This window comes from Haliotis rufescens, unplaced genomic scaffold (genome assembly GCF_023055435.1).
Source record: "Haliotis rufescens isolate VD_foot unplaced genomic scaffold, xgHalRufe1.0.p SCAF_7, whole genome shotgun sequence".
Taxonomy (NCBI): domain Eukaryota; kingdom Metazoa; phylum Mollusca; class Gastropoda; order Lepetellida; family Haliotidae; genus Haliotis; species Haliotis rufescens.
Genome location: NW_025964361.1, coordinates 36,379,775 through 36,433,778, shown reverse-complemented (window position 1 = coordinate 36,433,778; position 54,004 = coordinate 36,379,775). Strand labels below are relative to the sequence as shown.

General features: G+C 39.9%; 3 protein-coding genes across 4 annotated transcripts; 1 reads left to right on the top strand and 2 right to left on the bottom strand.

Annotated features, from left to right (window-relative positions):
- Positions 1-1,922: 1,922 nt before the first annotated feature.
- LOC124112958 lies at positions 1,923-5,626 on the bottom strand. The gene is made up of 2 exons (XM_046473171.2): positions 4,028-5,626; positions 1,923-2,560 (listed from the first exon to the last, which is right to left on the bottom strand). Exons 1-2 carry the CDS (start codon positions 5,570-5,572, stop codon positions 2,288-2,290), a joined length of 1,818 nt encoding a protein of 605 aa, XP_046329127.2. The 5' UTR covers positions 5,573-5,626; the 3' UTR covers positions 1,923-2,287.
- Positions 5,627-8,759: 3,133 nt separating this feature from the next.
- On the bottom strand, positions 8,760-26,420 carry LOC124112959 (vesicle-associated membrane protein 7-like). 2 transcript variants are annotated; one of them, XM_046473173.2, is made up of 9 exons: positions 26,348-26,420; positions 21,879-22,029; positions 21,326-21,383; positions 20,181-20,230; positions 18,626-18,713; positions 16,012-16,099; positions 15,191-15,258; positions 13,924-14,016; positions 8,760-12,784 (listed from the first exon to the last, which is right to left on the bottom strand). In XM_046473173.2, the coding sequence occupies exons 2-9, from the start codon at positions 22,022-22,024 to the stop codon at positions 12,719-12,721; spliced, it is 657 nt and encodes a 218-aa protein (XP_046329129.1). In that variant the 5' UTR covers positions 22,025-22,029; positions 26,348-26,420; the 3' UTR covers positions 8,760-12,718. The 2 variants fall into 2 exon arrangements, with proteins under 2 accessions (XP_046329129.1, XP_046329128.1); XM_046473172.2 differs by having other exon boundaries at positions 26,249-26,382.
- A 2,549-nt stretch (positions 26,421-28,969) lies between these two features.
- LOC124112960 (DNA-directed RNA polymerases I and III subunit RPAC2-like) lies at positions 28,970-39,674 on the top strand. Its single transcript, XM_046473174.2, has 5 exons — positions 28,970-29,105; positions 31,942-32,042; positions 34,672-34,748; positions 36,612-36,691; positions 39,544-39,674. The coding sequence occupies exons 1-5, from the start codon at positions 29,067-29,069 to the stop codon at positions 39,604-39,606; spliced, it is 360 nt and encodes a 119-aa protein (XP_046329130.1). The 5' UTR covers positions 28,970-29,066; the 3' UTR covers positions 39,607-39,674.
- Positions 39,675-54,004: the final 14,330 nt, after the last annotated feature.

Below are 54,004 nucleotides of genomic sequence, written 5' to 3'. Positions count from 1 at the left end.
TGTTGGGATGGCGTGTGGTCTTGTATTTGACCACCTGTCGGGATGGCGTGTGGTCCTGCTAAAAGTACAACGCAAACAGTACACGCTCAAAGTACAATTGCGGAGTCTGTTTTTTCAATCAGTTGGATTGTGTCTTTTGATGGCGTGTAATGTCAGTGTATACACATTATAATAATAACTATGTGGCCTGCGCTATCGACGGAATTATGAATGCAAAGTGTGGCACCATTATTCTGAACATCAAAGGAAATGGTCAGCAATTTGTTTCTCTTTATGATGAAATTATCCTATTTAATGAAAGATTGCGTGTTGTTATGGTATAGAAACATAACATATTCGTGTAAGCCACAGCTGTTATAATCGGCTCATATGTTAGTTAGCCAAATATATGCAGTAAATCTGACCCGTGTAACTTGAAATAAAACATCATCAAAACATAAAATATTCCAACGAACAAGCATTTTTCTAACGTTGTTCCAGTATGACTAGAAGGAAGCCATTGAGCTACACACAGGGAAAGAATCTATAAAGTCACACCTGGCTACATACAGTGAGTTTCCGTTTATGCACTCCTCGCCAGGACTTAGGTGTGTAATAACACTGACTGCACAATGGCACGATGTTTTATATATAAAACCTCAAAGTCATCGCCTGAGAATGATTCGATTATCTGTCGAAATAGATTCAATTTGGCTTAAAAGACAATATAGCGGTGAAAATTACATAAATGGATCAGGTGTCTTGCCTGCTTCGTGTTAGGATTAAGGAACGCTTGAAATGAGCGCTCAATAACCACCCTGAATAGCTGTTATGTCTTCGGGTATGCCAATCATCTTACCGTTGCATCTCGATGTGCAGAGTTGCGTCCCTTATTCGTGACAGGATATAATGGACGTATGTTCGAATCTTAAAGTCTCTGTTCTCTTTATCTCAATTATGTCATCACGTTCCTGTGTTAATGGATTTCATCGAACGGCTAAACGTCTACGGGTTATTTCACTTTGGACGATGACAAGCCGTGATATTATTTAAATTCTTTTCAAAACGGGGTCAAAACGTCGCGTATTCATGCTCTAAATAATAGTTTATCATCAATAGTACACAAAAAGAATCATTTTCACAATGTCTATAACATATAATAAATCCTCGGGAAAACGAATGTATGTCGTGATATCCGTATTCTCGAGACCAACGAATGTCAAAATCAATATAGAGGATATTGCATGTGTCGAGTGAAATATCATGTTTCTCTCATCGAGTGACGGGGTTGAAGGGGTTCGCCACTCGCGAAAATATCTCCTTTTCCCCCGTCACTCGATGAGAGAAACATGATATTATACAAGACATAAGGAATATTCTATTTATTATATACTTTTTGTTTAGGTGTCTACCGGAAAATTAAGTTATTTCATTAAAAATGTAAAACCTGGAAACATAGATTCTCCCTACCTAACAACACACAGGGACGATTCATCACCCCTTGTGTTTACGACTTAAAAGTAGTGTCGTGTTTGCAAAATCTTAAACAATATAAACAAAAGTATAAAAGAAATATTTAGGGTTACGAAAATTCTTTATTATACATTTACATATGATTACATACAAAATAAACTTTAACAAAAAAATATTCTTCAAAACTAGGAGACCACTGTTGGAAGAGAAAGAATACCCGCTGGTCAAGTAACAAAAAAGGCGCTTTGCCAAACAAACAGTCTTGATTGACGAGTTCAATGGGAACTTTACAGTTTATGACGAACCATTTTCAAGAGAACAATAAACTGCGAGAAGTGATATTAAGTCCATAAATGACCATCTGTCATTATTTTGCCTTGTCAATGTGGAACTTACATAAAATGGACTACAACAGTTTGTGTACGGGCTAGACACTTGCGATAAAGGGAGACAATTTAATGGGAGGTAACTCTCGTATGACAATAGTTCCGTCAAAATGTTATGTTCACTGCAGTGAAATATCACGCGTTATGTTCAATGCAATGAAAATATAACTTTCTCAACTTCAGAAAACACAGTCTTTCACACTGAAGTATGTAGTAAAACCATTCTTTCGGGCGACAGTTGGATGTTTTCAGACACAGAAAATTATCATTACTTCAAGACATACCATGCAAAGATGGGCCAAACAACCCAGTAAACAATTGTTTTTGTGTGTGTGTAAACCCTGACGCAAAACGTTTTCGAATAATTTCAGGAATAATTCAGCTAAATTGAAATTTGAATAAAACAACAAGTCTTAAACGGCATAGGTGGGACAGACTGATCATCGTGGCTAGACTTTATTGATGTCTACTCGTATGTCTGGACTCTGAGTCAGGTGACTCGACTCACAGCGTCTGAAGACTAGGAACGACGTCCCCGACAGCCTGTCCCAGTCCCCTAGTACGTGCCGTGGTCCTTCCTTGTCCGTCATGACGCTGTCTGAGTCGTCGTTACCGGCGTCCACGTACATAGAGCGGAAGGTAGCGAATGGAGTCGCGGTCGTGTTCTGCTTGAACAGAAGGTTGCTGACCTGAAGTTCTGTCCGGTCCACTTGAACGTTCACCTGTTAAATAATGAAAAGTGAAGCAGTGTTGAACAGGAGAAATATACAGATGAAAGAAATGAAAAGCAAATTGGGAAATCACTTATTCAAAGTACACCGTCTTAGGGCAAGTCTAGATACACTTCTTGAGTTTTTTCGAAGGGCAAAGAGGTGAGGATTGTCCACTTAAGAGCAGGTCAAGCAAATAATAATGCCGCGTTTCTTAGAATGTCACTACAAACAATGAATGGGTGAGTCCTTCAGTTATATCACTGCGTGTCAGCTTGATGTGGGAGGAAAACCTGAAGTGATGCATATCCTAGACGTTTACCAATTTGGTGAATCAACCAGCATTTGTATGTTGCTAACAAACCTAGAGATATAATCACACCGAATCTGGTATTAGTACCCTCGATCATATGTTACTGGCGCACCCAAGGGACGCAACTCTGCACAGCGATCTACACCCCCGCTTTTGATGACTGGGACGGCATGAGAATGTTGTTACAATGTTCGCTGACACGTCGCTTATACAATAAACCAGAAGTTGTTATCCATACAGTTGTACGTTTTCTTATTTCTGGAAAAGATCTCGTTTGAATTGTAACTGTACTATGACAGAAGGCTCAAATAAAGGACTGCATAAATGAATGAATTTCGGGGAACAAAAGAAACAAAACAACTGATTACTCTAAGCGAGGTCATTATGCGAAAACCAGGACCCCAGGACAAGACATCTTCGCCAAGAGGAAACAAGTGTATACGATATGACTCATAGGTCTTTTTAATCGGAGTATACAATGTGTTTATTCAGCTTGGCTGCCTGGCTAAGAAAAGATGCATTCCTGACATAAATACCGCAGGCTGCTAATATTGGGTTAAAGGTGGCGGGTCAAGGATAACTCTGTTTAAACAGGATCTTCGTTATCCATCTCCGGTGGTGAGGTTACGAAAGTGAGTGAGTATGGTTTTACGCCGCTTTTAGCAATATTCTTGCAATATCACGGCGGGGGACACCGGAAATGGGCTTCACACATTGTACCCATGTCGGGAATCGAACCCGGGCTTTCGGCGTGAAGAGCGAACGCTTTAACCACTTGGCCATCCGATCGCGCCTGAGGTTACGAGAGGTTGGAAGATCGTACTTGGAGTTAATGTGTGATTATTGTTTATTGCCGCGTCAGTATATTTACAATGCGCGGTGATGCATTTCTTTATAATATGACTACACGTAAATACAACCACCATGAGCCTATTTTGACGGGATCTACATTATCCATCTTCAATTGTTTACAGGTTAACCAAAACAACCACATAACGTAAGTATATTCTAACTCCCTTATTCCTGAAATCTCATCTTTCCGAAAATGATGGAAACTACTTATGTTTATGTACTCCATGTATATGCGGATCTTACAGCAGAATCTTTCTTCAGAACAATGTAATAGCGAAGTAGCCAGTGTTTTCATTACTGACACAAATGCTTACTTTCAGGGTAGCCTGTCCGCCATCTCGGTACGTCACGTCGAGAACCAGCGTGTCAGGGTTGACGACGACGGATGCGATGGGAGCCACGGGCCGGAAGTCACTGGACACAGTTTGACCAACGATGACGGACGTTCCGAAGGGGATCCAGTCTGCCGCTGGGGGCACTGGAGGAAGGAGGCGAACATTGCCGTCTTGATACATGACAAACACCTGGCTCCAGGTCTGGTTCCAGGGTACTGGGAGGGCTATACGCATGTAGTCGGCATTGTCAAAAGTTTGACCAGTCGTGGAGATGGTAACCTGCATTGAGTCGGGCGCTAGCCACCAAAAATCGACGTCAACACCCTCAACGGCCACCTCTTCATCCTTGTACATATCAAACTGTGTATCTGGGCTCATGGGACGTCGCTCCAGATGAAAGTCATCAATGATGATGCCGCTTGTCTGTTTTGTAAAAATCTTTAGGACGATTTCATTTTCTTGCTTCTCAAACCACGTGAAATCGTCGATGGTCCATTTGTGAGATGGGGATGAGGATGAAAATGATACAGAAGTTTCTTTGAAAAGAAGCCCGGATTTCTTTTCTTTGTACAATATTGTAACATCAGCTGTAGACTCTAATCCGTCTAGTTTCAGAGTCAACACAGAACCGATCTCCGAGTCAATATGACCGTTGGTCCTTCCGGCCAGACGGAACAGAACATGAAATGAGAATGGGGTCTGGATGCCGTTAGCAGCGTCATCGTTGGTGGCAAGGGTGGCCTTGGGTGATACCTTCGGCGAAGCGAGAAGGTCTTCCAATATAACGTTATCAAATTTCCAGTAAACTGGTTCAAGAAACGGACAATTCTTTGTATCTTCATGTCTCCAGTTTTGAAACGTAAGCAACTGTGGTTTGTGGGCGGTGACGGTGTATTCGCTGACGCTGTCGTGGAACAGATGAATGTTAACGTTGTCCTCCTCAGCACAAAGAGTCGGGTAGCTCTTCTGTAAGATGTATCCGTCTGTCACAGATTGGTCGGCGTTGCTCACGAGGGGCAGGGTATCCCTGATACAAGGCAAGGAACAGTTAAGAACGGCTGATTCCGACGTCACCAAAGGGTCATCGATTTCAATCAATATCTTGTCTATTTCAATGCCGTACTTGTCAGCCTCTGTGACCTTCATCTTCAGACGGTGAATACCTCCTTCTAAGAGCCTTGCACCAATTCTTCCAGAACCTTTGAAGACGTTCCACAAGGAACCACCACCGGACTTGTCTTCGGAGGTGAAGGAACCGATCATTTCATGGTCTAAGATGATCGAGACATGGTCCGGAGCACCATCATTAGAAAATACAATCTCTTTCAAGACGGCTTGGGTGGATTGCAGGAGACAAAATCTGTACGCCAAGACATCCCCCTTCTTGACCAAGACGGTCTTGTCGTTGGAGGCTTCATCCCTGGTTTGCACGACGTGCTTACCTCGAGACGTCTCTGCTTCTATCGAAATCAACGTCGCTGTGGACGACCGCAGGAGCAACAACAACAATCCTACGAACACCATAGCTTGGCCTTGTAATGAATAGTCCTACTGTCCACATAATATTAGCTGGTGTGACAGCATCTGTAAAGTGTTATATTGGTGTTTTATTTTCCAAAAAAATAAATACAAACGTGCAGTGTGTTATTTGCGGAATCCATATAAGCATATCATTTTAATCGAAAATGTAAAGCTACAGGTTTGTGAAACATATTGTTACCATGCATGAAAGGTTTAGTATTTTATGAAATAAGCCTTTCAAGTAGGCGCTATCACATTCATCATCTGAAATCAGGATGAAACCTGTTGCGTGAGCGCTCAACGAAGTGTGAAACTGAAAAACTCGTGTTAAACGTCGATCTGCGACCAGCATGGTTTGAATTGCAGCTCAGAGTGTCAGGTAACCCACTCACTACCACGCTATAACATTTTTCACCAGTAAAGAGGTAGGGACCTTTTGATATTTACCATAGTTTGTCGTCGGGTAGGACCCAAAGATATACATTCACTGGAATTGCTTGTAAGTTTTGAAACATAATGTTTGTATTGTTTTATTTGTTGTTTAACGCCGCACTCAGCAGTGTTCCAGCTATATGACGGCAGTCTGTAAACAATCGAGTGTGGACCAGATAATAGAGTGATTGACATCATGAGCATAGATCCACGCAACTTGGATACGATGATATGCATCAACCAAGTCAACGAGCGTGACCACCCGATCCCGTTTATCGACTCTTACGACAAGCATTGTCGCCATTCACGACAAGCATGGGTTGCTGAAGACCTATTCTACCCCGGATCTTCACAGGTCCTGAAACAGAATATGTTGTGGGTTCCAAATATCTGTGTCGAACAGAATACTTAGGCTGATAGCTAGGGTATATTACCTCTTTGCTATGCGCACGTGACTTCGACTTTTGTCACTCCTCAAACTTAAACATTATTCAAAGCAATGATGAACAATAACTCACTCACACGAGAAGTCACGGTAGCAATTTCACTCTCATTTGAGTCATGTTCACGATTCCATTGTCTCATTTGAAGGGTCATAATCAGGACATCATTTTCTTTGCCAATCATTTATGCCATGTTGACGATGGCACTGTCACTCATTTATGTCGGGTTGACGATTGCAGTGTGACTCACTTATGTCATGTTGAAGATGGCATTGTCACTCATTTATGTCATGTTGACGATGGCATTGTCACTCATTTATGTCATGTTGACGATGGCATTGTCACTCATTTATGTTATGTTGACGATGGCATTGTCACTCATTTATGTCGTGTTGACGATGGCATTGTCACTCATTTATGCCATGTTGACGATGGCATTGTCACTCATTTATGTCATGTTGGTGATGGCATTGCCACTCATTTGTCGTGTTGACGATGGCATTGCAACTCATTTACGTCGTGTTGACGATGGCATTGCAACTCATTTCTGCTATGTTGGTGATGGCATTGCCACTCATTTATGTCATGTTGACGATGGCATTGCCACTCATTTATGTCGTGTTGACGATGGCATTGCAACTCATTTATGCCATGTTGACAATAGCATTGTCACTCTTTACGTTGTTGACGATGGCTTTGTCACTTATTCGTGTCATGTTGACGATGGCATTGTCACTTATTTGTGCCATGTTTAGGATGGCATTGTCACTCATTTATGTCAAGTTGACGTAGCATGGTCACTTATTTGTATCACCTTGATGATGGCATTGTTACTCCTGTTATGTTGACGATTGTCACTTATTTGTGTCACCTGCATTGTCCCCCCTCCCCTACCCACACACACACACCCCGTGAGTCAATTTCACGATATCACTGTGATTCATTTCAGTCATTCTTACGATGGGGCATCCTCTCTCATTTGAAGGGTCATAATCACGTTATCATTGTCTCTCATTTGAAGGGTCATAATCATGTTATCGTCTCTCATTTGAAGGGTCATAATCACGTTATCATTGTCTCTCATTTGAAGGGTCATAATCACGTTATCATTGTCTCTCATTTGAAGGGTCAGAATCACGTTATCGTCTGTCATTTGAAGGGTCAGAATCACAATATCGTTGTCTCTCATTTGAGTCGAGCAATCTTTTTTCCATTATAATCACAGTACTCATGCAAAGTTGATAAAAAAATACTGTTTCTCACAGCAACTGCATGAGGGCCTTACACATAATCATATTCACCCTTTGTTTTGTCTTGCTTGTTTTTTCAAAGCCACACTCAGCAGCATATTGCTGAGTGCGGCATTAAACAACACACAAACATGTATCCAGTAACATGACACTAATGTGCACTACGTGACAAACATGAAACATTATACAGGATCAATCAATATTAGGTAGGAAATTGGACAACATGCAGAGATGGTATTTGTATTATTAACAATCAATGCAACAGCTGTACATTTAAATGCCATTAATCCAAACATACATTTTTATTCCTTTCAAAACCAGTAAACATGTATTAAGTATCAAAGAAACATTGCATCATACTTTGTTTTATTAAGTCACAAATAATTTTACTAATATCTTCATATATTTTGAAAACAAATATTTGGTAACTGCATGAATTCACAGTACAATGTATTTTGTATAGGATAAAACATCCCGAGGGATTTTCCAAGGGAAAGGGTTTTAAATATCATAACAACCCGAGGGGAAGTGTTTTATCTTACTTATGAACCAATTTTGAACCTTAAAACAACATTTATCAACATTTTTATTTTTCGAACATACTTTCCATGAACCATAGGAAACAGCGTAAAATATCTGTTGCTGGCGTACGGATCTTGAAAAGGACATTCTAAAAAGCAGTGCAGCTTATCAACACCTCTGTAGCCTTGTGGTACACTCACTGGGCTACAGATATGAAGGTTGCGAGTTTGATCCTCTGGAATATAAAGAAAACATTAGTCATTTGAATTTACATTTCATTACATGTTATAATCTGAACGGAAGTTATATTAATAAAATACCCAGGACATTATATAAAATCCCTGGGATATTATAACACATTATATAGCAAATATGACTAGAATATCCTATAAAATCCCGGGGATATGATATAAAATCCCAGGAACATTACAACGTCCCTGTTTATAAGATTTAACCCGCCTGGAGAACAATAGGATGACGTCACCGGAGGTTTATAAATCCTGTTGATGGTGACAGTATGTTTCACAAAAAACACAACAATAATGATGATAAATTACGGTGATTTATTTACATTTTCACTAACAAGCAGCAATACAGGAATGTTGTTATTTACAATAGTGAAGTTTACACATTACAAACAGAATCATAGAATTTGGCATGGACATACCAAAACCAGGGCGTCAGAATCTAGTTACAGAGCCTTACTGTCTGGCTGACTTCATCAGTATATATAAATACAATCAATGCCTTTTGTTTTGCCACTTAACAAATACCTATGCACACAAAGATGCTTCAAGTATGTAACTGACGAAGATACAGTCCAATACACTTGATAATAATAAAAACTTGGGTTTATTGCTACTTTAATGTTTGTATATTTGGTTTTTTAATGCCCCGCTCAGCAATATTTCAGCTGTATGATGGTGGTCTCTAAATAAGTCTGGACCAGACAATTCAGTGATGTACATCATGAGCATTGATCTACGCCATTGATATAGGATGACATGCATCAACAAAGTCACCAAAACCGACTATCCAAACCTGTTTGTCACCTCTTACGTTTGTTTTTTCTTGCCTGTTGTTTCAATGCCACACTCAGCTATATTCCAGCTGTATGACAGAAGTCTGTAAGTAATCGAGTCTGGACCAGACAATCCAGTGATTGACATCATGTGCATCGATCTACGCAATTGTGATACGATGACATGCATCAACCAAGTCAATGAGCCTGACCACCCGATCCTGTTACTTACGACAAACATAGTCGCCTTTTAAGGCAAGCATGGGTTGCTGAAGACCTATTCTAACCTGGATCTTCACGGGTTCCCCAATCTGTTCTGATGCTATCAACAATTAATTTGAGGGTGACAACCCCCTTTTAGTTAGAATGCCGGATGCCAACTGATCCCTTTAGTCAACTCTTATGACAAGCATACATTGGTACATAGCAGAGTCTGAGGCGGCTAAGGGGCATAACTGTACTAACAATTGTGGAGCCTGTAACCACTTGGTTTTCTGTGTCTGCATCTGATACCATTAATAGAACAAATATAACACATACAGATGTTTACTCTTATCTTAATAAAGATTTCTTACTTTTTGCACATATTGGGAAACTGTCAACATCCATTAAAAAAGGGGATGAAATTCCTAACTACTTGTAAATAAAATGCTGAGTAAATGTAAATGCCGAGTTAGACACAGAACAAACCATTTTCTTCCAAAGTTTAGTTATTTTAGTCATTTGAACAACATGAGGTGTGGACAAGCTGAATTTAAGTCCAGTTGTTATCCTTGATCCAGATTTCATTGGCTAGATTACTTGTTTATAACTGAAACTGCTGAACTAACCATATTCACATATGAAATATTCACTATTGCAACTTGAGAGTGATTGATTCAGTGAGTTGGGATATAAAGCTGCTTTAAAAAGAATCTGTATTGTCACAGTGTGTTGGAAGTAACACCGATTATGGAACTTTAGTGAGAACTACATACACAGATATGGTACTGACAGAAAAAGAACCATAATTCATGAAAAATTTGGTCTCAAATGCATGATCATTGGAATCTGAGATAACTAAAGGATGCAACTCTGCATAGCGAATTACGATGCTTTAATTGACTGGGCCATCCGTGCCCCAATATCATACTTAGAGCAGGGCTCTGTTCCATACATTAAGTGTATTGTTAAGGTGATAGTAACTCCTATACCATAACATAGACATACGAATGTCATTGGACTACGATTGCTCAGTGGAATAGGGTCCAGACCAATCATTATTATTTCATTGATGAACCTACACCAAATTTAACAAGGTGAAAACAATTATGAAACATAGATTGCTGATTTTGAAAAGTCTTGTCCTTGGCATATCATATCAACACTAACAACATTTCATATAAAAAAACAACCTTGAAAGAAGTGAAATTGTTCTTATCTCATTACACTTCACAATCAGACCATTAATCAATTATTGCGAATAAAGATGAACCTTACTCCAGTTAGTGTGTAAGATGGGTACAAAAACGCTCTTAGCATGACATTAGTTTTATCCTTGTCAGCTTAATGTGATAGAAAAGCCAAAAAACATGCTGCCCCACTCACAGGACATGAAGCATGAAGCACATGTGGGGAGATGAACAAACATGTACATAGCAGGCCTCCATCTTAACTCCTTCAAGTGAGCCAGTTAGCTTCTGCTGATATTGTTTCAGGGGCCATTTGTGATCAAAACATTGCAGGACTACTTATCAAAATATTTTCTTTAAAATAACATGGCAGTCATGCACTTTATTTACATGTTATTGAAAATGAAAATGAAAAAGTAGTATTCAATTAAGCACAGAGCAGATTTTCTAAGAAGTCCAGATCTTTTAATAACGTCACAATCATGACAGACTATGTTGCAAATATGACAACTCCAGTTGCAAGCATGACTGATTGAAGTCCAACTCTGAATTTTTCCCTCCTCACTAAAATGATTACAATGATTTTCTTCTAAGCTCAAGTAAGAATTCTTGTAAATGCTTATCTTGACAAGATGATTATTGTTAATATTCCCCATGACTACACTGGGGCTGGGGCTGGGGCTGGGGCTGGGGCTGGGGCTGAGGCTGGGGCTCGGTATTTGTACCAGAATACACAGGAAAACACATTTTTGCCTTAGGTTTTACACCCCAAAAATAAATGTTCACTGGACAAACTGGATGTCCTAAAAAATGTTGTTTAACAAAAATGGTCAGTTACTCCTCTAAAGCAGAAACCAAATTTGTTTCGTCTTTAAATAAAATCACCGCAGCATATGAAATGGTTGGTCAAGGTGGAATTAAATGCCACCTTGGTCAAACATTAACTTATTACTGAATCTGAACTCAATTGCCAGAAATATATAGGCATGTGTTATTTGTCTACAGTAAACAAACTACAGCTTAAGGCGCCATTCCACACAGCAATCCTAGCACTATGACAATTTGAAGTCTGTCTTCAAGCATGGGAATGTCAATAGTCATGGACTCCAGATTGCTCTGAGAAATGAAACCCAGGTATAATATTAATATTTACAATAGTGGAAACATATGAAACAACATGGAATATATGTACAGCTTATAAAGCACTATATATTTAACAAAGGAACTTAATAACATAGCACAGTTTACACTGAAAAATACAAACTAACTTGATCCAATTCAACAAACACTTTTTCTGTTCAGCTTGAATGACCAAAATAGCTGCAGTCTATCTTATAAATTTGTTGATTTTGCCTCGGGTGAAAAATTGAAAAGTTTTTCTCCGTTAACATTTTGACAGATTGTCTGGTACACTTTGGTGTGCAGGACTGTATTGAAAAAAGGATTTTACTGAAAAGCCTGATGTAACTCACAATATACCTCAACACTGACCTACAACACTTGCAAAGCTACTTTATTTCCAGTGAAGGTAATCATAACATATGGGTTATGACATAGTCCCTTTGCTTTCCCACTCATTTGGGGCATGGTGACATAGAATTTGTCAACTGTAAATCCTTGATTCTCATTTAAGCCAGCTCTTATGACAAGGATGGTGTACTGTGGCCCTATTCTGCCCAAGATCCCCACAGTGGACCATCAGTGGATACAAAGTTAGTTTTGTCTCCATCAAAAGTTTATCTTTCCTGGTGTAAGCTGTCACGCTTAGAGCCCAATTCAAATCCTTGTCACTTTGTGGAAGAAGCATTCTATCCTCATGTCCCACAATGTCAGAAAACTTATTATACCTAAAACTTGACAATTTTGAAATGCATCAAGAAGCAGCACACTGCAGCATGACTAACAGCCATTGTTAATAATACTGGAGAGAGGGCCATATTAACAGTGATTAAAACTGCTGGAGTTCTCAATCCATCCCGTGAAGATGTACAGATTTGTTGCATACACAGTGTGCAAATAAACATACAAACTCCTGCTTGAACTTGAAAGGGAGGGGACATAACTCTGTCCTCGTTAAGCAAGTGAGATTTTTACTTTGTGCAGTTGGGCCAGCTGAGGCCTCCACACGACGCTGACACGATGAAGTATATGATCACCTGAAAATGAAATATTCTCTTATAATGCACATTAGTACAAACATGTTACCACTGCAGGGTTCAAAACATAACAAGTCAGCTGGTTTGAGGCTAGTAATAATCATGGACTGGCGATGCTTCCTTGTTGATTGGATAAGGGGCGGTCCGGTAGTCTTTTGGTTAAAGCGTTCGCTCGTCACGTCGACGACACAGGTTCGAATCCCGACATGGGTACAATGTGTGATGCCCATTTCTGGTGTCCCCCGCCGATATATTGCAGGAATATTGCTAAAAGCGGCGTAAAACCATACTCACTCACTCCTTGTGGATAAAACACTTTCACCATAAGGTAGAGTACAGATGTTTTCAGTGGACAAATGAAAAGAAAAGTTAATGTTTAGCCTACTGCTGATATTAACACACTCCATAACCAGTTGTCAATCAATTCATATCATCACATCATTTTGTTCTTATGTTATTTAAAACCACACTCAGCAATATTCCAGCTCCCTGTTAACAATCAAATCTGGACCAGACAATACAGTGATTGATATTATGAGCAAAGAGTGGTGTACAATGGTGTGTGTGTCTCTGCGTGTACTACTACGGGCTAATGCCAATTTTATAGTGCTAGCTCACTGAGATACCATGTCACAGTTTAACATGAATACCCCACCCTCAGACACAGTATACCGACTCCGAGCCAACCAGTCCTTGTTTTTGTCCCTTAATGCCTAGCCACAGGCAGGGTGACAACAAGTTCCATCTCTTAAGGTCTTTTGGTATAACGTGGCCAGGGATCAAACCCACGACCTTCCTCTCTCTGGGCAGGCCCTGTTTCCACTACACAGCAGCGGCGGTCTCTCACAAATATCAGCTAATGATGCCAATGGTAAGTGTATAATGAAACATAATCAACAAGTTGATATCATTAGCACCGAATTCTTATCAAAATCACTGCCTGAGTCAAGACAAAATACGCTCACCTAGTTTGAGTCCAATAACATCAAAATCTACAGCAAAAGGATGATTATAGCATGTTTGGACAAGTAGGCTCAAAAGTTTTCGGCACAGACTAAGGATCTTATCTACATGTCTGTAATATTCTGTCCATACTATATTATATGATGAGTGGAATAAAAACTTGTTAATACACTTACTATCACAACAGCAGCTATTATTACTGTTATTTTCACATTTTTCCACCACAGGGATCGGGCCAAGTTTCGACTTGACTTCTTGAAAGACACAGCCTGGAATGCCAACACAAATACACTGTTAACTGTAACATGTATAGGAACAGCTTTACCTGATTTTCGACACACAACCAATCCCACAATTATCATATATGATGCCCACTACAAGCAAATTTCAGCCATGTGAAGTACAGTGTTCCCTCGTTATGGCGCTCCTCTATATAGCTCTAACTCGGTTATAGAGTGCGGTAAAGCATGGCTCCCAAAATTTACTAACATTTTTAAAAAACTCAAGTTTTCCAATGACACGATGTTTTCTCCAATCTCAGAAAACATTATCAGCTGACCACCGCGATCACGTAACACCGGAAATACCAGTAAACAAATCCGAACAGAAGTACGCAATTTAATCCTATTATTATAATAACTGGAAATAACAAAATTGTTCATTGTTTATCTGGACTAATGATTGCAATTTATTTTATTGATCATATTCAAAATTTAATCAATAATTATAATAATGTATACAATAATTTCGGTGAAATCGTATGTGAAGTGATTTACAGCAACCATGGTCAGATTACCACTATTGACACCTTGACACAAACTTTAGTTGCAAAAGCATGGATACACACATCAAATGCCGTACCATGACTCGCTAACAGTCATATTTGAGGCAGTTGGACTATTTAATGTCAACATAACATAGATAACCATGCAGCCTAATTATTCTAAACAAAAATCTGATTTGTTTTTTTAAATGACCAAGGATGATTACTGAATATTTTCTTTGAGGAAAATATCAAAATCAGACAGTTTATAAAACCCAAAAATATTATAAACAATTTCACTAAATTTATAGTATAAACTATAAATTTCATGCACCAAAAACACATCTGTGTGATAGTATACTATTGCTTCAGACGTTTAGGGACCAACCATGTAAGATATGGAGATAGGGATAGGGGTGGAGGTGGAGGTGGTGAAAGACAGAGGAGGATATGGGGGCAGCTATTTCCGGAAAGCTGATAATTGAAGTATTTTATGTAGTACATATTTCATTTCATGTAAATATCTTCCGGTATGAGAGGTTTCCAGATATTATGGGGTCCGGATAAGCGCGGTTTCTCTGTACAACCTGTGAAAAAAATAATTTCCCCAGGATGTTTTGGAACAGGTTATTTTTATCACAAATCCCACCCCACCTCAAAATGAGGAGTAGCTGTCTTACATTGGTACTGAGATCGTCTGTCTTGTCCACCAACAGCTCCAGTCGCTCCCCTCGGTCTGCTATTGCATCTGAATGGTGCAGGAATATACAAATTCATGTGAGCTTCAAATAAATAAATTGATACAAAATTAACACATGTTCTCATGTGGACAGGGATCATATTGTGAGGATATTTCTGGATTGTTATAAAAACCATATACATGAGAAAATTTATGGCCTCATCCAACATTTAAATCTCTTTGGTCATGCAATTTCACATGTAAAAAACGTAATCAGAACTGTTTTTTGGACCAAAAAATAAATGCAATAGAAAGCTAATGACATAATTAATTCTTAACTTTTTATATTTTCAAAGGTTCAAAGCTTACTTATAATCATGATACTAATGATGTCATATTAATGATAAAAATATTTTGCGTAAATTTTTTGTGTGCAAATGGCGACGCTAGATGATTTTCCTTGAGGGGTAGTTTTCCCCTTGGGCTGACTAAACAGTGCAAGTCAGAGTCATTCTTGTCAACAACACATCTCCATTTCCTATAAGGAACACAGAGTTATGCCCCTTTAAACAGATTTCCCTTCACTTATCCAATATTCAGTCTGAAATCAATACTAATTTATACAAATCTGCCAAAAATAATTCACTAGTTTCATACTAGCACAGTTACTGCCATGTCTTATTCAGGATTAGTGAGTGGACGAGTGTTGAATAACATCACAGTCAGCAATAGTCCATCAAACTTAGAATGAAAAGAGATTAATGTTATTGTATTTTATCCATGTGAAGCATAATCACAATAACGAAAAAGTGTCTTCCTTACCAATATTCCGGACCATTATTCCTTTCAACTCGTCAACTTGATCCTGAACCTTGGTGAGATGGTCTGGTCTGTCCTCACTGAAGTAACGCTGGATCCAAAAATACACACTAACTCACACGATACACAACAGAGATAATGAGCAGAATTCTTGGTCACAATACACAACAGAAACATTCAGGTACTCTCTCAAGTCACTCAATACACAACAGATAGAGAGCTAGACACTCAGCCACACATACACAACAAAGACATATGGGCTACACTCTCAAGTCACTCAATACACAACAGATAGAGAGCTACACACTCAGCCACACATACACAACAGAGACATAAAGGTACACTCTCAAGTCACTCAATACACAACAGAAACATTCAGGTACTCTCTCAAGTCACTCAATACACAACAGATAGAGAGCTACACACTCAGCCACACATACACAACAGAGACATAGAGGTACACTCTCAAGTCACTCAATACACAACAGATAGAGAGCTACACACTCAGCCACACATACACAACAGAGACATAGAGCTACACTCTCAAGTCACTCAATACACAACAGATAGAGAGCTACACACTCAGCCACACATACACAACAGAAACATAGAGGTACACTCTCAAGTCACTCAATACACAACAGATAGAGAGCTACACACTCAGCCACACATACACAACAGAGACATAGAGCTACACTCTCAAGTCACTCAATACACAACAGATAGAGAGCTACACACTCAGCCACACATACACAACAGAGACATAGAGGTACACTCTCAAGTCACTCAATACACAACAGATAGAGAGCTACACACTCAGCCACACATACACAACAGAAACATAGAGCTACACTCTCAAGTCACTCAATACACAACAGATAGAGAGCTACACACTCAGCCACACATACACAACAGAGACATAGAGGTACACTCTCAAGTCACTCAATACACAACAGAGACATAGAGTCACTCAATATCTAACAGATATATATAGCTGCAGTCTCAGTCACACAATACACAACAATATTTAGAGCTACACTCTCAGTCACACAATACACAACAGATATATAGAGCTGCAGTTTCAGTCACTCAATACACAACAATATTTAGAGCTACACTCTCAGTCTCACATTACACAACAGCAATACAGAGCTATGCTCTCAGTCACACAATCCAAACACAGATATAAATATGTAGATCATATCATCAAATTAACCTCGGATTATATATAAAAAATGATAATTAACCCTTGAAAACTTGTGCATTATGACATTAAATGGCTTTGTTTCATATCTTACTGATCTTATATATAAACTGTAACAAACAAAACAGACAGAGTAGTCTCCCTTACATCAATTTGCAAATGTCAACATGCTTTGATAACTATAATGATGGCCTGTTGGGAAATCAGGCCCAAACCACATTAGTCAATCATCCAGTACCCACAAATAGACTATTGTGGGTGAAACTGCATTATCAGTGATTCGAGAACGGAGCGAGATCTGCTTGCCAAATCGAAAGTGCGAGATGGGCCCATTTTTGAAACTAAACACACTTGTTGCAGAGAATGTGTACAACTGAAAATAAATAATGTGAAAACAAACATGTATTACAAAATGACCTTCTGATGATAAGCATGTAAACTTCAAAAGTTGTTCCCTGAAACGTTTGAGGTCATCAGTCATAGGCTTGTCTAATGTCAGTGTTCCATTCAAGTTTACACATATTTCCCTGTTCATATTGCCCACGACTTTTCTGACTACAATAGCACAGCTTTTTCCAATATAACACATCAATGTTATATCAGAAAAAGCTGTGCTATTTCCTCTTGAAATTTAAATCGAAGTTAGTTTCAACCCAAAAAATAAATAGTCTTAAAGGCTTGGCTATATACAAATGTGAGTCCAATTGTTTTGTTCACCACACATGACGAGAAAATAACATCTTATAAATTGATTATCAGCAGTAAACAAACCGAAGAGACTGTGCATATCACACTCAACACACAACAACTATACTGACTTTCATAAACAAGGGCCCTCCTGCACCCATCTCTATTCAGGAAAAATAAAGTGGTTCCACAAGTTTTTAATTTCATTGTTTTCAATTTTGTGCAAGTAAAATGAAAAAAAACATATTTAAACATTTGCTTAAAACTTGTTTATCTCAGGGAAAAAATGGTGAATGATGTCACTGTGCAACATGACTAAAGCCATTTTTAGCAAATATGGAAACAACGGAGACAGCTCCAGGCTGTGTTAAAATATGGGACTTACGATCACCTTAACGCTAAGATCGCTTTGAGGAACGGGTCCTAGGACTTTATAGTGAATCAATTGAATCACTGATTCAATACTGCGGTGTTGCTTAATGTTGAAGTATAGGAGATACAACTGTTTTAGCACTAAGATCACTTTGTGGAACAGGGCTCTGGCATGGATTTCATTTTTTCTGATGGATACCAAGTACTGGTCATACCCAGTGACCATGATTTTGGCAGACATAAGGCACAAAACTTGGAATTGCTTTCGACCTCTGGACCATCGATGCCCCCCAAGACTGCATAAACAGCTACACTGAAACTCTCAATAAACTCTACGTATTCATATTGTCTCACCATCTGGGATGCTATGACTCTGGAGAACTCGCTGTTCATGGCGTAAGGTAAGGCTGTCTGAGCTCGAACCCCATACTGAGAATGAAATCTGTAGAAACACAAAACATACAAGGTTCAGACAGGCTTCATTACTAAAAGACTTCGTAGTGAGTGTTTGATTTATAGACACATTTCTTAAACAAGGACAAATGTTACAAGATTTAGGGGTCCCTAAGAATCTGTAAAGTCAAAGTCTAACTGGTGTTGACACTCTAGTTTTATCTGATATTTGAATAAATTGACTAAAATAAGACATACTTTTTTCAAGTATGAGACCAGATATTCAGTATCTTTCAATCCTAACAACAGAGTTTATGCCCTATGAAACAAGATATTACAGATTAACTATAGAAATGTGAAAGAAGCGGGTGTTCTTTAACTTATTTTGAGTAGTATACAGTAGGAGCTGTTTTTGATTTTTGAAACAATGAGGCATGTTTAATGACACTAATCATGTTACGTAAAATACATAATCTGGGAAACATACTAAAATGTCTTTAAGAAGATAATTTGAAATAATTCAAAGGCATGGAGAACTAGAACATGCTCACATGTACACTTGTCATGCTTATTGACAGATCAAGATTAACCATAGCAATATGAGTGAGTTAATTGGGCTTAACGTCACTTTTGTAAGTATTCTAGTTACATCACAGCTTGTTAGCTTGATGTGGGTAAAAAACCCGTAGTGATCCAGGTCTCAGACATTTACATCTTTGGTGAAACCCACAAGCATGGGTATGGTGCTGACAAACCTAGAAACATCATTGGGGTGAAATGGGATTCAAACCCACAATCACAGGTTTCTGGTGTGGACTAGGGACGCAACTCTGAACAGTGAATTGCGGTGCCTTAGCGACTGGCCCACCTGTGCCCCAACTATAGCAGCATGAAGGAATAGGGTGTCCATTAACTTCTTTTGAACAGCTAATTTTAATCACAAATCATTTGGTTCCAATGAAAAAGAAGTTAATACTTGGAGCCCTGGCTTACTTGTGATGAGTCTCTCCTATCACTCCTGCGAGGACATGCTGACATTAGGATACATTGCATACACAGGAGTTATTGACCAGCTACCCATCAATAAAACTACTGGTCACATGTGTAGGTGCCTCTGAGTCATACCACGAGATGATAATCATATGGCACGTATCAGTAACATGCCCAATAACAGGAAACATGAACAGGTTTTACAGGAAGAAAAATATTGCATCCAATATACATAAAAGCTGAAAATGGAGGCAAACAGTTTGCATAGTCTCATGGGATGCCCAAATATATGTCTGTTTGAATCATTTAACCAATATAGCCATTGAGTTTCCTGCACATGTCTGATTTCTCTGTTCAACACTTTTGCTTCAAATAAGAAAATCCCCTAATATTTTTTTTGCATCAAAAATCAAAACAACCACCAAAATGTGCAATACAATTCTTATTAACAAAAATCTTTCAGCTTATTATTGAAACCCAATAGAAGACACTTCAAGAGGAACCTAATAAAAATTAATAAACATACCGTTTCTTGATTTCATTAAGAAACAGAAATGCCCTTGATCTTTCAAAATCCTGAAATCCAGAAAACAATGAATTATGCCATGTTAATTGTGAATATGTTGATGACTTCCTCAACAACTTGAATACATTCATTTTTTAAATAACAAAATACCAGTTCAACAGCTATTTTGTTTCTTTGAATACTTTGCTGTCCTCCATCTCATGTTGTGTGTTTGTTGTTTTATGCCATCTCAGCAATATTACAGCTAAATGATGGCATCGGTAAATAATCTGGACCAAAGGTGAGGTAAAATGCATGTTAAACGTCACATCCAAGATTATTGCACTTACATAGCAACATGGATGCATAAGTGTGTGTGTGGCTGCTTGTATTATTCCGGATCAATGCCGATATAATACTGCTAAACCACTGTGATGCCATGCCGCAGTTTAACATGAATACCCCACTCAGACACAGTATACTGTCTCCAAGCCAACCACTCCTTGTTTTATCACCTTAATGCCGAGTGCCAGGCAGGGTAACAAAAAGCACCATCTTTTAACATCTTTTGGTATGACGTGGCCGGGGATTGAACCCTGACCTTCCAATCTCTGGGCTGACCCTCTACCACTAGACCACAGACGCAGTCTCTCAGCCAGACAATCCAGTGACTGATTCTATGAGCCACGCCATCAGGGTATGATGACACTGCCATCAATCGAATTATTGAGCATGACCATCAGATCCAATTCACTGCCTACGATCAGCAAACAGGTTGCTGGGGACTAGTTCTGACCTGAAATGCCCCCTGGGGTATACGATGACATGCATCAACCAAGTCAGCGAGCCTGACCACCCGATCCTGTTAGTCACCTCTTACGACCAAGCATAGTTACCTAGCATGGGATGCTGAAGACCTATTCTAACCTGGATATGGACAGGTTGGCATGCCATGAACTTGCCATGCAACCCACATGAGGGACATACAGGAATTACTTGATATTTGAACATTTAATGAATAAACAGCATGGGAGTGATACACAATAGAGAATAACCAACATGCTACTATTAGTGGCAAAAGTGTTTGCTATATCTAATGCACATATATACATAAACATGAAAGAAGTTTAAGTGTGGCCTGAATATTATTAGAGATTGGTACTCACATCATCAGTGATGCACAAATAGACCAGTCTATCATCTATGACGTAGTGGAACAGGTAGCTGAAACAAACAACGCCTAATGTTATTGCTTTACAGATGTGACATGCGTTTCATGATAATGCTAATGTCAGAATAATGCAATGGGCAGGATTATGCATCAGCTGCTGCATAGGATATACAGATATATGCTGATATACAATTGAATGCTCGAACAGCAATTTATCAATGCTTCGAAACAAAGAGCCCTTGTTTTTTTGTTTTTTTTTGTTATAAGCCGCACTCAGCAATATTCCAGCTACATGACGGTGGTCTGTAAATAATCGAGTTTGGACCAGACAATTCAGAGATCGACATCATGAGCATCGATCCACGCAATTGGGATCGATGACATGCTTCAACCAAGTCAGCGAGCCTGACCACCTCTTAAAAGTCGCCTTTTATGACAAGCACAGCCCTTGGTGGAAAAACTGGCAATTAAAATATTCTTTCAAAATTGGGAACATACTGATGAACTGTTTTCTTAGATAGAAACTAAAAGTGAGAAGCCAACAGTACCTTCCATGAGAGTAGGTGAGCTTGGAAGTCTCTGGTGTTATTTTGGCAAGAATTTGGTCTGTGACTTCTGAGAAGTTGCCAGCACAGCTAGCATATTTAGCCAGGACTGTGGTGCCGCGCGCTATCACTGCATACAGCAACGGCATCTTTGCTAAAACAGAAGAGTGAATTGCTTTAAGCAATGCTAGAAATTGGCACAAGTACTATAGTCTTGCCATGTTGTCCAATTGTTTAGGTATCATAAGGACTAGTAGAAACTTGGTCTTTGAAAGGCATTTAGAAGTGATACACAAAAGGAAGAGAATATATGGATGTCAACTTCTTTATTATGAGGAACACAACGTTTCAGAGTATATGCTTACTCCTTCATCGGGTGAATGAAGGAGTAAGCATATACTCCGAAATGTTTTGTTTCTCATAATAAAGAAGTTGACATCCATATATTCTCTTCCTTAGTAGAAATTTGCCTTTTCTGAGGGTTTTGCTATATGTTATCATTATAAGGACTCGTGGACTAAAATTGTTAGTTTCTGATAGGGCTGCAATGATACAGGAAGGTCACGATACGATACGTATCTCGATATTCTGGTCACAATATGATACGCAACGATTAAAAAAAAAGCACTCCAGTATTCCAGCATTTATTAAATTTCAAGGCTTCAAGCATATCAGGATTGGACCTTTCATGATTTTGGAACAGTCAAAATTATTTTATAATAACAAGACTACTTGTTAAGCTTCAAAATGGAACTTTCTCTCACTTTCCCTCAAAACATGTCAGATTTCAAAACAGCAGGAAACTTCAAAGTTCAAACACCAGAAAATAATCAATGCACTTCGCAGTCTGAAAAGTTCAACTTAGTTCAAAATAAAATGTCAACATTGTCAAGGGAAAGTGATACCCTCTCTTAACGGAGGTGGCGTCGTAGGGGTTGGATGACCAACACAACAGTACATGTTCTGCCTACCTAACACAGAGTTTGACAAAGGATTAGAATAATAGTTGTTTATGATTCATAGTGTAAAAAAACATATTTATTGAGTGTTATGCGCTCTAAAAAAACACATTGTATCCCTTCAGGGAACCTGGGTGAACAAACAGGTATAACAAACCTGGTCAATAAAAATATGAAATTTGATATAAAACATCACCAGAAACGATGATTTACCATTCAAATTCTATTTCCTACTCTCATAGGCATTGTTTTATACGCAGAGATTAAGATTATCGCGTGTATTGTCTCATAAACTAAACCGGAAATAGCAATCAGGTGTACACACGTTCTCCCAATCTACCGGTGATTCAGTTAAAAAGTACCCAGTTACATAACTTCAAAGAATTTTGATCCAATGGTCAGAAGAAATTGTATCTGAAATTATTGTTTTATCAGGAATAATATATTTCAATATTGTGTTACTTTATACATGTTATATGCAACTATATATATATTTAAAATCATAAGAAGCATAAGCGTAACAGTTTGGTACAGGTGATTGCTATTGCAGGATAATTTTACGTATGGAACAATTTGACCAGTCACTGTAGAGAATTCCTGCACTACATGTATTTCGACTGCGAAAACGTTATGTCGACATACAATAGTCAAGTTGCCACAAATACATACAGTGAATAAAATTTATAAAATATATTACAAACATAAGTCCACATATACATTGAACATGTTTTTATAACCAGATAGTATAATAATAGGATTGCATTGCATACTTGAGTTCGTATTTATTGACTGGTATTTCCTGTGTTCCCTGCTCGCGCTGATAATGTTTTTTTGTGATTGGGAAAAACATTGTGTCAGTGAAGAAACTTCAGCTTATTAAAATGTAAGTAAGTTTTGGGAGCCATGCGTTACCGCACTGTATAACAGAGTTAGCGCTATATTGAAGGGTGCAATAGCGAGAGAACATTGTACTATAATGTGCATTCCATATCGTGGCGTATCGATAAATAGACAAACGTGTATCGTATCGTTGGTCAAGTATCGCAATGCATCAGAATATCGGTGTATCGTTTCACCCTTAGTTTCTGACGATGCTTTAAGATGCTGAAGAGTACCATATTCACAGTAATAAGCGCAATGGGCACTCAGAAAAGTAACAAAGCAGTGCGAGTATAAAAATGATATATAAGTTCAACTTATATTCAAGATCGAGAGGTTTTCGATAATAGTTACTTGTCAATCATATTCTCTTCCAATGCATTTGTTTTCTGTAAGAGGATAAGTATCATACACTTGAAAACAGAGACTGTGGTGTACATTATTGGTCTTGGGAGTGGGGCGCTTATTGGAGCAGGGGGCTTATTAATACGATAAATTCAATATTTCATTTATGTCACAATTTCTCAAAATAATATGGGAGGACATCCAAGATGAAGTGAATCAGGATTAGGCATTTTCCACATGAGTGAAACCTGCACGCTGACAAACCTAGAATCAGGTTCAAAGTTGATATTTCACCAGTCTGGACTGATGCATGTCATAAAGAATAGAAAAGATGCTTTGGATACAATTACATGAATAATGATCTGGGCACATGATTTTTTAACTAAATTTGTCAATAAGGTATAAAACTAGGACATTCCTGAATTAGGGTTGGTTGGTATACTGGAACCACAATATTTTTTCATACACTTTCACATTCAAAACCTTGTAAGTCTATATGCCCAAATTTTGCTGTTATTTTCAGAAAAGTTTAGTGTCACAGTATGGACCCTTATTACCTGAGTTTACTAGTGAGTGAGTGAGTATGGTTTTCCGCCGCTTTTCGCAATATTCCAGCAATATCACGGCAGGGGACACCAGAAATGGGCTTCACACATTGTACCCATGTCGGGAATCGAACCCGGGTCTTCTGCGTGACGAGCGAACGCTTTAAACACTAGGCTACCCGACCGACCTCATGTGTTTAATAGATCAAACAGAACTTTACACGGCTCAGGCTTCAGACTGCTTTCTTTTAGTCATTGCATATGAACATACAGTGAAGTCCCCACTAGGGTTTGATGCCACTCTGTACCAGGAAATGCCCAGCTGAGGACAGTCTGCACCTTCAGCCAGGTCGAGTAAGTACATTGACAGCCAGAATGTAAAGTAAAGATGCAGGGTACAAGTTCAGACTTCTATAGACTCAAACAAACTTCAAAGAATCTTGAGTAAATGTGTGCGAAACCATTGTTTTACACACCATTTAGCAGTATTACAGCCATATTGATTATACGCTGAAGGTGTCATTGTCGTGTAGAGTTCTAATCAGGGTTAGAAATTGGAACTAGTCCCACAGTCCTTTTCAAAGTGTCCAATAGTTAAGGTATCATAAGGACAAGAAGGACTAGAAGAAATTTGCTTTTTAAGAGTTTTGCTATATGGTATCATTATAAGGACTAGTGGACTAAAAATGTTAGTTTCTACCGCTACTGTATCCAAAGTTATGTTGTATGAATGTGCGAATAGATAGACAAGGTTTGAATGTTTTACAAAAACATTGATTGTGAATAGTGAAAGGTTGTTAACTTTCCCACTACAGACCAAATAATATACACGGTACCAAATAATACACATGGTGCTGTTTCAACCAGCGACATCTGATGCTTCTTCCAGGCAAATTTGGAGCCTGCATCCAAATTGACCAAGTCAGCGGTGCCTGACTATCCGCTCCAGTTAGTTGCCTCTTACTGCAAGCATGGGTTGCTGAAAGTCAATTCTACCCCAGGTCTTCACGGGTCATACACAGTGTTCATACAAAATCCTAAAATATTGCCATAAACATGGCCATCAGAAAACGTATCACGTCCGAAAACCTATGATCCGACAATATATCACACAGTTATAGTCAGTTATACATCTAATAAAGAACCTGTGAATAGATCTTCAGTAACCAATGCCTGCCGTAAATGCCGACTATGCTTGTCAAAAGAGGCGACTAACGAGATCGGGTGGTCAGGCACGCTGACTTGGTTCATTCATGTCATCGTATCCCAGTTGTGCAGATCAATGCTCATGTTGTCAATCACTGGATTGTCTGATCCAGGCTTGATTATTTACAGATCGCCGTCATATAGCTGGAATATTGCTGAGTGCGGCGTTAAACAACAAACAAATAAACATCTAATAAAGCGCAATTAAAGTGATGTCAGCATTGTCCAACAGATTGACTAAAGAAACACACTCATTACAGTACGAGTTGAGAATTTGTCTGTACAGTCATAAGTATAGAGGCATCACACAATGATCATTATCAATATTCATTCGAACCAAAAGCAAGCTGTGTCAGTCTGTCAGTGAGCAGGTGAGTGGGTTGGTTCGTCTGGCTTGTAAAATATGTTTCGTTGATCACTGACAAGGGAGAGCACTTACCATTTCTTCTTACAAAGCCATGTCAGTTAAATAAATGATAGCCTGTGTTATTCGTTCGTATGAGAAAGGCTAGATAAAGGTTACTTCCTCAAAACTCACTTTGTATGTATTTTCGCGCACCTTCGATGTCTCGGTCTTCTCTGTATTTACATGGAAGTGACGACAGAAGCACCTGACCAGTGACTGCATTTGCGCGAATGTTTCTGTTCAAAGAAGTACGTTCTTGTGCCGCAACCACCGAAAACAAAATCTACTCTATGTGATTTCTCACTCTAGATGAAATTCTTTCTTTTTTTAAAATGGACCTGAGTGGTACTTAATTCGCGTGAAACAATTACCGATGTTGTAAATATATATTCACTGAGAATTATTTCATCAGAATAAATTTAAGGTAATCACTTAATTCCTCCTCGATACCTGATATAGAATCACGAAATATCGAGACGATTAATTAACGAGTATAGCCGCCCGAGTGCTAATGCTTGTAAAGTGTACATATATTAAGATATATACCATGTACAACCATTTTCATGAATAAGTTTCGATTGATATTAATTCCGTACTTAGATGGTTGGGGGTTGGGGTGGGGGTGGAGGGTGGGTGTGTATGTGGGTGGGGGGTGGGGGGGTGGGGGGGGGGGGGTGGAGGGTGTGGGGGGGGGGGGGACTGTTGCACAGTTATTTTTTCGAATGAGGAAAAATTTAATTTGATAATTAATTAGGAACTTGTCATTTAAGAATGTTACATGTATAGGTTGGGTTGGGTGAGCATGACAAAATGTTACATAAAATAGTGGGAAAGTTATTTCTCATTTGTTAGACAACCATTTGTTTGACCGTGGAGAAGGGGGTTAGGTGAGTCAACACCCACAAACACCTATATAGTGGGCCAGTCCTAAATGGATTGCTATAGTGAGAGTAGGCTAACATCTAGTACATGTCAAAACAGCCACAACCCAAAGGCAAAAAGGGTCACACGACAAAACCGTAACAGACAATGGCCACACAAGAATAAAGTACACAAACCTAATTATAGTGTCACATTAAAAACAATGAAAGGTTTCTTCATTAGGATCAAAGTTTATTCGTGTTTTCACTACTGATCGGTACACAGGTCAGTACAGAGATCAATGGAAGAGGTTACATTGTAATAGCAATTCAACATTAACATCGAACATGTACTCTGGACACATCCTGCTCACATCCTAGCAAAAACACTGATATTGGGACTAGGACTGGGACGAGTCCAAATTTACTACCCGGGTACCCACCCCCCTACGGGAACCCACCCCCCTATTACCCGACCCTACCCGGGTACCCGCTGTAGGTCTCAAGAGATAGGTACAAAAATGTCCGATTGAAATAGTTTGACGGACACAATGTATTTAGATACACGTATAAAACGATCTGGTCATGCATACACTGAAGTTGACTGAAGTTTTATCTTTATTCAAACAAGAAGGAATGGGTACATAGTCAGAAAGAATTGTGAACATTAGTAACTTGTAGTGTAACCATACAGTTCGAGACCATTTTTGCCATTGGAAAATATATCACATGACTAATCACCGGTCCGGGTAGTCCTGTATATATATAGGTACCCGGGTCCTTCTCGATCACACTAGCCAAACCTAAAATCCTACACCCCTCAAAAAAAATTGACAGATTAATTACAAAACTCCAAACAGGACACACTAACCTAAATAACCACTTAAAAAATCTTAAAAGGCACACCACAGGTAACTGCCCCTACTGCAAACAACCCGAAACCACAGAACACGCACTCATCCACTGCACCCACTACCAAACACACGGAACCACACTACAAACCACCCTCAATCTAAATAAGATTCCTACTCTAGATGAAATACTAAACCCTCAAAATAAACTAGAAAACTTCAAGGCCCTAGGCGTATTCCTAATCAAAACAGACCTAATTAAGCGCAACTAAAACCTAATTAATCTACCAATCCAAAATCCAATAAACATACAAACACGTACCCAGCTCACCCGGCTCCCTTAGTTCCCTCCTCCACCCACCTCGGCATTTATTCCAAATTTAAAAATTCCAAAAATTCAATATAATTAAGCAACCCCTAAAAGCCCCCTCTTGGGTTGCACACACCACTTTCACCCTTTTCGGAATACACTAAATGGTCTGGCCAGGCCCGTGTGCGAAATACGCTACAGTCGGAAAGCGCACGTTAAATCTTCTATATCAGTCAGTCAGTCAGTTCTCGATCAGTTCCCACCCGAAACGATCACCCAAGTTACCCGTCCCAGACCTAATTGGGACAACGGCGAATAACTGGAACACAAGACAATATAAATAAATCCTATACAACATAACATAATAAAACATGTAAATAAAGCATATATACTACAACATAAATCGTTCTTATCGTTATTAAAAACAGAGGTGCCGTTATCGCCCCAGAAATCGGGAACGTTTTGCTGAGGTGCCGTTTTAGCCTGCACCCCAAAATTTGATGATTCCAACACAAATATATGTACAATACTATATCTGCCAATACTTTCCTTCTTTTTAAGCTCATGAAAGAGAATCAGTAAAGTTAAATAAAGCTCTTTTATTTCTCAATACTGCCAGAGGTGAAAAAAGTGAAACAGTGCCGAGAAGTGTAAGTTTGTCGCATGTTTTGATGTTCTTGTTGGGACTGTGAATGCGTGATAATGAAGAGAACATGATGCCAGGAAAAGGAATCGCGCCAAAACTCATCCATGTTTATCAACTGCGCATATGCGGAAACAGAACGACAGGAAGTAATGCAACCACATGTTCATGTTTTCATTCCACTAGAATGACAGAAGCGCCCCAAAAGAAACCATTACTCGAAGTCGTAAGTCAGTTATGTGTGTAGCAAATGAGTAATTGGAATAGAAACACAACTGTTCCCACAATGACATAATCAGTTTGATCCATTTTGAATCGTTGAGAAGTTTGTTGACCTGCACGTCGCTCCTCGATTCTGTTGATATTCCATGAATTTCTGTGTATATTAGAAATCCTAATATAATATGTAATATTGCGTGTATCATGCTTGTCGTACAGACCGGCAAATGATGATCAGGTGATTGCAAAGTGCTGCCAAACTGTTTACATCGCGACCCAACAGTGTCCGATAATGGCGATATGTCGATCTTTCTTGATGTCCACTTTTTATGGGCTCTGCTGTCAAGTACCTTGGCGTGCGTACCCGGATTATCAGAATCAAATATCACAGGTGGCTGTCGTTTTGCTGGAACAATGCTGAGTGCTGGAGTGTGGCTTTTAAACAACAAACAATTAAAAAAAATTCCAAGATTAAGCATGTTCATTTTAAATTTTTTACTCAGTGATTTACTATGTTTTTAGAAAATTAAACAACATGAAATAGTCTGAGAGTGTTGAAGTACTATTGTATGAGTATGACTAAAGCTTATATGCTATTTGATATTTTACGTTGGGGAAAGCTTTTTTTGATATCTTAGTTATCGATATTGCCTACCCTAAACAAGGAAAGGTGAAAAACAAATAATGTCTTAAATTTAAAAGCAATAGGGCGGTGGCGGCAGTACCCAGACACATATCAATCATTGCAATACAATTCACTAACTTATTGTCAAAATTGATCCAAATCGCTGATACCAAGGGAGACAACTGTGGGTGGTTTCAAAATTGACCAACAGACAAAGAACGTCTTGTTCAGCCTGGACCTGGATACTATTAATTTGACGACAGCTTCGGTAGTTCCTGGACACGTCAGCTGTACAGCAGTGAGGCAGTTGTTGAACACTTCATATGTTCATTTTTTGAAAAGTGCAAAATACATTGCAACAGGTTAGAATGGAGTGCAGACATTGATATATACATTTCATCCTTAACATGTCTTATATTTCTGACACTTAGTAATAAGTAGCTGGCACAGACTGATACATTGATCGAACAGATTCGGTAAACAATCAATCTGAGTGATTTCTAAACTGCGGCATGGTATCTCAGTGGTCTAGCTCTTTAAATCTAGCATTAAGTCCAGACTAGTACAAGCAGCCACACACACACGTGTGCATGCACATCGCTATGTAAGTGCTATAAATCTTGAACTCAACTTTAAAACCCCATTTCGCTTCACTTCTAAATAGTTTGTTTGTTGTTAAACGCTGCACTCGGCAATATTCCAGCTGTATGATGGCTGTCTGTAAATTAATCGAGTCTGGACCAGACAATCCAGTGTTTGCCATCATGAGCACGGATCCACACCATGGGGTAACCATGACATTCATAAGCTAAGTCAGCGCGCCTGACCACCCGATCCCATTAGTCGCCTCTTACGACAATCATAGTCGCCTTTTACAGCAAGCATGGGTTGCTGAAGACCTATCCTACCCTGGATCTTCACGGATCTCACCTCTAAATAGAATTATTTGTTCTGATATATATATTTGCAGATAAAGATTTCATTTCCATCTTATTGTATAAATCATGCTTTCAGTTATATTAATTTATATATCGATATGTACAATAAAAATATAATCTTATATTTTGAAATGTGAGTGAGTTAAGATTTAACGTTACATCAGCAGTATTTCAGCCATATCGTGACGATTTTGAAATGTGAAGAAGATCTTTTATTGATTATTTTAAAAAAAGTCCAAGAACGTATTCCCTTTTCCACTTTTGTTCATCATTGTGGTCGCATCTGGACATCGCTTAAATAGTATAATTTATTGATTTTTCGAGCCATCATATTTTGTGGAATGCTGTTACATTCACTTAAAGTGTATCATACACCAAAGTTAATTTAAGAGGAGTCATGTTGAATACACTAGTTTAAAACCACAAATAACGTTGCTCAGCAATAATGTAATAATGTAAGACAACAAAGGGGCGTGGCAATCCTGTTGGAAAGGTGATCCTGGACGGTTTGTTTGGTTGATTGGTTTGTTGTTTGACACCGCACTCAGCAATAATCCCGCTATATGAAGGCGCTTTGTAAATAATCGAGTCTGGATCAGAAAATCCAGTGATTGATATCATGAGCAGCCAACCACGCCATTGGGATTGATGACATGCTTCAACCAAGTCAGCAAGCCTGACCACCCAATCCTGTTAGTCGCCTCTTACAAGCATAGTCACAGGGGACTGTAAATGTTATGCTATTCATAGCCAGCAGGGAAATATTACAGAATCTGCATAAATGTCTGTTTTAATGCACAGGTTTTTACACAATGCAACTTTAACAAACAAACAAAATCGCAGTCCCCTCTTGCCTGTGTCTTTCTGCCCTACAATATATCAACTTCAATCTCCGAAATTTAAAAACAAATGATTCAGGGTTGTGATTCAAACGCAAAACTTGCAAAAAGAAGGAATATCAACTTTTGAATTATATATGTACAAGTACTGTATCGCAACCATAGTATTGAGATACATATTGTATCATGACCTCGCTGGGGCAGTCGGGTAGCCTAGTGTTTAAAGCGTTCACTCGTCACGCCGAAGACCCGGGTTCGATTCCCGACATGGGTACAATGTGTGAAGCCCATTTATGGTGTCCTCCGCCGTGATATTGCTGGAATATTGCTAAAAACGGCGTAAAACCATACTCACTCACTCACTCATGACCTCACTCATGACCTCACTGTATCGTTACACCTCTAACATCCACATCCCTGCATCAGAAGCTTTACCTCCAGATCCAGACAGGGGAGGAAGATGACGAGACATGCCGCACATTTGTGATGCACAATGAGGACCACACCCTGGGAAACTCCCTCCGATACATACTGATGAAAAGGTTAGTACGCACGGCTCAAGATGATTCATGGAGACATTGAATATTAACCAGCATGTGAAGCATCATGGGTATTGATAATTGCATTTTGGTTTTAAATAGGTATTCAACTCCCTTGTGTAGTGTCTATTTGGGTACAGTAAACTACGTTTATAACGGACATGTTTATAACAAACTTATTATTTACTCCTGGCCATTTGTTGTATATATATGCTGTACATGTGCTTGTAACGAACCACGGTTATTACGAACTAAAATTAGTGATCCCTTTAAGTTCGTTTTAACTACTTTACTGGTACTGTATTTTTAACTATTGAATTTAAACATGTCTTTGCTTGAAATGCTGTTTCTAATTTGCATCTGTTTATATGCTGACCCAATGTCACATTAGCTTGAGGGGCGGTGGGGTAGCTTAGTGGGTAAAGCATTTACTCGTCATGCAGAAGACCCAGGTTTGATTCCCCACATGGGTACAATGAGTGAAGCTCATTTCTGGTGTCCCTCGCCGTGGTACTGCTGGAATATTGCTAAAAGCGGTAATCTACATGAAGTTGGTTCTTCATGATATTTGTCATCTTCTCGAGGCAAGCATGCCCACTAGCCTATATCAAAGCCCAGTTTCTACCCTTGCCACATCAAGGTCACTTTTCTCAGCTCAACCCTGGCGCCACCTCTCCTAGATCACAAGTTGTGCCCATTGTAGTGAAAACGTGATATCCAATCAGATCGATGTTCTTATCTCGTTTTTGCGTCACAAAAATGGTGACTACCATAGGCGACGACCTTGTATAACGAAACCATTTCCGCTCTTGGGTGGACCATCTACCACTAGACCACGGAGGCGGTCTCAACAAGCCTGTGGATTGTGGTCAGAATATGTCCCAAGCACCTGATGCTTGTCCTGAGTATGGACCCAAGCTGACTCGGGGGGGTACTCGTATGGAGCTCGTAGCGAGGTCGTACTAAACTCAGGGTAACTTGGGATACCTCGTTCTGATCTACCAGAGTTTTGGAACTGCTCAAAACAGTCGGGCCGCCAGCCAACTCCCAAGAAACTTGTAACAAACTCATAACACACTCATCCTACTCATAGTACCCTTAGGGCAACCTTGTGGTGCTCGTACAGAACTCGTATGAGGATCGTCTGCAAAATTTATTGCCAAGTTGAACAAGTCTAATACGAGCTATACGAGTGTAATTCCCGCCGAATTATTTAGCAGCTCGTAGCCACCTCGTACCAAAGTCGTACCAAAGTCGTACAGCTCGTTGTGCTCATATGCAACTCTTAATAGACATCTATTGGACTCCTATTGGACACGTAACACACTCGTATGATACACGTATATATGTAGTCTCTTCCCGAATCCTAACGGAGTTAGGCTCGGGAGAGCTCGGCAACCACCTCGGCAAAGTGTGAGAGCTGCTTAAGCCTACCAAAATATGGATCGGGTGATTAGAGTGAGTAAGTATGATTTTACGCCACTTTAGCAAAATCAAAGTGGGAGACACCAGCAATGGGCTTCACACATTGTACCCAAGTGGGGAACCGAACCAGGGCCTCCACGAACCAAGTGGCTACCCAACCGCCCCAGGTGATCAGAAAGTGTGACCTGGCTGATCCTGCTGATAGCATCATCAAGCCCAGAAGACCTAGATTGTTGCTCATGCTATCAACCACAGGTTTTCCTAGTCAAGACCACATTCATATAACTGGAAAGTGTTGATTCCGGCATAAAGCAGTTTACAGCAGGCCTCAAAGTTGCGACCTAAATTTCAGTTTGTCTTCTGTCTAAAATTCATAGGTAGCCAAATGACTACCTTGAAAAATATCTTGTGGCGACTAAATTCTATTGCTACACATATGTAGACAAAAAAATAAACATGTCTGCTACTAATTGTACTCGCAAATAATTCCTCCTAAAGTCAACAATCAACCGAAATGCATAAATATTGATGTACCATATTCGACGTAATAAGCGCCCAGAGCACTCTCAAAATTAGAAATAGGGGGCTCTTATGCTTATTAGAATATTATTTTGGTGAAAAAAAGAGAGTTGAAAGGTCAATTTCATGGTCTATGCTGTTTATATACGACAGATATATTTTTCCAGAATTTAATTGCCCATCATTAAGGGTGCATATAACACACAAGAGCGTATGATACGCGAATACATAAGTCTTTTGTACATTGATCAATCGGCAGGGGTGCTAATTGGGATTGTTCACTTGCCAATACATTAGCAAATATCGCCCTTAATTGCTTATTAGAGCGGGGCGCTTATTATGTCAAATACGGTAATTACTATTTTATTTTAGTTGATAGTTAATTGGATAAGCAAGGGTATACCTATATGATCTAGTAACATAAATTGCATCGTTTTTCGAGTCACAAAAAACAAAACTCAAGTAGTTTGCTATGACTTGTACATGAAATAGTTATTTGATATAAGATAATTTCAAATCCCTTTGGTTACCTACAATATTGGCTTGACTTCTTGATTTGACCACTGGCTACCTGGAATAAAATACTTGTAGCCATATGGTTACTTGGTAAAAATTTAAACTTTGAGGCCTGATACACCAACTGTTGTTTAGTTACACAGTTAATGTACGTTTGTTCCTCGTACCGCAGTGCCGACGTACAGTTCTGTGGATACAGTATACCTCATCCATCCGAGACCAAGATCAACTTCCGAATCCAGACTAATGGTGAGTGTTCAGTAGCATGATGATGAATGATTGTAAGACATCATTATGGGATGATTGCTTTTGTTCCTTGGTTTTCAGATTTGTTTGTGGACATTTCTGTTCAGTTGATAAGGAAAAAGATATTCAGATGATTCTTTTGCTTTTGAAAAAGTTATGTGAATATGTAGCCTTGTGTGCGTGTCAGTTAAACTTGCCTCGTTTGACATATTGTAAGGCTGTTGATATATTATTTTTTAGCTCGTCTGAAGCATTGCCAACTGGTCCTGCTAATGTTTCTATTAATATTCTTTCTTATATCCAACCGTTTCACTGTTTGAATATATTACTAAAAAAAAGTTACGGATCACCTGATTGTTTCATATTACTTTAGAAAATCTGTCATGGAATGACAAAAAAACAAGCTATAGTAATATGAAAGAATCGGGTGTTCCTTAACCATGTTAACTTGTTTTGAGTAGTTTTTGTCATCCACTCTGAAAAAAATGAACAAATTTCCCATTTCAAAAATATAACCTCGCCGTTTCATCAGTAACATAATGAAAGAAGGGAAGTGACTGCCGTAAGCTTTTCTTTACAACTCTCAACACTAGCACTAAGAGAAGAGCATGGTGAAAATGAAAAGACTTTTGGGGGATAAAGATGCTTTTGAAAAATGTTCCCAAGTGGTTAAATTGTCAATCAAAACCAAAGAGTGTTTTCTCTTACTTATGCACTGATATGGTCTTAAATTGATATAAGGCTAATGCTATTTTTCAGGGCATTATCATTTGCAGAAGTCCAAGGTCTTCCATTTACTGCCCGATAAAGGAGGACAGCTGAAAAGTCTGAGGGCTTCTGCAAATGATAATGCCCTGAAAAATAGCATTACTGTTATTATAGCTAAAATGGATCGAATTATTTATTATCAAATAAAAAGAAACAAAGATATCGGTTCAGAAACATTATCTGCAATCAACAAGAATGTCACTGACCCATTTTCACAAATATGGAAACGTCATAGAACAAACCAGATGACATCACTATTGAACATGACGTCACCTATCCCTATCCTATGACGTCACCTAACAACGGGCATGATAATGGCCCGTCGTCAAGCAATATGAGGGCATTATCATGGAACAGTGGCCGCTCAGTTTAATGATAATTCTATCCATTTTAGCTATAATACATTTGATCAAATAGGTTGTATTTATTTCATATCTGTGCCCGTTTTTATTGCGTGCATTGCATGTGCTCCAACCAGTGTGCATCGCATGCTGTAACCAACCATGTGCACAGTGATCACCTGCCCCAGTGGCTAAGTGGTGAAAAACACAGGGGAACAATACTAAACATGAAAGAAGTGGTTGCAGGTTCAATTCACGTCATGGAATTTTCATGTGAATAAATCTTGACTTTAATCTTGTCAAAAATCAGCATTAGAAGCAAAGTTATTAGTGTAGTTTTAACAGTTTAACCTCAAAGCAGGTCTTACTTAAAAGTTTTATAGATAGATTAGATGAGATGACGTCCCCAGAGGTTGATAATCCGTTATGAATTCCTAAATTGGTGTGTATTCAGAGACTTCGTAGAATGTCATTTCAGCAATAGAAACTTACAGTTTTAGTCTACTAGTCCTATATGAAATCTGTAGCGAAACACTTAAACAGGGTAAATTTCTACTAGTCCTTGTCCTTATGCTCCCTTAACTATTGGGTAGTTTGGCAAGGACTATAGAACTAGTGCCAATTTCATAAGCTGTAATTTGTGTACATGATGAAATTTCACTCTGTCTACCATCTGGTGTTTTCATGTTTTTCCAAATTTGTCCTTTTCATGGATATATATGAATTTGATATGACGCGTAAGGGTTTCTGTTTTTAGGAAAGCCAGCAACTGAAGTTTTGAAAAAAGGCCTGGAGGATTTGAAGAAGTTGTGTCAACATGTACAGAAAACGTTTGAGGTAAAACCTTGTGACAAAATTAGAATAGCCCCTGTCTGCCATTTAGATCAGAATAGATTTTCCACTTCTGGGTGTTTTAGGTCCCCTTCACATACATGGATTTTTCTAACGAGTCCTTACGGATCGCCAACTCGTAGTCAATCGCAAGCATCCGTAAATAACTCGCTGGTATCCGTAAATATCTCGTCACAACTTGTAACAACTCGCAGACACTCTTAAGGATCCGTGAAAGGAGAGGCAAATTTTTTGACATGTCAAAAATCATCTTACGATTGTCCACGGAATGATTCTTTCGTAAATAACTCGTAACAATCCGTAAGTATCGTAAACCGCTCGCAACAACACGCAACCATCCGTAAACAGCTCGCAAGAATCCGTAAATGACTCGTAACAGTTATTTGTACGATTTGTTACGGTTACTTTATGATTTGTTTACGGATTATTACGAGTGCTAATGTGTTGTTTACGATTTTATTCGGGTCATGTTACGATGGCTTTATGGATTGTTACGAGTTATTACGAGCACTTTACGTGTAGTTGCGAGCACTTTGCGAATAGATACGTATACTTTAAGTATTCTTACCTATTGTTTACGATTTGGGGAAAGGTATAAAAGCTGCAAATTCGAAAACTTCATTTTCAGTTGTATTAAGAGATCATAGAAGTCACATCTCTGCATATGTTCTCTTCAACAAATCGGTTGAGGAATATCTGGTAGCTGCTGGGCCTCGTCTTCTTCCTTCTGGGCTAGTTGTAGGAGCAATTGTAGAAATTGTTGATATTACTGCAATCCGTTTCTCTCATATGCCATGTTGTCTCTCTGGATGTCAGTTGTCAAATGATGATGCATTGAGATTTGGAGGATCTATATATTTTTTGGCAAAAAATCGTAAAGACTCATAAGTACTTGTAACTAACTCGAAACGATTTGTAACAACACGTAAACAGGTCGTAACTAACACATAAAAGCTTCGATGAATAGTAACATTCCGTTAAATACTCATAACAGTCCGTAAAAAGCTGGTAAAATGCCCGTAAGTTGCTCGTATTTATCAGTGACAACTTGTGGAATTTTGCCGTAAATACATGGTAATAAACCGTAAATAGCTCGTAATAGCTCATAACAACTCTTAAATCGGTTGTAAATGTGGCCAAATCGTAAGGATACGTGAATTTGTGCGATCCGTAAGGACTCATAAGAAAAATCTGTGTATGTGAAGGGGGCATTACCAAGTTTATCAATCTCAAGGGTCCTCAGGGCATATTTTTAGGGTCCTCAGTATGTTCATTAAATACTGATACCATGTGTACTAGTGAATAAGTCTGTGAGTGATTGAGTGAGTAGGATTTAACACCGCTTTTAACATTATTCCAGTTATAGCACGGCGTGTCAGCTTAATGTGGGAGGAAAGCCCAAAGTGATGCAGGTCTCAGACGTTTACCACTTCGGTGAAACCCACGAGCACGGGTATGGTGCTGACAAACCTAGAAACATAATCGGGGCGAACCGGGATTCGAACCCACAATCATAGGTTTCTGGCGTGCCCAAGGGACGCAACTCTGCATAGCGAATTGCGGCGCCTTAGACGACTGGGCCACCCGTGCCCCCGAATAAGTCTGTCTTCCAAAGGACTGCTTTAGTTGTTTGCTCACATTTGAACCTTGTTGCCACTGCTGCAATCAGTCAGAGACATCATGTCTGTTATACCTACTATATACTCCTGGGGAGTTTAGTGACATACAGTTGGAAGACATTGGAAGTCAAGGTCACTCAAGGTCACTCAGTATGAACTAGGCGCCAAAATAGCTTGGTACAAGATTACTTGAGTATGAATGAATGGAATTCAGTTATGCTAAGTACATATGTTCTATGAGGCTGGATCTTACTTGCATCAACTTTTGGGCTACCAAATGAAACTTAGCATGTGCGTTTCTTATCAGCGTACTGGTGCCGTTTGCAATTTTGAATTTTGTCTTTAATTTCTTTTCTTATGTTTCCATAGAAACAATTTGGACTTTGACCCAAACAACTCTAAGCTTCGTTTCCAAGCCATAACCCTCAAACTAACCCTAAAGAAAGCTTTTACATGAACTATGTGCAATGACAACAACTATTGCCTGTTCATATTTTTGAATTTTTATTTTTTTAATTTCCGGTGTTTCCATGTTAACTCTTTGGAAATTCATAAGCGTCTTTCGACAAAGAATAAAGCTACTGATTGTTCACTATGGGTACTTGCACAATACAACCCATCATCAAAACTGCTATTACAAGTTCAACAGTCTTTATCCTAGTCATAGCATCACTGATGCTGCTTCATTATTGCAGAATCAGAATCAGAATCTGTACTAGTATTTTTTTCTGTTGTTGTTTTTTGGATTTATAGTAACAACATGAACTAATGTATCAAAAAAGGATGAGGAAAACATTTGTTTTTATAAGTAAAAAGATATTCTAATTTGTTATCTCACTTAAGTGAAATACTGATTTTTTTAATCTTTATGTTAATATTGTATTTCTTCACAAAAGTGGGGACGGTGGCCCTGTCGCCTAAGGTGCCATAATTCACTGTGCACAGGTGTGACCTTAGAGCAAGCCAGAAAGCTATGATCATAGGTTCGAATCCTGGTACCCACCGATAATGTTTCAAGGTTTGTCAGCACCATACAACAGCTTGGGTGGTAAAGTGGAAAATGTCTGAGACCAAGTTCACTTTGGGCTTTCCTCCCACATTAAGCTGACACGCCATGATATAACTGGAATACTGTTGAGGGGCGTTAAAACCCACCTTTCTCACAAAAGTCAGTGTCAACTACTTAAAATCCTGACATGAAATAATTGGTTGCTTCAGCACAGCATGTTGGAATACAAGGAATCTCACCCAGAAGATGCTGAGATGGTTGAGGACACTTAGCCTCATCTTGGACTGCTAAGTTGTAGATACTTTATGAATGTTTTGTAAATAAACAAACTTTAAAGCTATTTGCTTTTTGTGATTATCTGATTATTTGTCTTTCAAAATGTTTGTAATCGAACTACTTTAATTCATTGGTGTTCCATATAATCCTGCAGATCATTTACCTTTTTGATGGACCTGTGAAGATCCGGGGTAGAAAATGTTTTCTGCAACCCATACTTGCCGTAAAAGTCAATTATGATGGTCGTAAGAGGCAACTAATGGGATCGGGTGGTCAGGCTCGCTGACTTGGTTGATGCATGTCATCAATCCCAATTGTGTGGATCGATGCTCATGATATTAATCACTGAATTGTCTGGCCCAGACTTGATTATTTACAGACCGCCGTCATATAGCTGGAATATTGCTGAGTGCTGCATTAAACAACAAACAAACAAACAACCATTGGGAGATCATGTTTCATGTACATCCATATATTACTCTGTTGCGAAATCGTTCTTTGTTTCGGCTAGTATACATCTATGTCCACCTCGTCTAGTGACAAATTCCCCGCACAGTTGACGGACAGCAGGTAGTTAAAGGTCTGGTGCCTAGCAGGAAAGTCTGCCATTGGTTGAAATCTTCAGAAGGATCAGAATATCTACATTTGTTCTGGTTGGAGTACTACAAAAGGAAAAATAGTGACAGGGCATTTTAGCTTTCCTGTAGATGTAGTCACAGTTAAAAATATGAAACGTCACTTGACATGTTATATGCTTCTTAAATATTGAACACTAGTTGATAAATATGAAACAAATAAATTCAGACAGACAGATAGACAGACAAATTTATTCGGTACTTCAGGCCACCGGCCCATAATACAATGGAAATATACTGTATATATATTTGCATGCTGAGTAGATTTAATAGTGATTTACCGTTTAACACTGTGTTTCTGTTCGAATGTTCATGACTTGGAAGAGAAATTTACCTAAGCTTTTTATAATTTGTTCGTTTTCAGCTGACATAAGTCTTATAAAATTCTCAATAGAGGGAGGGGCAACGAGACGCTCGGGAAAAGAGTTTCTTCTTGCTCTAGAATACTGGTCACAAATAATAAGAACATGGCATTCATCTTCAACATGGTTATGTCCCTTTGAAAAACAGAAAGTGCAGACACCTTCATTATATGGGATGTTGTTGAGACGCCCCAATTCAACAGCAAGTCTGAAATTATTACACTAGAACATGGCTATAAGTCTACGTTGGTAAGAAGACATATCACAAGTAATATATGATTCCACAATTAGTAATGACTTGAACTGTGAGTCGTAATTGCATTTCGTTGATGATGTCAGGGAAAAGTGCCAATTTTGAGTGAGGCAGTCTTAAAATCTGTCATGAAATGTTGAATATTACAAATGTCTTGGCTTAGCCAAACAAAACCAAATCCAAACTGGAATAAAATCATTCTAATATGTGATGCCCATGTAAGTTTACCATTATCATCAAGAGATTTTAGTATATAATAAGCTTTGATGGGTAGCCTGTGTTGTTCCATCTGAATTAGTCTGCACCAGTAGTTGACTGCTATATAGTAGGGGGATCCTACCACAGTCTCCTAGGACGATGTTGTTATTGGTGAACTTATTTACTTTCAAAAAGGATTTGCAGAATCTGTTATGGGCACTCTCAATAATGTTACAGTAGCTGGTTCCCCAGATCTCTGATCCATAACATAGGATTGGTGAAATCATAGCTTCAAAAATATTAAAAAGATCATGGTGATTAATGTATCCAAATTGTTTTTGATAATTATATATTGATAGAAGTGCTTTCCTTGCCGGGCTGCTAGACATGCTTGGGCCTTGGTCCAAGATAACTTTGGTGAGAAAATGATTCCTAAATATCTGTACATGTTGACAGCTTCTATCTGTTGACCATTCAAAAACCACTTTTCATAACTGCGAAGAGGACCTCCATTCCGAAATACTATTATTTTAGTCTTATTCAGATTGACTTTTATGCCAGTATCATCACAGAATTTCTCCAGGGAGTTTATTTCTTTTGAAGCGGTAAAGCAGTATCAGAGACGGTTGACTCATCATCAGCAAATAACAGAGCAAATACATCAGGGATATGAGTAGATATAAACACACCTCTACCACCTTCTTCCTCCAACATTGAAACTAACAGATTAATAAATATGATGAAGATCTGATGGCTTAAGATGCACCCCTGACGAGTACCCATGGTACACTTGAAGTATGGCGATAATCCAGTATCACACACCAAGTAAATTAATTATACACTGCAACAAACATACAACAGTAACATTTTGAACAGTGAGCCTTCTGTGCTTTCTGTAAATTCACATTTTCATAAAAGGACAACAAAAAATGTAATTTGAAAAATGGTTTGGTGAAAAAGACGTTTCCCTTTTCGTTGAGGAAATAAAACCGCTTTTCTAATATCAACTGACTTTTCGATGATATGATATGAAACCACACATTTAAAAAGTTCCATGTGCATGTGCCTTCTGAAATATAATTGTTTTAACATTTATTTAGTTATAATATATCTTTTCAGGTATTTAAAATTTAAAAAAAAACCCAGTAAAGTTAATTCTTAATTTTGATGACGTTACGTATATATAAGGTATTTAAGCTTTCGAAATAGTTATATTTTTTAACTGTTTTAACACAAACCGGACATAACAATTGAGCTACGAGGTCATCGTGACCATTATCTGTTTCAGGCGAGATGTTTACAAGGCCGTGAATGCGACCAGGGGCATTTAGGAGATGTGAAAATGTGAAGGTGAAATCAAGGTCAATATTCGGCATATCGCAAAAAAGAAAGAAACATATGCTCCAAAAACATAGCGAGATATTGGCGTGGGAAGTAACACATATTTACTACACATCTAAACACTCAAAGAGGGGTGACAGGACAGAAGTGTCCCAAATAAAGGAGAAAGGCACAGGCGTCTTGAGAACTTATTATCTCCTCTCGCTACCATTAGCCTCGAGTATGGCTTAGCAGCTCCTGCCCAAGGAAGGAGTGAAGGTACAGATTACAAGTTTGGAATGGTAGCTTACTCGGCCTGTTGCGTTTGTTGCAGTGACAGCTTCACGGGTTCGCTGTCGTTTTCGGGAGCATCTGAACATTGTGGTTCCCGAGGAAAGATGCTGGTACATGAATGTTAGTTGTTTAACGTCGAACTCAGCAATATTCCAGCAAAACGACGACAGTAAATGATCGAGTTTGGACCAGACAATCCAGTGATTGAAATCATGAGCACCGCCCCACGCAATTGGGATACGATGACATGCATCAACCAATAGGTCAGCGAGCCTGACCACCCGATCCAGTCAGTCGCCTCTTACGACAAGCATAGTCGCTTTTTACGGCATGCACGGATTGCTGAAGATCTATTCTATCCCGAATCTTCAAGCTGAATCAGTAGGCGGATGCCATGGCATGCTGTGAATGAGCTGAATCAGTAGACGGAAATCCCCGCATACTGTGAATGAACTGAATCAGTAGACGGAAACCCCCGCATGCTGTGAATGAGCTTAATTGGTAGACGGAAATCCCTGCATGCTGTGAATGAGCTGAATCAGTAGACCGATGCCCCGGCATGCACTGACTGATCATACAGTGAAGAAGGTACATACAAAGACCAAATTGAGCACAAAATGTGATGTGACTGTATGTTACTGTATGTTACTGCTATGTACCGTATACGTACATCATTGTAAGAACTAAATGAAACGCTCACAGAGTGGCTTGATTCATCAGACTCCACCAGTCCCGGCCCGCGTACAGCAGCAGGGTGGCTTGATGCATCAGACTTCCAGTCCCGACCCACCTACAGCATCAGGATGGCTTGATTGAGTAGGCTGTACCAGACCGGGCCCGCCTACAGCAGCAGGATGCCTTGATGCATCGGACTTCCAGTCTCGGTCGACCTACAGCAGCAGGATGGCTTAAAAATTTGATGCATCAGACTTCCAGTCCCGGCCCACCTTCAGCAGCAGGGTGGCTTGATGCATCAGACTTCCAGTCCCGACCCACCTACAGCAGCAGGATGGCTTGATTGAGTAGGCTGTGCTAGACCGGGCCCGCCTACAGCATCAGGATGGCTTGATTGAGTAGGCTGTACCAGACCGGGCCCGCCTACAGCAGCAGGATGCCTTGATGCATCGGACTTCCTGTATCGGTCGACCTACAGCAGCAGGATGGCTTAAAAATTTGATGCATCAGACTTCCAGTCCCGGCCAGCCTATAGCAGCAGTGTGGCTGGATGCATGAGACTTCCAGTCCCGGCCCGCCTACAGCAGCAGGATGGCTTGATGCATCAGACTTCCAGTCTCGGCCGATCTACAGCAGCAGGATGGCTTGATTGAGTAGGCTGTACTAGACCGGGCCCGCCTACAGCAGCAGGATGGCTTGATTGAGTAGGCTCTATCAGACCGGGCCCGCCTACAGCAGCAGCATCGATTGATGCATCAGACTTCCAGTCTCGGCACCTACAGCAGCAGGGTGGCTTGATGCAACAGACTTCCAGTCTCGGCCCACCTACACAGCAGGGTTGCATGACTGAGTAGGCTCTACCAGACCGGGCCCGCCTACAGCAGCAGGATGGCTTGATGCATCAGACTTCCAGCCTAGGCCCAACTACAGCAGCAGGATGGCTTGATGCATCAGACTTCCAGCCTAGGCCCAACTACAGCAGCAGGATGGCTTGATTGAGTAGGCTGTACCAGACCGGGCCCGCCTACAGCAGCAGGATCGCTTGATGCATCAGACTTCCAGCCTAGGCCCAACTACAGCAGCAGGATGGCTTGATGCATCAGACTTCCAGCCTAGGCCCACCTACAGCAGCAGGATCGCTTGATGCATCAGACTTCCAGCCTAGGCCCAACTACAGCAGCAGGATCGCTTGATGCATCAGACTTCCAGCCTAGGCCCACCTACAGCAGCAGGGTGGCTTGATGCATCAGACTTCCAGTCTCGGCCCGCCTACAGCAGCAGGGTGGCTTGATGCATCAGACTTCCAGTCTCGTCCCGCCTACAGCAGCAGGATCGCTTGATGCATCAGACTTCCAGCCTAGGCCCACCTACAGCAGCAGGGTGGCTTGATGCATCAGACTTCCAGTCTCGGCCCGCCTACAGCAGCAGGATGGCTTGATGCATCAGACTTCCAGTCTCGTCCCGCCTACAGCAGCAGGATCGCTTGATGCATCAGACTTCCAGCCTAGGCCCAACTACAGCAGCAGGATGGCTTGATGCATCAGACTTCCAGCCTAGGCCCACCTACAGCAGCAGGATGGCTTGATTGAGCAGGCTCTACCAGTCTCGGCCCGCCGTCAGCAGCAGGGTGGCTTGATTGAGCAGGCTCTACCAGTCTCGGCCCGCCTTCAGCAGCAGGATGGCTTGATGGAGCAGGCTCTACTAGTCCCGACCCACCTACAGCAGCAGGATGGCTTGATTGAGCAGGCTCTTCCAGTCTCAGCCCACATACAGCAGGAGGATAGCTTGATTCATCAGGTTGTACCAGTCCCGGCACATCTACTGCAGCAAGATGGCTTGATTGAGCAGGCTGTACCAGTCCCGGCCCACCTACACGCTTATCTTGGACACTCTTGATGCCGCACGACTCACTGGTAGATGGTATCCAGCGCGGGTGGAGCCTCTCATGGTTTACCTGTTCAGCCAGTGATGTGGTGACACTTTGTCTGAAGCAAAGACCAAAACATATACTAAATAGGCGTTAGAACATCTTGATAGCTGTGCAGAGGCATCTGACTCCAATGTTAGTGTTTTCTTTGGCTAAGTTTGCAGTATGGGGAGTCGTGATAATCTAAACACTGAACGATATAAAACAAAACATCGACAAAATCATTGGTAGAAAATCATTGTACGATTCCGACTATATCCAAAGCATGTTTATGAATCACTATTGCATATTGATGATTCTAGTTAAATGTGAAAATGTGTTGCCCATCCTGTCTCACCGGGGGCACCCGTCACAAGCCCATACAAAGGCATGTCAAGTCAACATAGGTAAAAGTCAAAATGGGAATTGCATGGGACATTGATGCTTCAAATTAGGAAATGACCTCCTTATGTCAATAAATCTGTTTGAAGGCTTTGTTTCGGTCTTGAATGTTGTAATCCTGAAAAAAACGACGGTTGAACAAAAGTCGTACGGTTGTCTCTCAAAAGTTGTGAAATATAGACACCAAAGGATGGAACTGTGGCGAGGTTTTGTCACTCTGAATTGTTATGTTAAGATCTAAATATGAAACACATAAGGCTGGTTCACTGGTCTCTTTTATTTCTAGTTCAGGTGGGTAAATCGGTGGAAGGGAATTGGTTATTTCAACGTGAATGAGCATCATCAGATCATCGCTCTACCCGGAAGCTGATGTTAAACGTCTTGGCCAGGTTCACCGTATTTTGAGTCAACATTGAAATGGGGATGCTTAAAGGCAAGTAACTATTTTCTATTTTCAGATAAAAATTAGCCACTGTCATAAAGCGAGCAAAGGGCACTCATGTATTTTGCATTAATTTCATGATTTACAGTAAATGAAATGACGAAAATTGATTTGGAAGATCCAAATGACCTGGTAATCAAACGCAATTATCCATAATCAAACACAAACGTTTGACCCCCTCATATGTTTTTACACAGAATACAAGTATTTGGCTTTGCTTATGTTAGGTGCAATCTAGTTGTTCTGAACATAACACTGAAAAACACCTAAATGACACTTACCAATTAATTCTGATGATCGATTGATTGGGATGCTACACTCATCAATCTTGCTTTTATATGGGCGGTCGGGTAGCCTAGTGTTTAAAGCATTCGCTCGTCACGCCGAAGACCCGGGTTCGATTCCCGACATGGGTACAATGTGTGAAGCCCATTTCTGGTGTCCCCCGCCGTGATATTGCTAGAATATTGCTAAAAGCGGCGTAAAACCATACTTGCTCACTTGCTCTTACTTTTATAACCAGTTCCCATCACCTACTGTAGTAGGATGACAGTTGGTACTGCTTGTATCACATGTTTGTGACAGCTGATACCATGTTTTGGTGTAAAAATAACCAAGCATGAGATTGTTTGTAATTGTGGTCAAGGTCACTAAAGGTTTATATAACTTTCGCTATACGGTGAGTAGGGGCACCACGGGACTTTCCTTCATATACACATGAAGTACATGTTTCTGTGAACAATATCACGTGGGGTGGGAGTGGCTTGTGTCGGAGACGCAGGTGAGAGCAATATGACTCTTAATAAGTGTAATCACACAATGGAAGTCAGCTCGATGGATAGCCGTCTAATTACAAAGAAATACGATACAAAATAGCTTATTATAGTCTCGCCATTTGTTCAGTACATAGCATTAAAAACCGAAGACAAGTTCTATAATATACTGAACCAGAAACGAAATGTCACTTTTCGAAAATACTTCAAGAAATTTATTATTATTTATAATTTTGTAATCTGGTGTTTGACATTAGTCTGTATCCACATTTAATGTTAACGACCAAAACATGCAACAAATATGGATATAATGGGTCGCCAAAACGCCGCTCAACAAACGACAATGGTACAAAGTCCTGAATGATCTCCATGATAATTAAAAATCATTTGCGTTTCTGATAAACGGCACCCCAAAACGTGGATCCAACATCCGATTTTCGATCGCGAACGTTGATACTACTTAATTTCGTTTATCCGACATACTCGTTAATGTATGTGAAAATTGGGGACTTGACTCATAGGATTGCCTCCCTTTAATTAGCTGATAATAATAAAACTGTGAATTTTTACCACTTTGTCTATTATTCGTTTATTTACTTTTATTAACGCCCTAGTCTCAGCAGCACAGCTCCGTGATAGCCTTATTTGGGTCCTTAAAATAATATTCATCTAAATTCTGAGAGCAGCATTTCATTGTCAGTGTTGTTGTCAAAGCGATCTTTAACGTTAGCGCTTTAACAATACCTTGTCGATTCGATTTTGTCCTCTGAAGTTTCTACTTTTAAGGTAAACCAAGCAAAGAAAATGTAAGACCCAATTTTGATTTTCAGAGAGCGACCTGCCATTATATCGCACAGTACAATTGGTGTAATATTGGGATGTTGTCGTATCACGACTTTCTGTATCATTACAGTTATCAGACACAGTTATGAAAGAATAGAAATGCCCTAACACTACTGACAGGGGATTTCCATCCAATTGACTTTAATTGTGTGATACCGCCAATTAAGCCTCACATTGCTCTCACCTGCGTCACGTCACATGGTCTTCGTGATATGCGCTACGCAGTCAAGGAACTGATCAAATCTGTATAACGAGCACTGGGTCTTCTTAACCATTAGTACTATTCATATGGTGACATGCATCTGAATGTTTGTACCATATTGTATGAAAGTATTGTACAGCCTGTGTTTTTATATCGTTCAGACATAAAGGTGCATCTAAATATAAGGAGGTATATTCAATACCAAACAGAGCATGCCGTATCTTTCTTGGAGTATCAAGAAATACGTGTTACCCAGTTGTTCGTGTCGACAAGGGATGGCAAGACGCCAAACTGAGACTCTACATGGAAACAGTTCGACTTTGGTGTCGACGTCAACGCATGCTAGAACACCGACAACATTCGTCAGTGGTCACTGACAAGTTGGGAATCATGGGAGAGAAGACTGAGCGTGTTTTCAGCGATCTTGGGCTTTCTGAAATTTTAACCACCAACTACGTTTTGAACAATATGTCAACACAACTTATTCCAATAGATAGAAATAGATCGCTTCAAAATATAATGTCAATGTCGAAGCTTAGAACATAAAAACTGTTTAAACTGGAAAACTTTAAAAAGTAAAGGCATTTTTTTAAAGTTTCGGCCAAAGCATTCCTTCTGTAGTTGCGTCAGCGCAATTTAATACATGCTGCTGATGAAACTCGAGGGCTTCTGTCCGCCAGCAGAAACGTCGACCCAGTTCAAGTAAATACACAACGTCAACGCCAGAGAATAATCAGTCTCGATTATCTGCTCGACACGCCAAAGGTCGGAGTTAGAAGCGGGGACTCTCATACGGACTATTGGCATCACAGAGACCTTGGTACCGCTTTAAGGTTTGAATTATCAGCCAGACACAAATATATGGTATTAATGGCAATACCTGTGTAATCGTATTAAAACTCGTGATATGTATGTGTTAAAATATTGCCTAAGAATGTAAACTCATGGTTTGTCTTAATCCGAGTTTAGGGAACATCAGTTATATCATCTAGTTAGTCAGGTGAGGTGAAAACCCCAGAGACGTGTTTTTCCTTCAACAAATACCAAGAACAATTTTTACCGTCGACGACTTGATCCAGCAGATCCTTGTCCCCCGGCAGTAGCAGGATGGACCTGGTTCTGTTGTAAACATGGGCAGCACATGGACCTGGCCAACTGGCGGAAAGGTTTGAAGACAAGGAGGAAGATCGGCAGCTTAAGGATGAAGTATAGGTAAACTATTGACCAGGTAATTACTGATTCACTACCTCCTATGTTGTCATAAGATGCAGGCATTATATTTTCAACAATACAGGGTGCCAGGCAAGAAATGGTGAAGACCGAGGTGATGACGAGAAGTCCTTGAGATTGAGAGATCAAGTTTTGTTCTTTCTGTTGATTATTGGTTGCGAGACGGGACCTCTTGTACATCCACACGCGGCATGAGCAAACACAACTCAGAAGAGCTGGTGTGAACATGACAGCCATCTTCATGACCTCATACCACAGAAATTCGGGTTTGCGAAAATTAAAGAAAACGAAATCACTGTTGATCAAAGAGCCGCCCACCACGAAGCAAAGACCCCCAACGACTATGTTGATGACCCAAGTTGCCGTTATAAAGACGAGTACCCGAGTCTGCTGATTGTAGATTCTGTATTTAATTGGATGACAAATTGCCACGTACAAAGATATAGCGTTCCCACCTAGAGTCTGAAGAGATTCGCTCATCATGACTATTAGGATCACACGGAAACATGTCATGGGGATTGCAAATGTGGCCTTATCTGGTTGAAACAAAACCACATACAGCATCAAGCTTGTGCTGGTAATGCCTACTGAGCCATCAGCCACAGCCTGGTTTACAAGCAATTTGCTTTTGGTGGATTTCAGTTTGTTTTTCTTGTAGATCAGAGCGACAATGATGACATTGCCGAAGATATTTACTATGTCTGTCGTGATCCAAGAAACAATGGTGAACAATGTTAAATTGATTTTTTCACTGGACGATTTCAGACCATCTTCATCAGATGCTGTGACATTGGTAGCATTCATCCTTGCTGGTACTCCAACAAACTGGTACTTCAACGACCTGGTACTCCAACAAACTGGTACTTCAACAACCTGGTACTCCAACAACTTGGTACTGCACCAACGTGGTACTTCAACAGCTTGGTACTCCAACGACTTTGTACTCCAACGACTTGGTACTCCAACAAACTGGTACTTCAACAACCTGGTACTCCAACAACTTGGTACTGCACCAACGTGGTACTTCAACAGCTTGGTACTCCAACGACTTGGTACTCCAACAAACCGGTACTTCAACAAATTGGTACTTCATCAACTTGGTACTCCAACAACCTGGTACTCCAACGACTTGGTACTCCAACAAACTGGTACTTCAACAAATTGGTACTTCATCAACTTGGTACTTCAACGACTTGGTACTCCAACAACCTGGTACTTCAACAACTTGGTACTCCAACAACTTGGTACTCCAACAAACTGGCACCACTGGCCTTTCCTTCATATACACATGAAGTACATGTTTCTGTGAACAATATCACGTGGGGTGGGAGTGGCTTGTGTCGGAGACGCAGGTGAGAGCAATATGACTCTTAATAAGTGTAATCACACAATGGAAGTCAGCTCGATGGATAGCCGTCTCATTACAAAGAAATACAATACAAAATTTATACACTATTATAGCCTCGCTATTTGTGTAGTACATAGCAATAAAAACCGAAGAAAGTTCCATGATATACTGAACCAGAAACGAAACGTCACTTTTCGAAAATACTTCATGAAATTTCCCATTGAAATATCACTGTAATTTTGCAATCTCGTGTTTGACATTAGTCTGTATCCAAATTTAATGTTAACGACCAAAACATGCCATAAATATGGATATAATGGGTCGACAAAACGCCGCTCGACAAACGACAATGGTACAAAGTCCTGAATGATCTCCATGATAATCAAAAATGCATTTGCGTTTCTGATAAACGGCACCCCAAAACGTGGATCCATCATTCTTGTATCGATACCAGCGCCATGCCAAGAAGAATCCGAGAAATCAGACTTTCGAAAGGTTGCATGCTGTTGGTGACCTGGTATCGTTGCTGTAATCTTTACATTAAAAGCATTGGTAACCATTCGTGCAGTCTGGCCAGAATGCAGTTGCCCTTAACACATTGTGACCAGTTTGATACTAGATTATTGTTAGTAATAAAATATAAGGAGTAAAGTTTGGGTTAAATATAGTTGGTAATTCTGCAGAGCGGATGTCATCGTAAAAAGGGCACAGTAGGATGAAATGATTCTCATCTTGGACAGAGTCGTTGAGTTGTTGGGATAGGGGGGCTATTATATCTGCCCGCTTGGATCTCTAGCTTAAGGGAGCCATATCTCAAAGTCGGTTGGTTGGTTTGTTGTTTAACGCCGCACTCAGCAATATTCTAGCTATATGACGCGGTAGGTAAAAAAAAATCGAGTCTGGGCCAGACAATCCTGTGATTGACATCATGCGCATCGATCCACGCGATAAGGATACGATGACATGTATCAACCAAGTCAGCGAACTTGACCACCCGATCCCGTTAGTCGCTTTTACGGCAAGAATGGGTTTCTGAAAACCTATTCTACCCAGGAACACATCTCAAAGAGGCGAGAACTGACTGAACGTGGTAGTTTGCTATAACATTCTGTGCACAATTCCGACATAAACACTGACTGTATAGTCTAAGCTTCGGCACTGACTGTATATTTTGAAGCCATCTTATTTTATCTATGGAAGTAAGTTGCATTGACATATTGTTCAAAACCCAGGTAGATGTTCGGTAGTTGGTGGTTAAAGTGTCAGTTACCTCAACATCGCTGTAAAAAACACGTTCAGTTTTTACCCCATGATTTTCCCCTTGTCAGTAACCACCAATGAATTGTTGTCGGTGTTCTGGCATGCGTTGAACATGAACATGAAGAGTCCCACCTGGGGGTCTTGCCATCCCTTGTCGACTCGAACAGCTAGGTAACATGTATTTCTTGATACTCCAAGAAAGATACGGCATGCTCTGTTTTGGATTCAATATACCTCTTTATATTTAGATGCACCTTTATGCCTGGTATCCTCCCATCAGTCATACAGGCCATTTGTCATACAGCTTATAACAACATAGGATATGCATGACTGGACCACTCACCCCCTGCCTTCTACCTATCAATATGGACTGTTCCACACTGATCATTAACTGTGTGTATGTTTAAGTTTGAATTATAGGGAACACCAGGATTATAATTATGAATGATCTTGTGCTAATTCATTTGCAGATTGTAAGAAGACAAGTTGTAAAGCAGAAAAGTAATTAATAAATAAGTATGGTTTATTCAACATAATATTATAATAATAATGGCTATCCAAGATTCAATAGGTGACCTGCAGCATCAAGGAACTGATTGGACTTTTCCTTCCTTGGGTCAGTTGATCTTTCAGTCTCTGGAGTCTGTTGTTAACCTCACGATAGACCCACTTTCTACTTGGTTCAGGTGCTCCGAGGTTGATCTGCGCCAATTTCACCTTGTCAGCTTTCTCAATCATTCGGAAGATTTCTATCAGACGGTAGATGTTGTGTTGGTGAGGAAGCCTTCCAGGTTGTTGTTGGTCCTCGGGCCAGTGGTGTCATGGTGATTCCATAGGAGAATCGGAAAGCGTCCATCATAATCTACCCAAGTCAATACCATGTAGTCGTTGAAGGTCTCAGTTCTGGGTAGATCAGGTGTGTGCTGCATCGCTTCTAGCCAGGCGTCTTGGACATCATCTGCAGGGAGAAGCGCTAGACCTGCTCATCTGTGGCAAAGGCAATGATCTTATTTTCTTCTCCATCGCTGAATAGGAGGAAGCGGTTCCCATCTGATGTATGGCTCCAGGCATCATCTAGGTCCACTTAGGCTTTGGTTTGGGGCAGGACGGGTATAGTCTTCCTTCTGTGGTGGTAAAGGGCAATGCTCATGCTTGGGAAGGCAGGGAGGGCTTGGGCTTGGTCAACATCTTCTTCAGCGATCTTTTGTTTGTAGAGCTGCTGTATCGGGGTTGTTTCCTCTCTTGCTCTCTTCCTCATGTTGCTGACAAAACGAACTAGGTTTGAATTCTCTAGGGTGGTTGTGCTCTGACCCATTCCTCACAAAATCACCAACAGTAGCATGAGTAGTGCACTTGCCGGAGCAAGATTTAATTACACAACGCAAGTGTTGTGCTGCCTGTCTTGTTGCATTCTTGTTGAACAAGTAGCCTTCAAAGAGAACCTGCTGGGTACCGCGGGCTGACGTTACGTATTCTACAAGTCGCTGAGCCATGATTGTGAATGATGTAAAATTACTTACTTACTTACTTTGGAGATTTAACGTGCGCTTTCCGACTGATGCGTATTTCGCACACGGGCCCGGCCAGGCCATTTAATGTGTTTCCGAAAGGGGCGAAAGTGGTGTGTGCGACCCAAGAGGGGGCTTTAGGGGCTGCTTATATAGAATTTGGGAGTTTTGAGATTTGTAATAGATGCCGATGGGGTTGGGGAGGAGAACTAAGGGAGCTGGGTATGGTGGATGTTTGTTTGTTTATGTAATTTTGATTTGGTAGATTATTGTGTTTTTAGATGCGTTTTATTAGTTCCGTTTTGATTAAGAATACGCCTAAGGCCTTGAAGTTTTCTAGTTTATTTTGTGGGGTTAGTATTGCTTCTAGAGTGAGAGCCTTGTTTAGATTGAGGGTGGTTTGTAATGCGGTTCAATGTGTTAGGTAGTGTGTGCAGTGGATGAGTGCGTGTTCTGGGGTTTCTAGTTGTTAGCAGTGTGGGCAGTTACCTGTAGTATGTTTTTTTTATTTTTATTAGGTGGTTATTTAGGTTGGTGTGTCCTGTTTGGAGTTTAGTGATTACTCTGTCGATTTTTTTTGATGGATGAAGAATTTTTGGTTCGGTTAGTGGTTTGCTGAGTACTTTTATGATTTGGCTATTTGAGTTTAGATATAGGTTATGCCATTTTTGGTGATTTTTTGCTTGTTTACGCTTTTTTACGGATTTTGAGGGATAGTTTAGCTGCCTTATCGGCGTTTTCAT

Bases quoted from the DNA above. Each gene is read 5' to 3' on its own strand.
- LOC124112958 (XM_046473171.2), bottom strand. From the start codon at position 5,572: ATGGTGTTCGTAGGATTGTTGTTGTTGCTCCTGCGGTCGTCCACAGCG. The intron at 2,561-4,027 runs GTAAGCATTTGT...ATTATTTAACAG, and splicing joins GCGGACAGGCTACCCTGAAA to GTGAACGTTCAAGTGGACCG.
- LOC124112959 (XM_046473173.2), bottom strand. From the start codon at position 22,024: ATGCCGTTGCTGTATGCAGTGATAGCGCGCGGCACCACAGTCCTGGCT. The intron at 20,231-21,325 runs GTGAGTACCAAT...TCTGGATTTCAG, and splicing joins ATTTGTGCATCACTGATGAT to GATTTTGAAAGATCAAGGGC. The intron at 14,017-15,190 runs GTAAGACAGCTA...TTGGCATTCCAG, and splicing joins CAGACGATCTCAGTACCAAT to GCTGTGTCTTTCAAGAAGTC.
- LOC124112960 (XM_046473174.2), top strand. From the start codon at position 29,067: ATGACAGAAGCGCCCCAAAAGAAACCATTACTCGAAGTC. The intron at 29,106-31,941 runs GTAAGTCAGTTA...CTTTACCTCCAG, and splicing joins AGAAACCATTACTCGAAGTC to ATCCAGACAGGGGAGGAAGA. The intron at 34,749-36,611 runs GTGAGTGTTCAG...TTCTGTTTTTAG, and splicing joins CTTCCGAATCCAGACTAATG to GAAAGCCAGCAACTGAAGTT.